Here is a 69,738-nt window from a genome sequence, read left to right on the forward strand (position 1 = left end):
GCAGAGCACTGTGCTAAGCGCTTGGGAAGTACAAGTTGGCAACATATAGAGACGGCCCCTACCCAACATCAGGCTCACAGTCAACTGCTCCACTCTCCCTTCCACGTTTCCCAGGTACTTATTTGGAAATGACGCCCAGAGGCTCCTTATTTGACAAATGAGTATTTCAAAGTTTTTTGAAGTTGTGACCTAAGGATAATATTCCACTTCTCCTAAAGACATACCTTCTACATACATCCCTTCATTGATCCTTGGGGACTTCAATAGCCACATCTTCCCTCCCTAATTGCCATCTTTAACTGTTCACTCTCCAACCGCTTCCTCCTCACAGCTTTCAAACATGCCCATCATCATCATCATCATCATCATCATCATCATCATCATCAATCGTATTTATTGAGCGCTTACTGCGTGCACAGCACTGTACTAAGCGCTTGGGAAGTACAAATTGGCAACATATAGAGACAGTCCGTACCCAACAGTGGGCTCACAGTCTAAAAGGGGGAGACGGAGAACAAAACCAAACATACTAACAAAATAAAATAAATAGAATAGATATGTACAAGTAAAATAAATAAATAGAGTAATAAATATGTACAAACATATATACATATATACAGGTGCTGTGGGGAAGGGAAGGAGGTATGATGGGGGGGGATGGAGAGGGGGACGAGGGGGAGAGGAAGGAAGGGGCTCAGTCTGGGAAGGCCTCCTGGAGGAGGTGAGCTGTCTCCCCATCATAAAAAAACCCTCCCTTGACCCCACAGTTCCCTCTAGTTATCGTCCCATCTCCCTCCTATCACTCCTCCGTCTACACCCACCGTCTCAAGTTCCTCTCCTCCAATTCCCTCCTTGACCTCCTCCAATCTGGCTTCCGTCCCCTTCACAGAAACCACACTCTCAGAGGTCCCAGATGATCTCCTTCTTGCCAAATCCAATGTTCGGTATTCCATCCTAATCCTTCTTGACTTCTCAGCCACCTGTGACACCGTGGCCACCCTCTTCTCCTGGAAACATTAACCAACCTTGGCTTCACTGGCACCCTCCTCTCCTGGTTTTCCTCCTTAGTCTCTGGCTGGCTGCTCAAGCGCTTAGTACAGTGCTCTGCACACAGTAAGCGCTCAATAAATACGATTGATGATGATGATGCTCAGTCCCCGTCTCTTCCATGGGCTCCTCCTCTGCCTCCCACCCGCTAACTGTGGGTATCCCTCAAGGTTCAGTTCTGGGCCCCCTTCTAGTCTCCGTCTACACACACTCCCTTGGATAACTCACATGCCTTCAACTACCACCTCTATGTGGATGATTTCCAAATCTACATCACCAGCCCCGATCCCTCTTCCTCTCTGTAGTCTTGCATTTCATGGTAGAGTGGATAGAGTACACGCCCGGGAGTCAGAAAGTCAGGGGTTCTAAGCCCAGCCCCCCCACTTGTCTGCTGTGTGGCCTGGGCGAGTCACTTCACTGCTCTGTGCCTCAGTTGCCTCATCCGTAAAATGGGGATTAAGACTGTGAACCCTAGGCAGGACAGGGGCTATGTCCAACACAATTTGCTTGTATCCACCCCGGCACTCAGTACGGTGTCTGGCACATAGTAAGCGCTTAACAAATAACATTACAATTCTTAATATTACTTGGGTGTCCTGCAGTCACCTCCAACTTAACCTGTGTCTGGCACGTAGTAAGCGCTTAAACAAATAACATTTACGATTCTTAATATTACTTGGGTGTCCTGCAGTCACCTCCAACTTAACCTGTGTCTGGCACGTAGTAAGCGCTTAACAAATAACATTACAATTCTTAATATTACTTGGGTGTCCTGCAGTCACCTCCAACTTAACCTGTGTCTGGCACGTAGTAAGCGCTTAACAAATAACATTACAATTCTTAATATTACTTGGGTGTCCTGCAGTCACCTCAAACTTAACCTGTGTCTGGCACATAGTAAGCGCTTAACAAATAACATTACAATTCTTAATATTACTTGGGTGTCCTGCAGTCACCTCCAACTTAACCTGTGTCTGGCACGTAGTAAGCGCTTAACAAATAACATTACAATTCTTAATATTACTTGGGAGTCCTGCAGTCACCTCAAACTTAACCTGTCCAAAACAGAATCTTCCCAACCCTACCCTGTCCTTCCCCTGCCTTTCCCATCACTGTAGACAGCACCGCCATCCTTCCTGTCTCACAAGCCCGTAACCTTGGCATCGTCCTTGACTTCTCTCTCTCATTCAACCCACACATTCAATCCATCACTAAATCCTGTTGACTCTACCTCAACAACGTTGCTGAAATCCAACCTTTCCTCTCTATCCAAACTGCAACTGTGTTAATCCAAGCAATTAACCTAACCTGCCTTGATTGCTGTATCAGCCTCCTTGCTGATCTCCCAGGCTCCTGTCTCTCCCTACTCCAGTCCGTACTTCACTCTGCTGCCTGGATCATTTTTCTACAAAAACGATCAGTCCATGTTTCTCAACTCCTCAGAACCTGTAGTGGTTGCCCATCCACCTCTGCATCAAACAGAAACTCCTTACCGTCGGCTTTAAAGCACACAATCTTCTTGTCCCCTCTTGCTACCTCCCCTTATTGTAGGCACATTTCCTCCAAGAGGCCTTCCCTGACTGAGCCCCTTCCTTCCTCTCCCCCTCGTCCCCCTCTCCATCCCCCCCATCTTACCTCCTTCCCTTCCCCACAGCACCTGTATAGATGTATATATGTTTGTACATTATTACTCTATTTATTTTACTTGTGCATATCTATTCTATTTATTTTATTTTGTTAGTATGTTTGGTTTTGTTCTCTGTCTCCCCCTTTTAGACTGTGAGCCCACTGTTGGGTAGGGACTGTCTCTATATGTTGCCAACTTGGACTTCCCAAGCGCTTAGTACAGTGCTCTGCACACAGTAAGCGCTCAATATGATTGATTGATTTTCTTCCACTCCCTTCTTCATCACCCTGACTTGCTCCCTTTATTCACCACTACCTCTTCCTAGCCCCACAGCACTTATGTACATATCCGTACTTCATTTATTTATATTAATGTCCGTCTCCCCCTCTACATTGTAAGCTTGTTGTGGGCCGGGGATGTGTCTGTTATATTGTCCATGTCCCCCATGGGGCTCATGGTCTTAGTCCCCATTTTACAGAGGAGATCACTGAATCAATCAATCAGTCAATTGTATTTTTTGAATATTTACTGTGGACTACACACCATACCTAAGCACTTAGTTCAGGCACAGAGAAGTGATGGGACTTGCCCGGGGTCACATGGCAGACAAGTCACAGAGGCAGGGATGAGAAAGCCACACGACGGGCAAGTGGAGTAGCCGGAATTAGAACCCAGGTCTTCTGACTCCCGCGCCCAAGCTCTTTTTATATGTATATATGTTTGTACATATTTATTACTTTATTTATTTTACTTGTACATATCTATTCTATTTTATTTTGTTAATATGTTTGGTTTTGTTCTCTGTCTCCCCCTTCTAGACTGTGAGCCCACCGTACTGAACACTGAGCACAAGCAAATCGGGTTGGACTTATTCCCTGTCCCACATGGGGCTCACACTCTCAATCCCCATTTTACAGATGGGGGAACTGAAGCACAGAGAACTTAGACGACTTGCCCAGGGTCCCCCAGCAGAGTGCTGTACCTTTAAATCCAGTCATCCAACTGAAATAACCAGCGGCACCCGTGTGATCCAGTCATTTTTATTAGATAACAAGTTACTGTCCGCTCATCCACTGTCAAAAACATGGAAAAGGTCTGCATCGGATGTGTAAATACGAACGACGAAAATGTCGGCGTCGGACTCGTAAACGGGTACAAAAGGTGGTCGGCCGTCGGCCGGCCGGACCGGGGGAACCGATCTGCTCCTCCCTTCCTGGACGTTTGGATGGGAAGTGGCTAAAACCAGGCTCTCGTTCCCGGCTGCCGGCCCGGCAGGTGGGTCGGGGTAGTGGTCGCCAAGCTTCGAGGACGCGCCTCGGGGAGGAGAGATGTGCAAAACCGATCAGACGAAGCAGGGAAGAGGCTGGGGGGTGGGGGTCCTAGTGGAGGGCAGAGGCCGGGGAGGGGGCCGCTGTGGCCGAGAGAGAGTGTCATGGGACACGTGAAGGAAGGGGCGGCGAGGAGAGGGGCCCGGCTGGGGAGAGCATAAAAAAACTAAAAAAAAAAAACCATTTTAAAAATCGACCCTGGATAATACACAGGGTGGATTGCCCACTACAGGGTGGCCGAGAGCGGAATGTGGCATTCCAAACGGAGCGGAGGAGATGCCAAAAGAGTCTCTTCTGCCCCTGACCGGCGGCTGGGTGGGGGCACCTCCACGATCCCTTTTCCTCACCCTCGGGTGGCGACAGTTGAGGGGAGCCCCCCGTTCCAGGGATGAAGTGGCGCTCCAGGAGCCGGGGAGAGGAATCCCGCTTCCTCCCGGCCGGCGAACCGAGGCCAAGGCAGGGCGTCCTCCTGCCGCAGACGGATCGGGGGCGGGCCGGAGGAGGCCGAGCCCGCGGCTCTCCTGGGGTCGACCGTCCCCGCCGCCCCCGGGCCTCGTCTCCCCCCGGGCCCGGCCGGGGGCTAACGGTCCATGGGGGCCGAGACCCTGAGGCCCGGCGGGACTCCCGGCGGCTCCGGGCCCGACTGGCCGAGGGTGGGGCCGCCGCCGCCCAGGCCCAGGCCCAGGCCCGCGTGGTTGCGCTGGTGCTTGCGCAGGTGGTCCTTGCGGATGAAGCTCTTGCCGCAGGCCACGCACTTGAAGGGCCGCACGCCCGTGTGGGTGCGGTAGTGGTCGATGAGCTTGGAGCGCTCGGTGAAGCGCTTGTCGCAGGCCGTGCAGGGGAAGGGCCGCTCGCCCGTGTGCAGCATCTGGTGGCGGATCAGGTGGGCGGCCCGGTTGAAGCGGCGGCCGCACACGCCGCAGCGCAGCCCGCTGGCCGCGGGCCCGCCCCCGTCCCGGCCCGGCCCGGGCCCCGGCCCCTGGTGGGTGCTCTGGTGGGCCGCCAGGCTCCCCTGCAGCCGGAAGCTCTTCCCGCACGTGGCGCAGGTGAAGAGCCGCCGCTCACCCGGGGGCGAGGCCGGGCGCTTCCTGGCACCGCCCCGGGGGCCCGAGCCCTTGGCCCAGCCCGGGAGGTGGTACGGCTCGCCCAGCAGCCTGGGGCTCGGTCCCGTGGTCCCGCCGCCGCCGCCGCCCCCCCTCAGCCGCCCCCTCGGGGGGGAAGGGGTAGGCCAGAGCCCCCGGGGGCTTGGACACCAAGTTCCACCCCCACCGGGCCCCGCCAAGGAGCCAGTCCGCCGGCGGCGGGTCCCCCTGGGCCAGGATGGGGATGAGCAGGCCCAGCTCCCGCTCCGGCCCCGCGGGCTCCCCCGGCCCCGGCCCCGGCTCCTGGGCGGGGAACAGGCCGGCCGGGGTCTCCCAGGCCGGGCCGGGGCTCGGGAACGGGCCGGCGGCCGGGCCCGCGCCGTAGAAGGTGGCCGGCGGGGCCTCCGCGCTGACCGCCGGGGCCGCTCCCTCCTCCTCCTCCTGCTCTGGGACTTCCGTTTTGATGATGATCTTCACGTCCGCTGAGAGGTGGGGGAGAAAGCGGGCATTAGCCGGGGGTGGGGGGAAACAGGGGTTCGGCCTCAGAGCTCTGAGGGTCAGCTCCTTAATCACGGTGATATTTGTTAAACGCTTACTACGTGCACAGTTGATTATTATTCCAAAGGCGGCTGCCTGGAGGAAATGGGTTTTGTTTTCTGGCATTTGTTAAGCGCTTACTATGTGCAAAGCACTTTAAGCCTGGATTTTCTAGGGCTGGCACCCCCTCACGCACACTCACCTGGTTTTCTTCATCAACAACCCCCCCTCCTGTCTGTGGCAAACGGCTAGGTGGCCGCTCAGTCTCAAACCTATCATCATCATCAAGTGTATTTATTGAGCGCTTACTGCGTGCAGAGCACTGGACTAAGCGCTTGGGAAGTACAAGTTGGCAGCATATAGAGACAGTCCCTACCCAGCAGTGGGCTCACAGTCTAAACCTACCTGAGGTCATTCCCAATCTTGGGGGTGGGAGGGTCATCATCATCATCATCAATCGTATTTATTGAGCGCTTACTATGTGCAGGGCACTGTACTAAGCGCTTGGGAAGTACAGATTGGCAACATATAGAGACAGTCCCTACCCAACAGTGGGCTCACAGTCTAAAAGGGGGAGACAGAGAACAAAAGAGGGTGGTGTGTGTTTGTGTCACACACACGCACACGTTTTTCTTCATTAACACCCCACCCTCTCCTGTCTCCAGCAAATGGCTAAGCGGCCACTTGTCTTCGTGCCTGCCCAAAGTCATTCCCAGCCGTGGTTCGGTGACCTGGCTTCCCTCTTCCTTTCCCCCTCGCCCCCTGCTCGGCCAAACTAGGAAATCGTGTTTCTCTCCATTACATTCCAAGCTCCTGGAGGGCAGGGGTACTCGCAAAGGCTTACAACAGCCCAGAGCACTCAGTCGGTGCTCGGTAAATACCACTGTTGATTTTCCTTTTTCCAAGACAGAGGTACTTTTGACTTTAATATTTTTTACTGGTATTTGTTAAGCGCTTACTATGTGCCAGGCACTGTACTAAGTGCTGGGGTAGGTATCATCACACCCACATCCACGTGGGGTAACTTGTACTTCCCAAGCGCTTAGTACAGTGCTCTGCACACAGGAAGCGCTCAATAAATACGGCTGAATGAATGAATGGGGTAGTCTACATCCCACGCGGGGCTCACAGTCTTCATCCCCATTTTATAGAGCAGAGAACTGAGACGCCAGAAAGCAAAAAGTGACTCACCCAAGGTCACACAGCAGACAAGTGGCGGGGCCAGGATATGTTTGTACATATTTTTTTACTCTATTTATTTATTTAATTTATTTGTACCTATCTATTCTATTTATTTTATTTTGTTAGTATGTTTGGTTTTGTTCTCTGTCTCCCCCTTTTAGACTGTGAGCCCACTGTTGGGTAGGGACTGTCTCTAGATGTTGCCAATTTGTACTTCCCAAGCGCTTAGTACAGTGCTCTGCACATAGTAAGCGCTCAATAAATACGATTGATGATGATGATGATGACCTGGGTCCTTCTGGCTTCCAGGCTCGGGCTCTAACCACTTGGCCACGCTGCTTCTCACCCCGATCCCAGCTGTCCCTGCCTGATCCTGGGGTGCCCCGAGCCAGCCCTCTCCCCGGAACCCGCTCGGGCCGGTGAGTTCAACTCGTCAGCCTCCACTCGTCTGGAACATGGGGCTCTTCCCTTTCCGATTTTCCCAAAGGGGCCGCTTGATTTCCTGTTTTCCTTTCCTGGCGAAGCAAGAGCCGGAGTCCCCCGGCGCCCTTGCGATTGCGCTGCGGGGCTTTATGGGGGTCGCTCGGGGAGGTTCGCTCCTTTGGGTGAGACGTCTGAGTGAGCCGCTCCGCCCGTAAGGAAATACTCAAAGATTCAGAGCTGCCATCTATTTATTTATTTATTTTATTTTATTTGTACGTATCTATTCTATTTATTTTATTTTGTTAGTATGTTTGGTTTTGTTCTCTGTCTTCCCCTTTTAGACTGTGAGCCCACTGTTGGGTAGGGACTGTCTCTATATGTTGCCAATTTGTACTTCCCAAGCGCTTAGTACAGTGCTCTGCACATAGTAAGCGCTCAATAAATACGATTGATGATGATCATCTTGTGCTTTTTCAGTCAACCGGTTTGGGGCTGGCTCGTGAGCCAGCTCATCTTTAGTTTATTTTCGTGTAGGAAGAGGGGTAGCGTGCAAAGCGCTTACTTTGTCAAGCGCTGTTCTAAGCGCTGGGATATGTACGAGTGAATTAGGTTGTAATAATAATAATAATAGCATTTTTTAAGCACTTACTATGTGCAAAAGCACTGTTCTAAGCGCTGGGGAGGTTGCAAGGTGATCAGGTGGTCCCACGGGGGGCTCACAGTCTTAATCCCTATTTTACAGATGAGGCCCAGAGAAGTGAAGTGACTTGCCCAAAGTCACACAGCTGACAATTGGCAGAGTCGGGATTTGAACCCATGACCTCTGACTCCAAAGCCGGGGCTCTTTCCACTGACCAACGCTGCTTCTCTGTAGTAGGAGTGGGACCAGGAGAAATAAGGCGTAAAGCCGTGAAGTGATTTGCTCAAGGTCACACAGCAAACGTTTGGCACCGCCGGCACTAGAACCCAGGTCCTCTGACACCCAGCCCCAGGCTCTTTCCACTAGGCGCCTACTTGGTGTGAAATGCCGTCCTAACCGTTTGGGAAGTGCAGGATCACAAAGTAACACGTTCTCTTGCCGACAGGGAACTGTCGCTCAAACGGAAAAAGCAGACACACGGCCCATCCCGCACACCCGGCTCCTCTCCCGCTGACGTCCTCACTGTATCTCGATCTCGTCCATGTCCTGCCTCTGGCCCGGAACGCCCTCCCCCTTCACGTCGGAAGCAGTGTGGCCTAGTGGATAGAGCACGGGCTTGGGAGTCAGAGGGACTTGGGTTCTAATCCCGGCACCGCCGCTCGTCTGCTGGGTGACCTTGGGCAAGTCACTTTGCTTCTGTGGGCCTCTGTTACCTCCTCTGTAAAAATGTGGATTATGACTGTGGCCAACCGGGTTGGCTTGCATCTACCCCAGCGCTTAGGACAGGGCCTGGCCCATAGTAAGCGCTTAACGTATACCATTTAAATAAGTTGGCGGGGCGGGGGGGGGGGGTTTGGTTTTTAACCTGGGGTGAGATGGGGGAAAACGCAGAAATATCCATTTCCTGGGCACCAGACTGGGCGAAAGGAGGGAGCCGTCAGGCACTGGAGCCAGCGACCGAGGAAGAGGGACGGTGCCTCCACCAGCCACCCCCTCACAACACCCGCACCCCTCAAAGCTGGTCCTGGGTGTGCTCCCTGGGAATGGGGGAGGAAAACCAGCAGCCACCCCGACCTGAGGGAGAGATGAAGGACGAGTCAAAGCAGAAGGGCCCGAGGAGAGGTGGGGAGGTGACAGCTCCAGGCTAGGTGCCCCTCCCTCCCTCCCTCCCTCTGCCCCCCAGTCCTCTCGCCGGCCTGTACCTTCAGAGGACGCCACCGTGTTCGCCTTCAACAACTGGTCTGGGCCCGGCGGGGGCGGCTGGGGCGGGGGGAGGCTGGCCGGCCAGGAGTCTGCCAGAATGGAGGCGGCGAAGTTGGAGTGGGGCCCTGCAGTCGGGAGACCGGAGAGCTGGTGGAAAGACTGTCGGAGGAGGAGGAAGGAGAAGAGGGGAGGGAGGGAGGCTTGGGGGGGCCGGGAAGGAGTCCTGGCCTCCCCGGACCATCCATCGGGGCCGACAGAAACTTGGCTCGTTTTTCCAAGGCCCAAGCTGTCTTTCACCCAATCGCGGTGGAGAGGCAGATGAGGGAAGAAGAAAAGGGGAAACGGAGGCGGAGGGAGAAGGGCCAGAGCCAGGGGCACAGAAGGTGTGGCCAGTGGTGGACCTGGGCCCCGGCCCCCTGGCCAGCCCCCGCCACCCTTGGCCGCTCACCAGTGTGGCCGTCCACAGAGATTTCTCCTGCCCCGGGATCCAGGTGACTCGGGGCCCACGGCCCGTCCTCGGCAACCAGCTGAGGGGCGCCCCAGGCCTCTCCGGTCGAGGGCGGAGGAGGGTCTTCGGCCCGCCGCTCCGTCTCCGGCTTCACCTGCAGAATGAGGTCGGGGCCGGGCACCAAGGATTCTGTGCCCCGGTTGGTTGGGTGAAGGGGAGAGAGAAGGGGCTGTTTGTGCCACTGAGGGGAGACGACGACACTGCGAGGAGCGGGAGCGGGTGGCACCTGGCACCCGCGAGGGAGATGCCCCCCGAAAAGCAAGCTTTCAGGGACAAGCTCCCTGCTGCCTGGTGGGGAGGGGGCCCACCCCCATCCCCTGGCTCGAGGGGCAGCCGAAATGAAGACTCGGGGGACAGGGTGACCCAGTGGACTCTGCTATGGTCTTCCCCTCAAGGGGCTCTAGCCCTGCAGCTAACCTGACCTAGGGCGGGTCATGTCCCTCCCCAGGCCTCAGTTCCCCAACTTGTAAAACAGGCAGGAGGGAGAACAGAGTTCGGTAACCATCGCGCCGTGACAAATCCACAGACGGGTCTGCCCCCGAGGCTGCTGGGAAGAAAATGGGTGCCATCGCCCACCCGCCCTCTGGGTCGGCACCGCTGCCGACTGAGGCCCTTCTCTGTGGGTGGCTTCAAATTTGCTTCCAAGCCGGGGGGGAGGTGATTTTGTCCTCACGTAGCGGCTTTGAAATAGCCGACGGCTCAGTCGGCCCCATCAGCTTCGGAGGGAGGGGTGGGAGATGCCACGTGAACAGTCCCGTGCCATAGACGGCCTCAGAGAAAAGCCCCCGGAACGAGATACCTTGGAAGTTTACACTAGTGGTGGGGGGGGCACCCTTTCCTGACACCCCTTTCCTCCCGACTAGCATCTAAAAAGCGGTGCAGCTCTACCACACCCCCTCGCCATGGTTGTGCCTCCCCCCCGACTCCCGTGACTTCTTCCCTTCCCCTCAAACCCCGGAGAAGCCCCGGGCTGCCTGTTCCCTCCTCACCGGGGCTGGAGTCTGAGGGGGCGGCCGGCCCTTTGGAGCCCCTCCGATCCACATCACACGGCTCCTTCCCCTGCTCCAGCCGGGAGAGGATTTCCGGTTTGGAAATGGCGTAGTCTGATGGTGGAGGGAGAGAGAGGTTAGCGGTCGCCTCGTCTGAGGCACAGCTGGGTGTTGGGCCCACTGGCAGTAACTGGGGAACCTTGGTCTTCACTGGCAGTGCCGGGGCAACTTCGGATGGACAGCCTCAGACCTGAGGGTATGTAAGACGTCTGGAGCCAGAAGGATGGAGCACTGACGGAAAGCCTGGGAAGGAGCGGGGGGCTGGACAGGGAGCACATCTTTAAACTTGTTTATTCATATTAAGGTATGTCTCCCCCTTCTACACTGTCAGTTCGTTATGGGCAGGGAACGTGTCTGCTAATCCTGTTGTATCGGACTCTCCCGAGTGCTTACTACAGGGCTCTACAACTAGTAAGAACTCAGTAAATATCGATCCGAGATATCGGTGAACCCCCGGGCTGGGGGCTCCCCGCCGCCGCCACCCCTGGGAACCGCCCTCTGTCCACGTTTTTACGTCTGTCCCCCCCTCGTCCCCCTCTCCATCCCCCCATCTTACCTCCTTCCCTTCCCCACAGCACCTGTATATATGTATATATGTTTGTACATATTTATTACTCTATTTATTTATTTTGCTTGTACATATCTATTTGTTTTATTTTGTTAGTATGTTTGGTTTTGTTCTCTGCCTCCCCCTTTTAGACTGTGAGCCCACTGTTGGGTAGGGACTGTCTCTATATGCTGCCAATTTGTACTTCCCAAGCGCTTAGTACAGTGCTCTGCACATAGTAAGCGCTCAATAAATACGATTGATGATGATGAGGAGGAGGAGATAACCGGAGAACAAACCACCGAGTGGACCTTTCCCTCCCTCGAGAGACCAACGGTTGCCCTTCTGGGGCCTCCCTAGGAAATGGGCGTTTCACCTCAGAGCCCGAGAACAGGTCACTCCGAGCCGGCAGGATCCCCTCACCAGCCCCCGCCGCCGAGTTGGCCCCTGCCCCGGCACAGCGTGGCCCTCGGCTCCACACCGGGGTGTCCGGAAACACCAGCGCGCACGACCGGCCCCTTACCCAACGAGACCAGCGTCTCGTAGTTGCCCTTCGTGACGTTCTTGTAGAGCTCCTTCTGCCCCTGGTCCAGGGTCCCCAACTCCTGCTCCGAGAAACAGACGGCCCCGTCGTCAGAGGTCACCGGCACCTGCGGCCACAGGCGTCACCCCCTCAGCCCCTCGGGCTTCCGGCGGAGGGGGACGCGCGTGGCCCGAGCCCGCCGCGGCCGCTCCCCGCGGCCCCCGTACCTTGGGGACCTCCCCGTTGCTGCCCGGGGGGAGGCGGAGGACCCAGAAGTTCCTGTTCCTGAGCAGGTTCTCCATGTTCTCCAGCCTCCTCTGCAGGAGCCCGTACTCCTGCAGCAGCGTCTCCAGCACGGCCCACTTGCCCTCCAGCTGGTTGCCGAACTCGACCACCGTCTTCTCGGCGCCCCCGGCCTTCTCCTCCAGGGCCAGCAGCCGCACGGCCTGAGACTCTATCTTCCTCTCCATGGCCTGAATCGCCGTCACCATCATCCACGGAGTGATCTCCCAGAAACGACAGGGAGACCAGTTCCCTCACTCATCCTGGCCCTTCCGGAGGACCCGTTCGCTGCCCTGGGTATTTCGCTCTGGGGGGGGGTGCGGGGTGCTAATCATAATGATAACAATAATAAGGGTGATATTTAAGTGCTTACTAACTGCCAAGCACTGTACTAAGTGCTGAGGCAGATACAAGTAAATTGGATTGGACACAGTCCCTGTCCCACCTGGGGCTCACAGTCTCGATCCCCATTTTACTGATGAGGTAGTTGAGACACACAGAAGTGAAGTGATTTGCCCAGGGTCATTCAGCAGGGAGGAGCGGAGCAGGGGGACTGGCATCCAGGCCCGTCCCACTGAGAGACCCCAGGTCGAAAGGCCGAGGGCGACTCTCCCAGAGGCTCAAACCAGTGGGACGTCCTCTTACTAATCAATCAATCAATGGTATTTATTGAGCGCTATGTGCAGAGCACTGTACTGAGTGCTTAGGAGAGTACAACAGAAATAACAGATACAATCCCTGCCCATAACAAACTTACTATGGGAGACAGGATCCTGCGGGTGGAGGAGGGGAGGGGGGGGGAGGGGGCCTGCTGGGAGACCTGGGCTTGGCGTCAGGAGCGACAGCCCCTCGGTCCAGGGCAGAGAGGAGTCCGAAGAGCAGGCTCCAACACCCCAGTCCTGAAGCTGGATCGTGGGGTCAGTGGCGAGAGGCACGGAATGGAATTTATTGAGCGCCTACTGTGTGCGGAGCACTGTACAAAGCGCTTGGGGTAGTACGGTATAACCGAGTTGGTAGGCAACCAATCCTTCCATCCAGGAGTTTAGAGTGTGGTGGGCAATCCTCACCACTTGCCCCGGGGGGTGGAACAAGAGGCTAACTTCAGGCATACTGGGATTCTCCCGATTCTGGGCCCATCCTGTTGAGCCCAGAAGAATCGGGGCCCTGAAGTGTCTTGAGGCATGCCAGCTTGGGGGGGGGTCTCCTGGCTGGTGACAGGGACGGGCATGGAGAGGGCCTGACCCCTTCACGATTACTCCCGGCCCACTGTTTAGACAACAGAGACTAATTTTGTCGCAAGGTACAATGGAGACCTTTCTGTTTGAATGCCAGACCTACCTAGGCAACTCGCTATAGGAACGAACATGCAGTACTTAAGCTCTGCACTTAACTAAACTATCTTAACTAACTTAAACTTAACTAAAGTTCCTCTCTAGACTGTCGGCTTGTTGTGGGCAGGGAACGTACCTACCAACTCTGTTACATAGGTCTCCCTCAAGTGCTTAGTACAGTGCTCTGCACTCAGTAAGCCCTCAATAAAGACGATTGATGATGACGGTACTTAAAAGCAGCGTGGCTTAGTGGAAAGAGCGTGGCCTTGGGAGTCAGAGGTCGTGGGTTCTAATTTGGGCTCTGCCACTTGTCAGCTATGTGACTTTGGGCAGGTCACCTAACTTCTCTGTGCCTCAGTTACCTCATCTGTAAAACGGGGATGAAGACTGTGAACCCGACGTGGGACAACCTGATTACCTTGTATCTACCCCAGCACGTAGAACAAGGCTTGGCACATAGTAATTGCTTAACAAATACCGTAATTATTATTATCATGATTAAAAACTTGCGAGTTTTGAGAACCAAATCTGGACATGAATGGCTCGTGGGGTGGGGGTGGGGTGAAGGGGGAGGGTAAGGAGCAGGGCAGAGAGGGAGAAGGGGGCAGGGCCATGGAAGGCTGAGGATGGGGCTGGGAGAAAGGGGGCGTCAGGGAAAGGTGATGGTGGGGTAGTGTGGCTCAGTGGAAATCAATCAATCGTATTTATTGAGCGCTTACTGTGTGCAGAACACTGTACTAAGCGCTTGGGAAGTACAAGTTGGCAACATCTAGAGACGGTCCCTACCCGACAGTGGGCTCACAATCTAAAAGAGCCGGGGCTTGGGAGTCAGAGGTCATGGGTTCGAATCCCTGCTCGGCCACCTGTCAGCTGTGTGACTTTGGGCAAGTCACTTCACTTCTCTGGGCCTCAGTTCCCTCATCTGTAAAATGGGGGTTAAAGACTGTGAGCCCCATGTGGGACAACCTGATCACCTTGTGTCTTCCCCAGTGCTTAGAACAGCGCTTGGCACATAGTAAGCGCTTAACAAATACGAATATTGTTATTATTGTTGGGAGAAAGGGGAGGGTCACTCTGGGGGGGGGGGGGAGTGCGGGGTGCTAATCATAATGATAACAATAATAAGTGTGAAATTTATGTGCTTACTAACTGCCAAGCACTGTACTAAGTGCTGAGGCAGATACAAGTAAATGTAAATACAAGTGCAAGCGCTTAGTCCAGTGCTCTGCACATAGTAAGCGCTCAATAAATACAATTGATTGATTGATTGATTGATGATGGAGGGCGGGGCTGCAAGGAAAGGGGCGGGGCCGCGCGCAGAGGGGGCGTGGTCAGGGAAAGGGCGGGGTCGCGCGCAAAGGGGCGTGGTCAGTGAAAGGGCGGGGCCGGTGTCGTGCGCAAAGGGGTGGGGTCAGGGGAGGAGGGGGGTGGGGCCGCGCGCAAAGGAGGCGGGGCAAGGGAAGGGAGGAGCCGCACGGAAAGGGGGCGGTGCCGTGCGCAGAGGAGGCGGGGCCAGGGAGGGGAGGGGCCGTGCGCAAAGGGGGCGGGGCAGGGAAGGGTGGGCCGTGCGAAAAGGGGGCGGGGCGAGAGGAGAAAGGGGGCGGAGCGGGGAGAGGTGAAAAGGGCAGGGCAAGGAGGCGGGACTGAGCAATGAGGATGGGGAGGGGGAACAGGAGGAGGAGGAGGAGGAGGAGGAGCACCGGCCCCGTCCCGTCCCGTCCCGTCCCGTCCCTCCCCTCCCTCCCCTCCCCTCCCCCGCTGATGGTCCCTGCAGGGGGAGAACGGGTTTCTCCGGCCTCGCCCCGAGCCCGCTACAACGCGGCGGGGATTGGTGCTCCTGCTCCCCCTCCCCGCCCCCCAGGCCCAGGCCGCGGCAGGGGGGCTCCGCGCCGGGGGTCCGGGCTCACCTGCGCGGGGGCGGCCTCGGCCATGGCGCTTTGTTGCTCGGGTGGACGGAGGGAGGGAGGGAGGGTCCGCGGGGGTCCCGAGCTCGGCCTTCAGCCCCCCGCGGGCTGGGACATGGGGGGCACCGCTCGTCCCCCGGGGCCGGGCTGCGGAGTCGCTGGGTCGCTCCGGTCGGGGCCCGGTGGGTCGTCCCCTGCGGCTCCGCGGATCCGGGGTCCAAACCGCCGCGGCCAAGAGCGGCGCTCGGGGGGGCTCCGCGGACGCCACAGCGCCCCCCGCAGGCCGGAGGAGCCAACCGCACTAACCCGCGCCCGCCCCCCCCCCCCGCGGAGCCCACAGCGCCCCCCGCAGGCCGGAGGAGCGACCCGCACCTCCCCGTGCCCGCGCTTCGCCATCATCATTATCGTCATCAATCGTATTTATTGAGTGCTTACTGTGTGCAGAGCACTGGACTAAGCGCTTGGGAAGTACAAATTGGCAACATATAGAGACGGTCCCTACCCAACAGTGGGCTCACAGTCTAAAAGGGGGAGACGGAGAACAAAACCAAACATACTAACAAAATAAAATAGAATAGATATGTACAAGTAAAATAAATAAATAAATAAATAGAGTAATAAATATGTACAAACATATATACAGGTGCTGTGGGGAAGGGAAGGAGGTAAGATGGGGATGGAGAGGGGGACGAGGGGGAGAGGAAGGAAGGGGCTCAGTCTGGGAAGGCCACACACTCCCTCACCCTCATTCATTCATTCATTCATATTTATTGAGCGCTTACAGGGTGCAGAGCATTGTACTAAGCGCTTGGAAAGTACAATTCAGCAATAATAATAATAATGGCATTTATTAAGCGCTTACTACGTGCAGAGCACTGTTCTAAGCGCTGGGGAATTTACGAGGTGATCAGGTTGCCCCACGTGGGGCTCACAGTCTTCATCCCCACTTTACAGATGAGGTAACTGAGGCCCAGAGAAGTGAAGTGACTTGCCCAAAGTCACACAGCTGACGAGTGGTGGAGCTGGGATTTGAACTCATGACCTCCGACTCCAAAGCCCGGGCTCTTTCCACTGAGCCAGACAACCCCTGCACATCACAATGGGCTTACAGTGTAGAAGGAGGGAAACAGGCATCAATATAAGTAAATAGAATGAGGTATATACATATCAAAACAAGCAAACAGGCATTCATGTAAGTAGATAGAACTATAGATATTCATTCATTCTCTCCCTCTCCCCCTCCTCCCCATCCCCCCGCCTTACCTCCTTCCCCTCCCCACAGCACCTGTATATATGTTTGTACGTATTTATTACTCTTTATTTATTTTATTTGTACATATTTATTCTATTTATTTTGTTAATATGTTTTGTTTTGTTGTCTGTCTCCCCCTTCCAGACTGTGAGCCTGCTGTTGGGTAGGGACCGTCTCCATATGTTGCCAACTTGTACTTCCCAAGCGCTTAGTACAGTGCTCTGCACACAGTAAGCATTCAATAAATACGATTGAATGAATGAATTCATTCAATCGTATTTATTGATTTATTGAGCACTTACTGTGTTCATTCAATCGTATTTATTGAGCACTTGCTGTGTGCAGAGCACTTCATTCAATCGTATTTATTGAGCGCTTACTGTGTGCAGAGCACTGTACTAAGCGCTTGGGACTATATGTATATGCACAAGTGCTGTGGGGAAGGGGAGAGCAAAGGGAAGCGGATTGGGGAGATGGGGTGGGAGGGAGAGCTGAGGAAAAGGGGGGCTTAGTCTGGGAAGGCCTCTTGGAGGAGGTGAGCCTTCAGTGAGCCCCTCCTCACCCAGGCCTGAGGAGGACCAGTGAGTGAGTTTTTTTTATTGTTGTTTTATGGTATGTTTTAGTTTCTTTTGGTAGTTCTTCAGCACTTACTATGTGCTAGGCACTGGGCAGGGAATGTGTCATGTTAATTATTATATTGTACTCTCCCACACGTTTAGTTCAGTGCTTTGGACTCATTAAGCACTCAAATACAATTGAATGAATTAATGTACACAGCACTTACATATCTATAATTTCATTTATTTATATACTAAGAGTATTTGTTAAGTGCTCACTCTGTGTCAAGCTCTGTTCTAAGCGCTGGGGAAGATACTTAGTGGATAGAGCGTGGACCTGAGAGTCAGAAGGTCATAATAATAATAATAATGATGGCATTTATTAAGTGCTTACTATGTGCAAAGCACTGTTCTAAGCGCTGGGGAGATTACAAGGTGATCAGGTTGCCCCACAGGGAGCTCCCAGTCTTCATCCCCATTTTACAGATGAGGTAACTGAGGCCCAGAGAAGTTAAGTGACTTGCCCGAGGTCACACAGCAGACGTGTGGCGGAGTAGGGATTTGAACCCATGACTCTGACTCCAAAGCCCAGACTCTTTCCACTGAGCCACAGTGCTTCTCATGGGCTCTAATCCTGACTCCTCCGCTTGTCTGCTGTGTGACCGTGGGCAAGTCACTTCACTTCTCCGTGCCTCAGTTCCCTCAGCTGTAAAATGGGAATTAAGGCTATTAGCCCCATGTGGGACAGGGACTGTGTCCAGCCTGATTATCTCGCATCTGGACTGTGAGCCCGTAGTTGGGTAGGGATTGTCTCTGTTGCTGAATTGTACTTTCCAAGCGCTTAGTACAGTGCTCTGCACACAGTAAGCACTCAATAAATACGATTGAATGAATAATAATAATAATGATGGCATTTATTAAGCACTTACTATGTGCAAAGCACCGTTCTAAGCGCTGGGAGGTTACAAGGTGATCAGCTTGTCCCAAAAAGGGCTCCCAGTCTTGATGATGATGATGATGGCATTTATTAAGCGCTTACTATGTGCAAAGCACTGTTCTGAGCGCTGGGGAAGTTACAGGGTGATCAGGTTGTCCCACAGGGGCTCACAGTCTTAATCCCCATTTTACAGATGAGGTAACAGAGGCACAGAGAAGTTAAGTGACTTGCCCAAAGTCACACAGCTGACAATTGGCGGAGTTGGGATTCGAACCCATGACCTCTGACTCCAAAGCCCAGGCTCTTTCCACTGAGCCACGCTTCCCCATTTTCCAGATGAGGTCACTGAGGCCCAGAGAAGTGAAGTGGCTTGCCCAAAGTCACCCAGCTGACAAGTATGGCTTGTCAGAAGCCATACTTCTGGGTGCCAGAAGCAGTGTGGCTTACTGAATAGAGCAGGGGGCATGGGAGTCAGAAAAGACTTGGGTTCCAATCCTCGCTCTGCCACTTGTCTGCTGTGTGACCTTGGCCAAGTCATGTAACTTCTCTGTGACTCAGTTCCCTCATCACAAAATGCAAATTAAGACTGTGAGCTCTGTGGGGGACTATTTCCAGCCTGATTACCCTGTATCTATCCGGTGCTTAGCACCATGCCTGGCACATAGCAAGTGCTCAACGAGTACCATTAAAAATAAAAGGCCGGGGGGGTGATGGGGGTTATTTTGATTTGAAACACAGTTCCCTGGGTCTGTACATGATGACGTGGACCTGGGTGACTCAGACTGAATTACTGCTCTGCACTGCTCCAGATGCTCACCCACCCAGCAGAGTCGGGATTTGAACCCATGACCTCTGACTCCAAAGCCCGGGCTCTTTCTACTGAACCCCTATGCTTCTCGACTGAATGAATCTATCCCAGCGCTCAGTACAGAGCCTGGCACCTTTTAGACTGTGAGCCCACTGTTGGGAAGGGACTGTCTCTATATGTTGCCAATTTGTACTTCCCAAGCGCTTAGTACAGTGCTCTGCACATAGTAAGCGCTCAATAAATACGATTGATGAGAAATACGATTGATGATGACCTAGTAAGCACTTAATGAATACCATTAAAACAGGAAAAAAGGGGGGGGGGGGGCGGGCTTCACAAGTCCTATTAGAAAAAACAAAGTCAATAGGAGGGCCCGCACACCTGAGCGTCGGGGGCGGGCGCGGGGGCTTCTGGGAGTTGTAGTTTCCCTGGGCGCGGGCGCGGGGCCTTGTGGGAGCTGTAGTTTCCGCGGGCGGGGAGGCCCCCCCCCCCCCCGAGGGGCCCCGGGTGGGGCGTCGGGGCGGAACTACAATTCCCAGAGTGCCCCGGGCCCGGGAGGAGGGGAGGCGTTCGGGGCCGCTGAGCGCCCCCCCCAGGCTCGGCCCTGCGATGGGCCCGGCGGTGGGCCCGGACCCTCCGCCCTGAGGGAGCCCGAGCCCACCCCCTGCCCACCTGGGCCACCTGGGCCACCTGGGCCTGAGGGGGCGAGGGGGCGAGGGGGCGAGGGGGCGGCAGCCGGGGCATGGCGCGACGGGTAAGGGCCGGCAGAGACGCGCGGGCCAGCCCGAGGGAGGGAGGGAGGGCAGGAGGGAGGGAGGGCAACGGGACGGGGGGCAACGGGACCAACCTCTGGGCCAGCTGCCCACCCTGCGGGGGGAGGGGAGGAGGAGGAGGAGGGGGGGGTCTCTCTCTCTCTCTCTCTCTCTCACACACACACACACACACACACACATACATACATTCATACACACACTCCTGTGTCACTTCTGTGCTGGCCTCACCCCTTGGGGTAAGGGCCGGAGAGCAACAGGCCGGGCCTCTGGGGCAGCTGCCCACCCTGCAGGAGGAGGAGGAGGAGGGGTCTCTCTCTCACACACACACCGCACACACACACACACACACACACACACACACACACACTCCTGTGTCACTTCAGTGCTGGCTTCACCCCTTGGGGTAAGGGCCGGAGAGCAACAGGCCGGGCCTCTGGGGCAGCTGCCCACCCTGCAGGAGGAGGAGGAGGAGGAGGAGGGGTCTCTCTCTCTCTCTCTCTCTCTCTCTCTCTCTCTCTCTCTCTCTCTCTCTCACACACACACACACACACACACTCTCTCTCTCTCTCTCTCTCTCTCTCTCTCTCTCTCTCTTCCCCCCCCCCCCCCCCCCCCCGTGTCACTTCAGTGCTGGCTTCACCCCTTGGGGTAAGGGCCAGAGAGCAACAGGCCGGACCTCTGGGGCAGCTGCCCACCCTGCAGGAGGAGGAGGAGGGGTCTCACACACACACACACACACACACACACACACACACTCCTGTGTCACTTCAGTGCTGGCTTCACCTCTTGGGGTAAGGGCCGGAGAGCAACAGGCCGGGCCTCTGGGGCAGTTGCCCACCCTGCAGGAGGAGGAAGGGTCTCTCTCTCTCTCTCTCTCTCTCTCTCTCTCTCTCTCTCTCTCTCTCTCTCTCTCACACACACACACACACACACACTCTTTTTCTCTCTCTGTCTCTCTCTCTCTCTCCCGTGGCACTTCAGTGCTGGCTTCACCCCTTGGGGTAAGGGCCGGAGAGCAACAGGCCAGGCCTCTGGGGCAGCTGCCCACCCTGCAGGAGGAGGAGGGGTCTCTCTCTCACACACACACACACACACACACCACACACACACACACACACTCTTCCTCCTGTGTCACTTCAGTGCTGGCTTCACCCCTTGGGGTAAGGACCAGAGTCGGTCTGAGGAGAGGGATGGAGAGCAACAGGCCGGACTTCTGGGGCAGCTGCCCACCCTGCGGGAGGAGGAGGAGGGGTCTCTCACACACACACACACACACCGCACACACACACACACACACACACACGCACTCCTGTGTCACTTCTGTGCTGGCTTCACCCCTTGGGGTAAGGGCCGGAGAGCAACAGGCCGGACCTCTGGGGCAGCTGCCCACCCTGCAGGAGGAGGAGGAGGAGGGGTCTCTCTCTCTCTCTCTCTCTCTCTCTCTCTCTCTCTCACACACACACACACACACACACACACACACACACACACACACACTTTCTCCTGTGTCACTTCAGTGCTGGCTTCACCCCTTGGGGTAAGGACCAGAGTCGGTCTGAGGAGAGGGATGGAGAGCAACAGGCCGGACCTCTGGGGCAGCTGCCCACCCTGCAGGAAGAGGAGGGGTCTCTCTCTCTCTCTCTCTCTCTCTCTCTCTCTGTCTCCCTCCTCCCTCTCCCTCTCCCTCTCTCTCCTCTCTCTCTCTCTCTCTCTCTCTCTCTCTCTCTCTCTCTCTCACACACACACACACACACACACACTTACTTGACACTTCAGTGCTGGCTTCACCCCTTGGGGTAAGGACCAGAGCCGGTCTGAGGAGAGGGGCCGGAGAGCAACAGGCCCGACCTGTGGGTCAGTTGCCCACCCTGCAGGAGGAGGGGTCTCTCTCTCTCTCTCTCTCTCTCTCTCTCTCTCTCTCACACACACACACACACACACACACACACACACACGCGCGCACACAAACACATGTCACGTCTTTGCTGGCTGGCTTCACCCCCTGGGGTAAGGACCAGAGCCGGTCTGAGGAGAGGGGCTGGAGAGCAACAAGCCGGACCTCTGGGTCAGTTGCCCACCCTGCAGAAGGAGGAGGGGTCTCACACACACACACACACACACACTCGTCACTTCTTTGCTGGCTTCACCCCCTGGGGTAAGGACCAGAGCCGGTCTGAGGAGAGGGGCCGGTTGGGGGGGTGGGGGGCAACAGGCCCTACCTCTGGGTCAGCTGCCCACTCTGCAGGAGGAGGAAGGGTCTCTCAATCAATCAGTCGTATTTATTGAGCACTTACTGTGTGCAGAGCACTGTACTAAGCGCTTGGGAAGCACAAGTTGGCAACACATAGAGACGGTCCCTACCCAACAGTGGGCTTACAGTCTAGAAGGCTCACACACAGACACACACACACACGTCACTTCTGTACTTGCTTCACTCCTTGGGTAAGGACCAGAGCCAGTCTGAGGAGAGGGGCTGGGCGTGGGGGGGGCAACAGGCCCAACCTGTGGGACAGCTGCCCACCCTGCAGGAAGAGGAGGGGTCTCTCTCACACACACACACACACTTAGTACAGTGCTCTGCACAGAGTAAGCACTCAGTAAATACGATTGAACGAACACACACACACTTGTGTCCCCTTCTAGACTGAGAGCCCGTTGTTGGGTAGGGACCGTCTCTATATGTTGCCAACTTGGACTCCCCAAGCGCTTAGTACAGTGCTCTGCACACAGTAAGTGCTCAGTAAATACGATTGAATGAATGAATCTAGGTTCTCAATCAGCCGTATTTATTGAGCGCTTATGTTGTGTCGAGCACTGACCTAAGTGCTTGAAGGGGGACATTATAACAATTGGTAGACACATTCCCCGCCCGCAACAAGCTTACAGTCTTAGAGGGGGAGACGGGCATTAATAGAAATAAATGAATTACGGATATGGACGGAAGAGCTGTGGGTGGGGCTAATGGGTGCAAATCTAAGGGGTCAAAGAAAGGAGTGGGAGAAGAGGAAATAGGGGCTTAATTGGGGGAGGTTTCTTGGAGAAGATGGGCCTTTAGGAAGGCCCTGACGGCAGTGGCCAGTGATGATGAAATAGAGCTGGTGCCACCGGGATTGCAGTTGGCACTAGAAGCACCTCAGCCAGGGAGCGACTGGGGACTGGCAGGGGAGACCCAAAGCTGGGATCTACTGGGTTCAGTCCCCGGCACGCAGTGTGTCCTCGGGGAAGTCACTCGACCTCTCTGGGCCTCCTGTTCTGCCCTTGGAAAAGAGGGGGGACAGCAATGCTGTCCCCACTTTCCGGAGGAGGAGGGGACGGGCCGAGGCGGGACTCGGTTTGCTTGAAGAAAAAAGCCACTCGGGTGACGCATTGCTCCAGACGGCCCAGACAGCAGCCCCCTCCCCCTCCGCTTCATTCCGGCCAGGAGCGATGAAGGGTCCTCTCCAGGGCCGAGCCCCAGGGGTGGAGGGCGGGCACCCCGCCAGACGTCCAGCCCCGTCTTTTCCGCAGGTGCCCGTGACCTTCGAGGACCTGGCCGTGCGGTTCTCCGTGGACGAGTGGGCGCTGCTGGAGGAATGGCAGAGGACGTTTCACCGTGACGTCATGAGAGAGAACTTCGAGCTGCTGGTCTCCCTGGGTACGGGGCCACGGGGCCACAGGGCTGGCCTCCCTTCCCCTCCAATCTGCAGCCTTTTCGTGGGGCCCCTCGGTGCTTTAGGGAAGCTGGGAGGGGTTGGGGAATGTGTGTGGGAGTGCAGTCTCCTCCCCAAGTGACCAGGCCCCTGTGTGACCGACCTCTGCCTTGGGATAGGTCAGCCGCTCTCCCCTTCCGTGTTCCTGTCCCTGACGGAGCCGTGGGAAGCCAACCGGGGCAAAGGCTGTTTGCGTCCCGGGGTGGCGGAGCGGCTTGGTGAAGACTGCGGCGGTAAGTGCCCTCTTTTGGGGCTTCCGGGTAGAAGCCGAGGGCCCGGGGTCCCCAGAGGGGGCTGAGCTCCGTTGGGCGGGGGAGGTGAAGCCTCCCTGATCCGGCTTGGGGGTGCAAGTGGGGGAGGCCGGGTGGGCGGGGGGGTTCTTTCTGAACCCCTGCTCGCTCTGCCCCCACCCAGCCCCGGGCGAGTGGCAGGGCAGCCTGCACCTCAGTGCCCTGGTGCGGCTGGTGAAGACGATCCCGGAGTTCCTGTTTGGGGAGACCAAAGCCCCCACGGAGACGGCGGAGAGGGGACCGGCGGGCGCGGAACCTCTTGAGCTTCTCAGGCCGGGAGGGGACGGTGAGCTCTTCTCCGTGGGCCTGGGGGCTTCCCGGGTGGGGTCACATTCTCTTCCCTGCCCCTCGAACTCCCATGCCCAGCCCCGACCCCTAGTTCGAGCCCCATCCTTCCTTCCCTGCCTGGGGGTCCCGGTCACAGTGAGGGGACTCCTGGGTCAGGCTCCGCCTGGCATTCCCCTTGGCATCGCTGCCCAAACCTCCCCGGTGGAGGTGAGGGGTGTCGGGTTGGGGTTTTCCGGGAAGAGGGAAAGGTCCCTTCCCAGTATATCCTTGGGTCTGGATTCCCCAGTTGGGGGATTTGGGCGTATGTCTCCTCCCCTGCCCGCCTAACCCCAGGCCCGGTCGAGTGCCCAGAAGCGAGCAGCTGGGGTCCAGAGCTGATCCGGTCTCTCGCTCCTCTGGGACAGCAGCAGGGCCAATGGAGAGCTGCCTCCAAGAGGTGCCTGGCCACCCAGCCATCTCTGCTGGCCATTTGCCCGCTCAAGGGCACGGGGAACTGAAGAACCCAGAGCCCCAGCCCGGGAACCCACTCAGGGCCGGTGAGTAAGGGGTGGGACCTCCCAGGGGGCAGCGGGCAGGGGCAGTGGGAAAGTACGCTTGATCTGGGCAGGGAACGTTTCCGCCAACTCTGGTGCCGTCCTCTCCCAAATGCCTAATATAGTGATTTGCCCACAGTAAGCGCTCAGTAAATACCATCGATTGATTGTAAGCAGGGCTTCAGGGTAGGGTCAGGGCCCTTCAGCTCAGGGTCTCCCTCCCCCACCAACCTCTTCCTCTCCCAGGGCCGATGGGCGGCCCCTGCCCCCGGCCATCCCTCGGTGGAGGCAAGGAGGCTCCGGAATCTGCACCTGGCCAGCTCGGTACATCCGCCTGCGGTCAGTCCCCGGGCGGCATCGCTGGTGGCCGAGGGAGGCCGGATTCGGACAGTGGATCCATGGGGCCAGGTGAGACCCGAGGTGCTCAACTCGGAGCAGGTGGGGTGGGGTAGGGCCGGGGGCTGGTGGCTTTCCCGGGTGCAGGTGGTTCCCCCTTCCCGGCCGCATGGTTCTGACTGGGTCGGCCTCTGCGGGACAGAGGTCTCTCCCGGGAGCAGCCCCCTCGAAGGCCTCCTCAACTGCCTGAAGGAAATCCTGGTGCACAGACCCCAGCCCTCCCCGCCGGCCGCCCACCGGATCTCTCCCCACGGCGCCCTGGGGGCCAGGGAGCCACCTAGGCTTGACAGAAGGGGAGGGGTGCCATCTTGGGAAGGTGAGTACTGGTCTGAGCGACTGTTGGGAAGATGGAGGGAAGGTCAGTGAGGGGTTCCCCCCCACCCCTCGCCCCAAGTTTCCTCCTTGCTCCCAGCAGCCCCGGGCCCAGCACTGGGGTTAGGTCTGAGCCCGTGTCCCGTGTCCCCACAGTGAAAGCCGGAGGTAGTCCCCCTGCCCGGACCTCCCCTCTCCAGGACCTGCTCAACCACCTGCGGGACATTCCCGAAACCAGGCCCCGCAGCCCCTCGCCAGCCCCCGCCCCCTCGTCTGCCGGCCCCCAGGCAACCAGCGGACCGTCGAGGAGAGCGGAGCCCGGACCCTGGAACTGGGCCTTTCGGGGTGAGTGCCCCCCCGCCCCCCCCGGGGGGCCGATCCTCGGGTTGGGGAAAGAGGGGGTGGCACCCATCCTCTCTGACCTCCTGACCCCTCCCCCACGGTACCCTGGATCGCTGCCACTTCCCCCATCACGACCCCCACCCCCACCCCCACGCCGCTGTCCCCCTGCAGTGAAGACGGAGGTGGTAGCGGAAGATGCCCGGGTCCCCGGCCCACAGAGCCATGTACCCGACAGGCCCGTCCCTGCGGCCCGCCCCCCAGGCCCCAGCTCCGCCAGCAGCCCGCGTTACTCCGGGGACCATCGAGGACCTGAGATGCTGTGCTGGGCCCCGACTGCCCCGGGTGAGGCTTTGCGGGGGGGGCCCCTGGGTCTCCTGGCCGAGTGGGGAGGCCAGAACCTCGGGACGGATTCTCTTCCTTCACCCCTTTACCCCTCAGGGCCTCGGCGCCCGCCTGTCTGCATTGCCCTGGATTTCTGCACCCTATCTCCATGCTCTGCCCCTTTCCGGCCTCCCATCTTCCGTTGGGCCCTGGTCACCTTCAGCCCCCTCTGCCCCAGGCTCTAAAATACATCAAGCTACATGCCCCTGGCCACATCCTTGTTCCCCCAGCTCAGAGCAGAGCTCTCCATCTTTCCTCCCCAGAAAGCCTCTCCGAGAGCCCTGGAATTTGAGGGCTGGCCGGGTCCCACCGAAGTCAATGAGTCTATCCCCGTGCCTCGAAACTTTATTTCAGCTTTCACCCATTGGCATTCTATCCCTAGAGAAGGCCAGAGAGAGAACCTTTCCCACCACAGGGCTGATGGGATTGGAAAGTTCTTCCTTTTATCTAACCTAAAACCCTCCTGCTACAGTTTGGGGCCAGTGTGAGGTCTCTTCCCACCCCCCACCCCCTCAGCCTTTTCTTCTCTGGGAGACCCAAGCCCAGCTCCCCTGCCCTCTCCTTCCCACGTTCAGCGGCCTTGTGGTATAGTTCCCACGAGCGCTCCCCAAGGGGCAGGCGGGTGGTAAGCGGGATGGGCCCCGTGCCAGGGTGGGTGCCCAGTGCAAGGCGTGGTGTCCGGTTCCAGTTGGCAGTGCCCACGGCTCACCCCTGGAGGCCCTGGAAGCCTGTCTGAAGGAGATCCCCGGGAGCAGGACCCAGCCCGCTCAAGCCCCAACCGGCCCCTGGAGGCTGAGCCACGGAGAGCTGGAAGCCCAGCGATGGAAAGGGGAAGGTGAGGCCGGGGGGTGGGAGAGGGGAGACCTGGATGCCACCCACCTCCCCACCACTTGTCTTTATCGCCAGAGAGGCGGGCAGAGGGAAGCTGTCTCCCCCACTGCTCTCTGCCTGGCTGGCAGGCAGTCTTCCCCCAGGGATGGGGAAACGGCGAGACAGCCCTCCCACAGGTCCTGCGCAAAGAACCTGGGGGTGGTCCAGGACCCCAGCCCCGCAGCTCCTTTTAAGCTCGTTGTGAGCGGTGAATGTATCTGTTGATTGTTCTGGTGTACTGTTCCAAGCGCTTAGTGCAGCGCTCTGCACACAGTAAGCACTCAATAAGTACGATTGACTGACCGACTCCCTTGAGGGGTTAACAGTCCAGATGTCCAGAGATACCTGGAAGCGGAGGAACACGGTCCGTCCCAGAGCCAACCCATCCCCAGCCCCTCGGGCCCTTCAGGCTGATGGGACGACTGCGGACCCCCGAAGCTCAGCCTTCCAAGCCTTGGGACGCCCCACCCCCTCTCCGAGACCAGGGGTCGGGTCACCCCCGTGCCCTGCCCTTGCTCCACAGCAGTTGTTTCCCCACAGAGGTGCCCTCGGGACTGGGCTTCAGGCAGGGGTTGAGGGGCTGGGGGAAGGAGCTCACCGCCTGCCGCTGGACCCACCCCAGCACACCCACCAGCGTGTCCTCTACCAGCAGCACCGACGGAGACCTGGATATCAGGGGGCCCGAGGGGAAGTGGGGCAGAGGTGAGCCAAGGCGGGCGGCACGGAGGTGGCGGCCGGGAGGGGACTCCAAATCCACGAAGATAGGCCACTTCTGTCAGCCCCTTGCAGGGGGATCCTGACCGGAGAGGTCATCCCATCCCTTCCTTGGCCTCCGTCCCTGATCCCAGTACTTCCACGGAGGGCCATTTCCACAGCCCCGTCCGCTCTCCTTCCATCAGGAAGTTCCCCCTTATTCCCCGGGTGCAGAGATTTCATGAGCATCCACGCTAGTTTGGTTCCTGGCCTGGTGCCTGGGAAGGAGTAAGCGGGCAGGGCTGTGCCCTGGCCAGGAGATTCGGCGACCCCTCCCCACCTCCTTGCCAGCATAATGGCCCCCGGCGGCCGGGGGCACCCCCAAGTTAGGCTCTGGACTCAGCGGCCCCCGCGGGTCGTGTCCGGTTGACAGAGATGGCGGCGGCGTTGACCGTGGCAGCGGAGACGGAGAGTTCCCCTCTCCGAGGCCTGGAGAATTGCCTCAGGGAGATCTCTGTGCGCAGACCCCCCAACGGCCAACCCCCTTGGGCCCTGCCGGGGGACGGGGCACATCGAAGAGGGGAGCCCGGGCGCTGGAGGCCGCCGGACAGGGGAGGTAAATCATTCCTGCTCCCCTCTACAAGGCGGGGTCCCTGGCTAAGTGGTCCCCGTAGGGCTGGGGCTGACTCAGTTTATCTTGTCCCAGCAGGGCTGAGGAGCGAGGCCCCCGACCCCCACCGCCCAAGCCGGGGAAGCAAGGAAGCAGCTGGCAGGGCCGCCAGGCTCCCTGGCACCTCCACTCACCCCTGGAGAGGGGCTGGGGACTTGTGGCTGGCTGAGGGGGCACTATGGAGAGGACCCTGGGAAGGGGAGTTCAAAGGTGAGAGGGATCTTGAGCTCTTTGTGGCGAGGAAGCCTTTCACCATAGGCCTCTCGGGGATTCGCCTGAGGAGGTGGGGGGCATCAGGGGAGTTGGTGGGCACTGGGGCGGGGGCACTGTTCGACCCTGCCCCTGATGCAGCCCTTTCTCTGCCCACTGGGCAGGAGGAGGAAATTCAGAGGGTGGTGGGCGTTGGGATGGACTTGGGAGGATGGGGCAGATCCATTCGTCGGTATTTATCGAGCCGGCGGGGCGCCAAGTACTATGCCAGCTTTCAGGGAGCGTTCGGTTGGAGGAGAAGTGCGGTTCCTGCCCTTGGAGAGTTTACAGTCTTTAGCCCCAAGGGTCCGGGACTGCCCCAAACCTGGTTCGGGAGCCGCCTTTGGCAGAAAGCGAGGGTCATTGGTGGGCTTTTTTTTTTTTTTCACTCCGCTTGACGGGGGCGGGGGCGTCTGGAGGGTGTCCAGCCAAAAACGGGGCCCAGTAGGGGCTGTGACTGGTGACAGGCAACCCACTCCGGCGGGGCTGAGGGGAAGTTCCTCCGTTCGGTTTCAGCAGGGACCGTGGCTGGACCCTCTCCGCTCCGGGGCCTGGAGAACTGCCTGCGGGGGATCTCGGCCATGAGGCCCCCTCACTTCACCTCTGCGGCCGGCCCCGGCCCCAGCCCCAGCCCCAGCCTCAGCGCCAGCAGCAGCAGCGGCGGCTCCGACGGAGAGGACCGGAGACCGGAGCCCGCAGCGAGGCTGGCACCGCCCCACAGTAAGCCCCCGGGGGCGGCGGAGGCGGGCACGGGCCGAGCGGGCTTCTGCCTTTAAGGGCTGGAGTCGGCGGGGGGGGAAACGTCCTGGGGATTCACCCGGCGCTTAGAAGAAGCATGGCCTAGTGGATAGAGCATGGTCCTGGGAGTCAGAAGGACCTGGGTTCTTGCCTGCTGGGTGACCGTGGGCAAGTCACTTCACTTCTCTGGGCCTCAGTTCCCTCATCTGGAAAACAGGGATTAAGACTGGGAGCCCCATGTGGGACAGAGACTGTGTCCAACCAGATTAGCTTGTGTCTATCCCGCCATTTAGAATAGTGCTTGACACACAGTAAGCACTTAAATGCCAGTATTATTATTAGGGATTATGGACACCCTTTCTCCCACCCCCTACCCCCTGAGCAGCGTGGCTCAGTGGAAAGAGCCCGGGCTTTGGAGTTAGAGGTCATGGGTTTGAATCCCGGCTCCGCCACATGTCTGCTGTGTGACCTTGGGCAAGTCACTTAACTTCTCTGAGCCTCAGGTACCTCATCTGTAAAATGGGGGTGATGACTGTGAAACCCACGTGGGACAACCTGATCACCTTGTATCCCCCCCAGCGCTTAGAACAGTGCTTTGCACATAGTAAGCGCTTAAATGCCATTATTATTATTATTATTATTATTATTATTATTATTTCCCTGAGACTCCTTCTTCAGTCTGGGATTGGGGGTCTCTGCCTTGCGGTAGACAAGGAGACCAGGGGGCTGGAGAGAGGCAGGGAGAGCCATGAGAGCTGGTGAGTCATCATGGCAATCTGAGGTCAGTGGCCGAACCCCTGCCCCACAGAAGCAGCATGGCCTAGTGGATAGAGTGTGGCCCTGAGTTCTAATCCTGACTCCTCCCCCTTGTCTGCTGTGTGACCTTGGGCAAGTCACTTCACACTGCTTCTTCGTTGTGCTCCTTGCCTCACTCCCATACCCCCCCCCCCCCCTTAGTCTCCCTGGGGTCAAGCGGGCCTCCTAACCTGGTGTCTGTTTGTGCCAACAGAAGGCTCCCCGCTGTCCAGTCCAGAGCGTGGCCGGCAGGACCCCCCCCGCCCCGTGGCCCCATCCCCCTGGCATCTTCCACAGCGTCGGCAGCTCGGGCAGGGATGTGGGCTCCAAGAAGCCGAAGATGGAGGCCCAGGGAACCCTTGTCGCAGGTGAGCTGGGTGGGCGCTGAGGTGCCCTTCTCGGTAGAGGGGAGCGAGACCTGGACTTAGGAGGAGGAAGGGCAGGGCAAGCAGTGCCCGATTCTCCGCCCCAGAGAGCTACTTTGCGGGATTTGGGCCGGGAAAGGCAGGAGCCCAGCAGCCTAGGAGTGGACAGGGAAGGGAGTCAGCGGTCCCTGCTGGCTTCCTCTCCTCCCTCCTCCCTGCACAACCACTGCTGCCTCGAGCTGCCCTGAGCTGGTATGTGTCTCTTGCAGCTGTGAAGATTGAGGAGGGCACAGGGGACAGCCCCCGGAGTAACCCTCCTCCGCAGGAGAAGGAAGCATCCACAGAGAGGCCCTGCCCATGTGACACTCCCAGCAGCCCCGGAGGAGGTGAGATGGGCATGGCCCTGGCGGGCTTTCCAGGGTCGGGGCCATGGGATGAGAAGGGGCAGAGCTGGGCTTTAGGGGTTCCCTGGGGCAGGGCCAGGCCATGGAGGTTGGCGGTGGGGGAAGCCTACCTGGGTTGCTGGGGCTTGTGCCAGCCTGAGGTGGGGGGGGACCCCCTCCTTGGGCTTGGGGCCGAGGCTGGCATCCCAGGATGCCCTATACTGAGAAGGGAGGGGGGAGCAGGGGATGGGGCAGTTAGGGAAGGCATGGTGGGAGAGTATTTGGCGAAGGAGGGGAAATCCTGAGGGGAATTGGGGCCAGTGGGGGGGGTGGGGAGGGGCCAGACAGAGTTTGTCTGGCTCTGAGGCTGGCGGGGGCAGAAGGAGGGCCTCTGTGCAGCCCAGCCACTCTCCCTGGGCCTGGGCCTCCCATGCTCTCCGTTCTCCCCGTGCAGGGGCATCGACAGAATCCTGTACCTCCCTCGGGCCGATGGACCCCGGGCCCGGGCCCGGCACCCCCTCCCCTGGTGGAGCCAAAGGAGTCGGGGGCTCCGAGGCCCTGGAGGCCGGGATCTTGAAACCAAGCGAAACAAGTAAGTCACCTCCCCCGGGTCCAGGCCTTTTTTGGGGAGGAGTGGTAGTAATGGTGGTAGTGCTAGTAGTGCAGTTTGGCCTCGTAGAAAGAACCCGGGCACGGAAGTCAGAGGACCTGGGTTCTAATCCTGACTCTGCCACTTCCCTGCCGTGTGACCTCGGATAAGTCACTTCACTTTCCCTGGGCCTCAGTTTCCTCTGCGGGAAAATGGGAATTCAGTACCTGTTCTCCCTCCTAGGTAGACTGTAGGCCTAAGCGCTTAGTACAGTGCTCTGCACACAGTCAGTGCTCAGTAAATTCTATTGAATTGAGTGAGTGGAGACTGTGTCTGGCCTGATTATCCTGTAGACTCATTCGATCGTATTTATTGAGCACTTACTATGTGCAGAGCATTTGGGGGAGTACAGCATAACAATAAACAGACACATTCCCTGCCCGCAACAAGCTCACAGTCTTGAAGGGTATTCCAGTGGCCGGTACAGTGCTTGGCACATAGTAAGTGCTTAACAAATATCACTATTATTATTTTTTTATGGTATTTAAGCACTTACTAGGTGTCAAACACTGCTATAAGCATTGAGATAGGTACAAAGTAATTAGGTCGGACATAGTCCCTGTCACATCTGGAGCTCATAATTATTATTAGGCCCAGACACACACACACACACACACACACACACACACACACACACACACACACACACTCTCTCTCTCTCTCTCTCTCTCTCTCTCTCTCTCTCTCTCTCTCTCTCGCTCTCGCTCTCTTTCTCACTCCCCCCCAGCACCCACGTGCCCCCTCTCCCCCCTCCCTCCCTCTCCTCTGGCACCCAGAGACCTTCTCATTCTTACTCAGAGGCCCTGACCCCCAGAAATGTGGTTAAGATGCACCCATGCACACGGAACTGGAGAACTCCCATCACTGTTGAAAGGGTAATTATTATTATCATGGTATTTGTTAAGCGCTTACTATGTACCAAGTACTGTTCTAAGCTCTAATCCCCTCTAGACTGTAAGCTCACTGTGGACAGGGAATGTCTGTTTATTGTTGTATCGAACTCTCCCAAGCGCTTAGTACAGTGCTCTGCACACAGTAAGCACTCAATAAATACAATTGAATGAATGAATAGGTGAAGACGGGACTGGCCCCATACGTGGTGTTGTTGAGGATTCTGGGAGCTGACCGGTGGATGTTTCTTCCCAAACAGAAGCCCTGGGGACAAGTTCCCCACCCTCTGGCCCGGGTGGCTGCTTGAGGGACTCACCCAGCGGGGGCCCGGCCCCCACCAGCACCCTGGTCTCCCCCAGCACCCTGACTGTAACCAGCAAGTCTCCCGTTTGCACCCCCGAGGGCATGGCACGGGGAGGCCTGGAACCCGACGGGTCAGCTCAGCTGGGTGAGTGTACGGGGATTGGGGTTGGAAGAGGTAGAGTGGGGTCGGAGGGAAAGACCTGGAGCCCCAAGGGTCTGGGGTCTTCCTCATCTGGTCTTCAGGGTGGAGTGTGGGGGTGGAGGGTGGCACTCGGGCATTTGTTTGATATCAGAGGAAGGCACGGCCTCTCCCGGCCCAGAAGAACTGCCAACCGTGAAGCCACAGAACAGCCCCGGCGGCTCCTCCGGAACCCCGGACATTTCCGCCTCACCAAGACCCGGTCAGGGGACCAAGCGATCGTACAGTCAGGGTGGGTGCCTCTCCCCTCTTCCCTTCCTTCCTTTCCCTCGCTCTTCTCCGCACCCATTTCCCTGCCCACGGTCGCGTGCCCCACCCCGGCCCGGCAGCTGGGCCCCTGGCAGGAAGTTCTTCTTGCAGTTTCTGCTGGCCAGCTCTGGCTGGTGTGGACCGTGGTCCCTGAGGAGCCCGGTGGCCAGCTAGGGCACCATCAGGTGTCTGCCATGTCGGGCACGGGGCTGCCCAGCCCACCGGGAACCTTGGGATGGGTCCGCTGTGGCCTCTTGGGGCTCTGATGGCAATATCGCTTCTGTCACCAGCTGAGATGGGCATTGGGCCCCTATGCAGCAGGACCCCTTGCAGCGGGTCCCCATCAAGTGAACCACCATGCCACAAGCCTCCACGCAGCGCCGGCCCCAGCTGGACCCCCCCGGCTGAGACCCCCGGCCAGACGGCGCACCCCTCCAGCCCCCAGCCGCGGCCCCCCTGCCCCTGCGGAGAGGCCCTGCGCGAGGACCTCCGCGGCCTTGGGGCCACGCTGTCGCAGCAGCTGGGCCAGATCGCCGCCGCACTGGCCGGCCTCTCGCGCGACTTCGCCGCCGTGAGGAGCCACGTGGACCGACTGGAGCGCGGCCCCCGGCGGCGGCGGCGGCCCCCGACCCTCTCCTGGAGCCGCCGCTGGGGCAAAGGTACTCTCCGCCGACGGCCCCGCCGCCCTGGGCCCAAGGGCCCGCCCCTTGGGGAGCAGCCCAAGAGGGCCGAGGAGGGCAGCGGTGTTGGCCGCCCACAGGGACCGCTGCCCGGTCCACCCCCTGCGGCGCCCAACGAGGCGTCCAGCCCCGTTCTCCCGGCTCCGGCTCCCTCGTCTTCGGGCTGCTACCCCCCGCTGAACGGACGCCTTCCCTGTGGGCGGCCTGAGGGCTGCCTGGGCCCCCTGCCCACTCCAGCCCCGGCATCCCCGTCCCCCCGGACTGCCCTCCCACCTCAGCCAGGAGGAGGGGCGGAGCCCCCGCCCGGTGCGGCCGTGCCTCTGGTTGTCCCCGGTGAGCAGAGAGATGCTGGGAGCCCGGCCCTGGCGGCTGGGGGGGGCCCCGCAGGGGCCGGACTGGGCCTGTGGCGACGGACATCCTGTCTGGGGAGCGGCCTGGGTGGACAGAGGGGAGCCCGTGGGCTGAATTCGCGGGAGACTTGGGCTTCCTGAGGTTCCTCCCGCCCTCCCTCCCCGGCCTTCCACTCTGTCAGGGTCATTCTGGGGATCAGCCCCCTCCCTGCCCTTCCCGCCCGCTCAGTTCTGCCCTCGTGCTGCCCTGGCTGCCGTTAACCCCTTCCGCCTCTCCTCTGAGCCGCGGGGGCAGGGATTAGGGATGGGGGGGGGGGGGCAGCAAAACTCCCCCCTTACTGCGCCTCACTGCTGAGTCCAGGAACAGCCAAAGTGTGTGTGAGAGAGAGTGTATGTGTGTGTCTGTGTGTTTGGTTGTGGGGGGGCAGTGTCAGTGAGGCTGCAGGGTCTTTGCACAAATCATTGCCCACCTGCTCGCCGCCCCCCTCCCGGCAATTCCCATCACTCCCTCCCCAGGCAGCAACAATTCCACAGGAGGGAACAGGGCCCAGCTCTTGCCCTCTTCCCCCCCCAACCCTCTAACACATACACCCAGCGTGGTGTGTCTCCCCACTCCCCGACTCTGGCTGGCTATCTTGCACTGTTTGTGAGGCACCGTGTCCTCTGTGCTATACCCCTGGGCACAGAGGGCAGAGAAAAATATTAAACCCTTCGGTTGCTAAGGAGTGTGTAGGACTGCAGTAGACGGGGCGACAACAAGGAGGTAAGGGGAGGGGGACCGCGATCCTGGGCGATTCCCACCATAGGGGGTGGCATATGGGGTTGGTGCCAGGCTGTGCCTGCTGTGAGCTCTGCCCGCTGTGGGCTGGGGCTGAGTTGTGCCTTCTGGAGGCTACGTCTACTATAGGCTGGTAGTGGTGTTGACTTGTTGAAGGTCTGGTACTCCTCAGAGGTGGGTATCCATTCCGGGGGCATCTGTGGGGCTATAAGTTTCCATCTGGCCAACAGCCCCATCCTGTGCCCATCCTATGCCCTGGATGGGCTGTGCTCCCCAAGCGCTTAGTACAGTGCTCTGCACACAGAAAGCACTCAATATATATGATTCATTGATTGGATGTCCATGTGGGGGGTCAGAAGGGCCATCTTGGAGGGCAGAGACCCCCACCCAGGACATGATGGAACCTGTTGGGATTAACTGGGTCTGATACGATGACGATATCTAACCCAGGGCTTGGTATTGTGTTTGGCAGCAAGTGTTTAATACATACCACTATTATTATGGGAGGAGTCCAGTTATTAATAATAATAATAATGGCATTTGTTCATTCATTCATTCAATCGTGTTTACTGAGCGCTTACTGTGTGCAGAGCACTGTACTAAGCACTTGGGAAGTACAAGTTGGCAACATATAGAGACGGTCCCTACCCAACAGTGGGCTCACAGTCTAGAAGGGGGAGACGGAGAACAAAACATATTAAAATAAAATAAATAGAATAAATATGTACAAGTAAAATAAATTTAAAAAAAAATTTAAGCACTATGTGCAGAGCACTGTTCTAAGCGCTGGGGGGGGGGGGGGGAATACAAGGTGAACATGTCCCACATGGGGCTCACAGTCCTAATCCATTTTCCAGATGAGGTAACTGAGGCTCAGAGAAGTGAAGTGACTTGCCCAAGGTCACACAGCAGACAGGTGGCGGAGCCGGGATTCGAACCCATGACCTCTGACTCCAAAGCCCGTGCTCTTTCCACTGAGCCACACTGCTTTTCTATTGGGTTACTAGGGAAGCAGTGCGACCTAATGGTTAAAGCACAGGCCTGGGAGCCAGGGGACCTGGGTTCTCATGCCAGCGCTACCACTAGTCTGCTGTGTGACCTTGGGCAAGTCACTTCACTTCTCTGTGCCACAGTTTCCTCAACTGTAAAATGGGAATTCAATACCCGTTCTCCCCTCTACTCGACCGTGAGCCCCGTGTGGGACAGGGACTATATCCCACCTGATTATCTTGTGTCTACTCTAGCCCTCTCCAGAGAGGAGTCCATAGGTAGGGGAGGGGGAAACTCTATTCCCAGAGATGGGGCTGAGGTGTGGAGGGCAGCCGGGGCCTCATTATCCACAGTTGCTGCACTTTTCAGCACCAAACGCAAGGGCTGCCCATCCCCATGGCACTTAGCCATTCTTAAAATGGTGTTTGTGAAGCCTGGCACAACGTACTAAGCGCTTGAGTCGGTCCAAGCCAGTCAGGTTGGACACAGTCCCTGCCCCCATGGACCTCACATTCTTAATCTCCATTTTACGGTAAAGGAACTGAGGCACAGAGGAAGCGAAGTGACTTGCCCAAGGTCGCACAGCCAGATTGGTGATTAGAACCCAGATCCTTCTGACTCTCAGGCCTGGGCTGTCTTCCCTAGGCCACACTGCTTCTCATTTCAGTTCACTCACCAGCTGGTTTGGGTTTTTTTTTTTGTTTGGGCATTTTTTTTTAATTCTTAAAAATAATTCTTGGAGAAGCAGTGTGGCTCAGTGGAAAGAGCATGGGCTTTGGAGTCAGAGGTCATGGGTTCAAACCCGGGCTCCGCCAATTGTCAGCTGTGTGACTTTGGGCAAGTCAAACAGTGCTTTGCACATAGTAAGTGCTTAATAAATGCCATTATTATTATTATTATTATTATTTAGAACAGTGCTTTGCACATAGTAAGCGCTTAATAAATGCCATTATTATTATTATTATTATTTAGAACAGTGCTTTGCACATAGGAAGCGCTTAACAAATGCCATTATTATTATTATTTAACTTCTCTGGGCCTCAGTGACCTCATCTGTAAAATGGGGATGAAGACTGTGAGCCCCCCGAGGGACAACCTGATCGCTTTGTAACCTCCCCAGCGCTTTGAACAGTGCTTTGCACATAGTAAGCGCTAATAAATGCCATCACTCTTATTATTATAGTGAGCGTTCAATAAATACGATTGAATGAATGAATGATTCCCATCGCTCCTCCCATTCCTCCCCCCGGCTGGAGCGAAGACCCGGAGCCACGGATCACTTCGGATCGTCAGCCTAGGCGGAGCGGCGGGTCATCTGAGCATGCGCAGTGGTCTGAGCATGCGCAGTGGTCCCACCATGCCCGTATATCCGGCTCCAGTCATTCCTTCTCCCCGGTGGGTGGGGGGAGGGCTGGTCTGGCTAAACCAATCAGGAGCGAGCTGGGGCTAGCTCCGCCCCCTGCCTTTCCTAAAACAGGCCGGGAGAGGGCGCTCCAGGGAGTCCAGCCAGGCACGCACCCAAAACGGGGAATCAATTAATCAATCAATCGTATGTATTGAGCGCTTACTGTGTGCAGAGCACTGTACTAAGCGCTTGGGAAGTACAAGTTGGCAACATATAAAGACAGTCCCTACCCAACAGTGGGCTCAGAGTTGGTAGGGAAGCCACCAACTAATAATAATGACGGCATTTATTAAGCTCTTACTACGTGCAAAGCACTGTTCTAAGTGCTGGGGAGGTTACAAGGCGATCAGGTTGCCCCCAAGGGGGCTCACAGCCTTCATCCCCATTTTACAGATGAGGTAACTGAGGCACAGAGAAGGTAAGTGACTTGCCCAAAGTCACCCAGCTGACAATTCGCGAAGTCGGGATTTGAACCCATGACCTCTGACTCCAAAACCCGGGCTCTTTCCACTGAGCCACGCTGCTTCTCTGGGACTGTGGTGGTACCTCTTTGTTTTGTTTTTATTGGTATTTATTAAGCGCTTACTATGTGCCAGACACTATTAAGAGCTGAGGTAGATATAAGGTTGTCAGCTTGGACACAGACCCCGTCTCGCGTGGGTCTCACAATTTTAACCCCCATTTTTACAAATGAGGGAACTGAGGCCTAGGCGGGTGAAGTGACTCGCCCAAGGTCACACAGCAGACAAGTGGCAGAGCTGGTATTGGAATCCGGGTCCTTCTGACTCTCAGGACCTCGCTCTACCCACTAGACCAAGCTGCTTCTTGGAACTGTTTGCCAGGACTTCTACGAGTGAGAATTTTGTGGCAGCAAACATTGAGGCTGGAGGCAGCTGGATTGTGAAAATTATGTTGGCCCGAATGGACTCCGCAGGAAGTCTCCCCGGGGACCTTATAAAAATATATCACCCCACCCTCTCCACCGCTTCTCTGTGTGAAAACTGGCAGGGAAAGCTGGGGGCGATCAGACCATCAGCACTGAAAGTGGGCAAGGCAGATGGCAGCCACTCTGCCAACAGCCGACTGCAGGAGGCACGTGGCCCTAGCCTACAGGTTGTGACTTAATCACTGGTTTCTGCTTCTCTGAGCTCCCGAGTCTTTGTAGAGTGGCCTAGTGGATAGAGACCAGGCCTAGGAATCAGAAGGATCTGGGTTCTAATCCTGCGCCTGCCACTTATCTGCTGTGTGACCTTGACCAAGTCACTTAACTTTTCTGTGCCTCAGTTATAAAATAGGGATTAAGACCAAGAGTCTCATGTGGGACAGGGCCTGTCCAACCCGATTTGCTTGTATTTACCCCAGTGCTTAGAGCAGGGCTCGGCACTTAGCGCTTAACAAATGCTACAATTATTATTATTATTATCTTTGCATGAGAAAAGTGAAGTGACTTACCCAAGGTCACACAGCAGACAAGAGCCGTGATTAGAACCCAGGTCCTTCTATCTCTCAGCCCTGGTCACCTCTAGGCCATGCAGTTTCTCATTTCAGCAGCCCCACCAGGTGGGTTTTTTTTTGTTTTAATTCCTAAAGAAAAAGTCTCCTCTCCCCAGTGAGTCAGCGCTAGAGGAGCAAAGTGTCAGGACTGGGTTGGAATAGGAGAGTAGTGAGGTGAGGTTGGAGGGTTTAAAGTCTCAGGACTGAGGTTCGTCTGTTGCTCATGATGGGAGACCCCCACTGACATTGGGTAGGTCCAGCTCTCCCGCCCCCTCATCTCTTGAGAGTTTGGTTGCCGTCTTGTGTTACCGGGTTTGCTGTCAGCATTTTTCTGGGGCCCTTTGAAAACTGAGCTCAAAACCACAATTTGCTCCCTTCGAAGGGCAAATCTAATAATCTAAGCAGAGGGGTCCTGCATATTTACTGAAATCTGGTCCGGGGAGGACCCAGGAAACAGGAGCATGTGGGGAAACCGCCCCTTCCTGCCACCACCCATCCCCAAGATGAACACAAAGAATCCCCTCTGACCGCAGGCCAAAGTTCAAGCCAACGGTTTTAACTTGAAACCTCAGGCTGGGGCTTGTGGTTTGGAGTTAATCAGTTTTTTTCGCCGTTTCTGGGTTCTGCCACAGGGTGGAAGAGAAAAAGAGGCCCTGGGCACACTGTTCAGCTGCTTTTCTGGGTCCCAACTCCCTCAGCGGGGTTAGATTCTATTTATTCTATTTATTTTATTGTGTTAGTATGTTTGGTTTTGTTCTCTGTCTCCCCCTTTTAGACTGTGAGCCCACTGTTGGGTACGGACTGTCTCCATATGTTGCCAACTTGTACTTCCCAAGCGCTTAGTACAGTGCTCTGCACATAGTAAGTGCTCAATAAATATGATTGATTGATTGATTGATGATTGATGAGCCCTGGGACTCATTCCTTGAGGAGTAGTGTTGCTTGGTGGAGAAAGCACGAGGACCTGGTTTCTAATCCTGGCTCTGCCACTTGTCTGCTGGGTGAGCTGGGACAAGTCACTTCACTTCTCTGGACCTCAATTACCTCCTCTGGAAAATGGGGATTAAGACTGTGACCCACGTGGGACACGGACTGTGTCCAACCTGATAAACTTGTATCTATCGCAGCGCTTAGTACAGGGCCGGGCACATAGTAATCACTTAAGAAATACCAAGAAACCCCCCCCACCCACCCAAATCCATGGAACTGGGAGTCAGGTGATCCAGATCTTAATCCCAGCTCTGTTTTGAGAAGCACTGTGGTTTAGCGGAAAGAACACGGGCTTGGGAGTCGGAGGTTGTGGGTTCTAATCCAAGCCCCACCACTTGTCAGCTGTGTGACTTTGGGCCAGTCAATTAACTTCTCCGGGCCTCAGTTACCTCATCTGTAACATGGGAGTGAAGCCTGTGAGCCCAAGTGGGACAACCTAATTACCTTGTATCCACCCCAGCTTTTAGAACAGCAATTAACAAATACCAGCATTATTATTATTATTATTAATGGGTAAATTTCAAAGTTGTTAGGGGGTATTCCAGTCCCGTCCCAGGGAGAGGGTTCGGGCACGTGATTTGGGCCTGTAGTCTGTGCAGCTCCTTCGTCGGACCCCGTTTCTCCCCCCCATGGACTACATCTCCCGGCGTGCACCGCCCGCCCCGTTCCCTCAAGGAACCCGGAAAGGGAGGAGCATTGCCCCATGGGAATTGTAGTCCCATTAGGGCTCACTCCTCTCTATCCTTAGACTTAAGGGCCAAATCAATCAATCAATCGTATTTATTGAGCGCTTACTGTGTGCAGAGCACTGTACTAAGCAATTGGGAAGTACAAGTTGGCAACATATAGAGACAGTCCCTACCCAACAGTGGGCTCACAGTCTAAAAGGGGGAGACAGAGAACAAAACCAAACATACTAACAAAATAAAATAAATAGAATAGATATGTACAAGTAAAATAAATAAATAAATAGAGTAATAAATATGTACAAACATATATACAGGTGCTGTGGGGAAGGGAAGGAGGTAAGATGGGGGGGATGGAGGGGGGACGAGGGGGAGAGGAAGGAAGGGGCTCAGTGTGGGAAGGCCTCCTGGAGGAGGTGAGCTCTCAGTAGGGCCTTGAAGGGAGGAAGAGAGCTAGCTTGGCGGGTGGGCAGAGGGAGGGCATTTGTGGGCCGGGGGTCGATGGCGGGACAGGCGAGAACTCAAAATCCCTTCTTCAACCCCTGCCCTGCCTTGGCAGGGTTTGAGGAGATGTAGATCTGCCTCACCACGTTAGGAGGTGCAGAACAGTAACCAATTTTAAGGAAAAAAGGAAGCAGAGCAGAAGACTTTAAAATCCCAGTTCTGCCACTTGTTGGCTCTGTGACCTTGGGCAAATCACTTAACTTCTTGGTGCCTCAGTTACCTCATCTGTACAATGGGGATTAAGACTGTGAACCCCATGTGGGACATGGACTGTGTACAACTTTGATTCGCTTGTATCTACCCCAGGAATAAGTATAGTGCCTGGCACAATACTTAGTGCTTAACAAATACTACAAAAACAAACAAACAAAAATAAGGGGGAACCCAAGATTCTTGCATCAGTGCCCCCTTTAAGTGTGAATCCAAGTTGTCATGAGCTAAGGTTGGCAGAGGTCAGGGAGAAGGAGGGAAAGAGGGGAGGCAAGGACTGAACTCTTTATCTTCCCTCCACACATCTGCCAAGCTAGCTCTCTTCCTCCCTTCAAAGCCCTACTGAGAGCTCACCTCCTCCAAGAGGCCTTCCCAGACTGAGCCCCCTCCTTCCTTTCCCCCTCTTCCCCCTCCCCATGCCCCCCACCCTACCTTCTTCTCCTCCCCACAGCACCTGTTTATATGTTTGAACAGATTTATTACTCGATTTATTTTACTTGTACATATGTACAAGTAAATATTTACTATGGAATATTTACTATTCCATTTATTTTATTTTGTTAGTATGTTTTGTTTTGTTGTCTGTCTCCCCCTTCTAGACTGTGAGCCCATTGTTGGGTAGGGACCGTCTCTATATATTGCCAACTTGTACTTCCCAAGCGCTTAGTACAGTGCTCTGCACACAGTAAGCGCTCAATAAATACGATTGAATGAATGAATGAATGAAGGTCAGAGGGGCAAAAGAAGAGTTGGCGTTACAGAGTTCGCTCCACCACTTAGCTGTGTGATCTTGGGCAAGTCACTTAACTTCTCTGGGCCTCAGTTACCTCATCTGTAAAATGGGGATTAAGACTGTGAGCCCCTCGTGGGACAACCTGATCACCTTGTATCCCCACCAGCGCTTAGAACAGTGCTTCACACATAATAATAATAATAATGGCGTTTATTAAGCACTTACTATGTGCAGAGCACTGTTCTAAGCGCTAGGGAGGTTACAAGGTGATCAGGTTGTCCCACGGAGGGCTCAGTCTTAATCCCCATTTTCCAGATGAGGTAACTGAAGCCCAGAGAAGTTAAGTGACTTGCCCAAAGTCACACAGCTGACAGTTGGCAGAGCCGGGATTTGAACCCAAGACCTCTGACTCCAAAGCCTGTGCTCTTTCCACTGAGCCATGCTGCTTCTCTGTAAGCACATATAACAAATGCATATAACAAATATAACATAGTAAGCGCTTAACAAATGCTATTATTATTATTATTATTATTACAGAAGAAAATATAGTAGTGTATGTGATATATCCTGGTCAGGGTTACTGGAACAGAAGCTAGTGAAAAGCTTCAAAGACTCAGAATGCTCCTTACCACTGACTTTTCTACTCTTTTCTTATTGGCTCTGCTCTCACACACTTTACTCTTCCCAAGTCCATCACCAGATCTTTCCTACCTCTGACCCTTTGCTCACATTATAACAGTAATAATATATGTATATAATATATTTGTATTTCTATATAATGTACACTGTAAACTCATTGTGGACAGGGAACACGTTATATATTATACATTGTACTCTCCCAAGTGTTTAGTGCAGTGCTCTGCACACAGTAAGTGTTCAGTAAATACGATTGATTTGTGGAATTTGTTAAATGCTTACCATGTGCCAAACACTGTGGTAAATATTGGGGTAGATAAAGGATTATCAGATGGGACACAGTCCATGTCCCACATGAGGCTCACAGTCTAGGGTGAGGGAAAATAAGTATTTCATCCCCATTATACAGATGAGGAAATTGAGGCATAGACAAGTTGTGATTTGCCTAAGGTCACACAGCACCCAGATGCACCAGTTTTCAACATTTCCTCACCTTCAGAATCCTACTATAATCTCATCTCCTACAATCAGCCTTCCCCAACTAATTCTCATTACTCAGATTCATATCAACTTTTCAGCCCCCTTCTCCTACTTAAATATGAATTCGTCTGCCATCTTTAGCACTTGAGCATAAATGCGTATTTAATATGTCTGTCTTCCCAGCTATAATAATAATAATAACAATAATAATTGTGGTATTTTTTATGGTATTTGTTAAGCACTTACTACATGGTAATGGTAATGATGGCATTTATTAAGCACTTACTATGTGCAAAGCACTGTTCTAAGCGCTGGGGAGGTTACAAGGTGATCAGGTTGTCCCTCGGGGGGCTCCCAGTCTTAATCCCCATTTTGCAGATGAGGGAACTGAGGCCCAGAGAAGTGAAGTGACTTGCCCAAAGTCACACAGCTGACAATTGGAGGAGCCAGGATTTGAACCCATGACCTCTGACTCCAAAGCCCATGCTCTTTCCATCGAGCCATGCTGCTTCTCTACATGCCAGACATTGCTCTAAGCACTGGGGTAGATACAAGATAATCAGGTCCTACGTGGGGCTCACAGTCTAAGTGTGGGGGAGAACAGAAATTGAATCTCCGTTTTGCCGATGAGGGAACTGAGGCAGAGAGAAGTGAAGTGACTTGCCCAAGGCCACACAGCAGGTAAATGGAGGAGCTGGGATTAGGACCCAACTCCTTTGAGTCCCCAGCCCATGTAATAATCATACTAATAATAATGATGGCATTTATTAAACGCTTACTATGTGCAAAGCACTGTTCTAAGTGCTGAACATGTTCCTTCCACTGATCCACCATGCTTCCCTATTTCCCAAACACTTAGTACAGCACATTCCACTCAGAAGGTGCTCAATAGATAGCACTTTTTTGACCTGAAAAGATCCAATTGCAGGCAATTCCGGTGATCTAGCAACAGCCCCCCAATTAATACTTCAGGAACAGAGGAGAAAGGAATTCCCATTAGGGAAGCAGCCCCGAATCTTTGAAAAAAACGTGGCTTGGCATGGCTGAAACTGAAAAATTGCTAAGCTTTGAGTGCCTCTCTCTCTCTCTCTCTCCACTTCAGCAAACACTGATGGAGCATCGATGAGGTCGTGGACTCTGTTCCATGGGAAATGTGTTTGTTTTGAGAAGGGGTGTAGTTGGGTCACAAATCAAGTCTGTTGTTTACATTTAAAAGCTGTTCTGGACGGAGTCGATGAATGGGCCAAACTTTGGAGAGCCAAAGCTCTACTACTGTTCCTCAGCTGAAGACCGAGTCCTCCAAACTGACAAGTCAGTGGAGGAAACGAAGATAATGATGCTGGTGTGATTACTAGAATAATTATGCCTGTTAAGTGCTTGCTGTGTGCCAAAGCGTTGTGTGAAGGGGGAATCAATCAGTGAATCAATCGATAGAATTTATTGAGCACTTACTATGTGTCAGGTACTATTCTAAGGACCTTGGGAGAGAACAATGCAGCAAAGTCGGTAGGTAAATTCCCTGCTCACAAGGAGCTCACAGTCTAGAGGGGTAGATACAAGATAATTTATTTAATTAATTCAATCGTATTGAGCGCTTACTGTGTGCAGAGCACTGTACTAAACGCTTGGGAAGTACAAATCGGTAATATATAGAGACGGTCCCTACCCAACAACAGGCTCACAGTCTAGAAGGAGGAGACAGACAACAACCACACACAGAATCAATTTAAAAGGGGTTTAGAAGGAGTGACATTGCCCCGAATAGATAGAAAACTCTCGTGAATTGTCGTCTTCGGAGCTTTACTTCTGTTTCTGGCGAATGGGTCGGTAAGCAATCAAGAGGGAGAGAGAGGCTATCCCGAAGAGGAAAGTTTGTATGAACCACAAAAGGCGAGCCTGGGCGTTTGTGATACAAGATATAATCCCTGTCCCACACATTCAAAGAAGGAGAGGGTTCTTAACCCCATTTTTCAGTTGAGGAAAGGGAAGCACAGAGAGGTTAAATGACTAAGAAAACAGCATGGCCTATTGGATAGTGCATGAGCCAGGGCATCAGAAAGACCTGGGTTCTAATCTCAGCTCTGCCACTTGTCTGCTGTGTGACCTTAAGAAAGACACTTAACTTCTCAGGGCCTTGGTTCCCTCATCTGTAAAATTGGAATTAAAACTATGAGTCCCATGTGGGACAAGGACTCTGCCCAACCTTATTAGCTTGTATCTACCCCAGGGCTTAGAATATTCCTTGGCACATAGTAAGCATTCAATAAATACTATTATTATTATTATTATTATTGCTGAGGGGAATTGGTGAGTGTGTGAGTTTCAAGTTTTTTATGTTCTTTCCATCAATCAAGCATGTTTATTGAGCCCCTAGTGTGTGCAGAACATTATAAGTACCTCAGCTCCCCGTCCCCTTCCCATCACCTCGATTCGCTCCCTTTGCTCCCTGCCCCACAGCACTTGGATATATACATACATATCTGTAATTCTATTTATTTATATTAATACCTGTTTACTTGTTTTGATGTGCATATATCTATAATTGTATTTGTTTATATTGATGCCTGTTTACTTGTTTTTATGTCTGTCTCCCTCCTTCTAGACTGTGAGCCCGCTGTGGGCAGGGATTGTCTCTGTTGCTGAATTGTACTTTCCAAATCAGTACAGTGCTCTGCACATGGTAAGCACTCAGTAAATATGATTGAATGAATAAATTAATAAGTACTCAAAAGGGTACACTAGAATCAGTACGCTTGATCCCTGCCCACAAGGAGCTTTACATCCAGCAAGGGAAACAGACCTTAAAATAGTTTTACAGATGGGAAGAGGAAGGCAATAGGTATAAGAGTTAGTGCTTTTTTGACAGGGTATGTACGATATAATAATGATGGTATTTGTCAAGCGCTTACTATGTGCAAAGCACTGCTCTAAGCGCTGAGGGGATACAAGGTGATCAGGTTGTCCCACATGGGGCTCACAATCTTAATCCCCATTTTACAGATGAGGTAACTGAGGCACAGAGAAGTGGCTTGCCCAAAGTCACACAGCTGATAAGTGGCGGAGCTGGGATTAGAACCCGTGACCTCTGACTCCCAAGCTCGTGCTCTTTCCACTGAGCCATGCTGAAATGTACTTAAGTGCTTCAGGACTATATAAATTCTAGGCCTCTGTCAAGTAAACTTTATGATTACAGAGCTATCATTTTTTTTTTAATGGTATTCATTAAGTGCTTAACCATGTTCCAGGCACCGTATTAAGTGCTGGGGTAGATACAGGGGGGCACGTGGTTTTGAACCAGACAGTGTGTATTAGTGGAAAGAGCACAGGCTTGAGAGTCAGAGGATGTGGGTTCTAATCCCGGCTCTGCCACTTGTCTGCTGTGTGACCTTGGGCAAGCCACTTAACTTCTCTGTGCCTCCGTTACCTCATCGGTAAAATGGGGATTAAGACTGTGAGCCCCAAGTGGGACAACTTGATTACCTTGTATCTACTCCAGCACTTAGAAGATTGCTTGGCACATAATAAGCACTTAACAAATATCATCATTATTATTATTAGTTATTATTCAGTCAAATACTATACCCCTAAAACATGCCCCCTGAGTATATAATGAACCTCTTTTCCCCTTGAAGCCACACCCAGCCCTCTTGTAATTCACCAGTTCCTCCTACCATTACTAACCTTCCTCTATTTTTTTTAATGGCATTTGTTAAGCACTTACTATGTGCGAAGCACTGTTCTAAGCGCTGGGGAGATACAGGGTGATCAGGTTGTCCCATGTGGGGCTCACAGTCTTAATCCCCATTTTACAGATGAGGGAACTGAGGCTCAGGGAAGTTAAATGACTGGCCCAAAGTTGCAAAACTGACAAGGGGCGGAACCGGGATTAGAACCTCTGACTTCTGACTCCCAAATCTAGGCTCTTTCCACTGAGCCAAGCTGCTTCTCTATTTCAATAACCTTTCCGAATCCCATCTCCTTCCCTACCACCCAGGCTCCATCTGCTTCCAGTCTCCTTGTTCCTCCGCCAAGAGAGGGTGGCAGTGGAATCAATCAATGGTATTTATTGAGCGCTTACTGTGTGCAGAGCACGATGCTAAGCGCTTGGGAGAGTGCAATATAACAAAGTTGGTAGCCACGTTTCCTGCATTCAAGGAGCTTACAGTATAGAGGGGGAAGACAAACATTAAAATAAATTACAGATATGGACGTAAGCGAGAAGCAGCGTGGTCTAGGGGGTAGAGCACGGTCCTGGGAGTCAGAAGGAGCTGGATTCTAATCCTGCTCTGCCTGCTGTGTGATAAAGAAGTCACTTTACTTCTCTGCGCCTCAGTTACCACACCTGTAAATTAAGACTGCGAGCCCCGTGTGGGACATGGACTATGTCCAGCCTAATTGGAACAGTGCTTGGCTCATAGTAAGCGCTTACATTACCATAATTATTATTATTATCATATCATCAATCGTATTTATTGAGCATGTTTGTACATATTTATTACTCTATTTTACTTGTACATATCTATTCTATTTATTTTATTTTGTTAGTATGTTTGGTTTTGTTGTCTGTCTCCCCCTTTTAGACTGTGAGCCCACTGTTGGGTAGGGACTGTCTCTATATGTTGCCAATTTGTACTTCCCAAGCGCTTAGTACAGTGCTCTGCACATAGTAAGCGCTCAATAAATACGATTGATGATCATATCTACCTCAGCGCTTGCACATAGTAAGCGCTGAACAAATACCATTAAAAAAGTGCTGTGGGTGGGGTGAATAAAGGGTGCAAATCTAAGTGTAAGGGCGTTTTGGGCAGAACTCCGGAGAGTGGGTGGGTGGGAGGGAATCACAACTTTCATCGCTTAGTACAGTGCCTGGCACATAGTAAGCACTTAGCAAATACCATAATCATCAACTGTCCAAGAGGAAATGAGAATTCCAGGTCCTGACTGGTTGAGGGGGCGGTGCTTTGAGGGATGAAGAAAGAGGAGTCAGGTTTAGGTGAAGAGGTGATAATTAGGCCTCATTATGCCATCAACCTTAGCATCAACAGCGTTTAGCAGGATTCAGTGGAAAAAGCTGATCTTTCCTTTCAGGGGGTAGAGCTCAGGGGTAGAACATTGGACTGCAGAAGTCCCTGGTTCGAATCCAGGTAGATTCTTTTTACTTGCAGTACTTTACTCCTCTCTGCTCCAGGTAAGACTTTAAAACCAAGCCTATTGGAAGGTATATGAGTATGGGTGGATTTAATAATAATGATGGTATTTTTTAAGCGCTTACTATGTGCCAAGCACTGTTCTAAGCGCTCCGCGCAACCAGCCTTGGGTGTCCTGTTTGACTCGGAACACTTGAGTTGGTTGGATTGTGGGCCTGACTCCAGTGGGGCGTTTTGGCCCCATCGTGTTCTCGTGGCCAGATCAGAAATCCTCTAGAAAAAAGATTCAGCTCCGCTTCGCTGAAGAGGTCTGTCAGCTTCAATCAATCCATGGTATTTGCTGAGCGCTTACTATGTCCTACAACCTGATTACCTTGTAACTGTTCCCTAATCTGTAAAATGGGGGTTAAGTCTGTGAGCCCTCTGTGGGACAGGGATTGTGTCTGACCTGATTATCTTGTATCTATCCCAGTGCTTAGTACAGTGCTTGACGCATAATAAGCGCTTAACAAATTCATTCATTCAGTCAGTCATATTTATTGAGCGCTTACTGTATGCAGAGCACTGTATTAAGCGCTTGGAAAGTACAATTCAGCAATAGGGACAGTCCCTGCCCATACCCGGCTTACAGTCTAGAAGGGGAGAGAAAGAGATCAAAACAAGTAAGCAGGCATCCATATAAATAAATAGAATTAGAGATATATACATATCAAAACAAGTGAACAGGCATCAATATAAATAGAATTATATACACATCAAAACAAGTAAGCAGGCATCAATATAAACGAATAGAATATATACATATATATATATATAAGTGCTGGGGGGGGGAGGAGCAAAGGGAGTGAGTCAAGGTGACATGGAAGGAAGGGGGAGCTGAGGAAAAGGGGGACTTAATCTGGTAAGGCCTCTGGGAGGAGGTGAGCCTTCAGTAGGCCTTTGAAGGGGGGGAAGAGTTATTGTTTGGGAGATTTGAGGAGGGATGGCATTCCAGGCCAGAGGCAGGATGTGGGCCAGGGGTGGACAGGACGGGCGAGATGGAGGTACAGTGAGAAGATTAACACCAGAGGAGCGGAGTGTGTGGGCTGGGCTGTAGAAGGAGAGAAGGGAGGTGAGGTAGGAGGGGGCGAGGGGATGGAAAGCTTTGAAGCAAGTAGTGAGACGTTTTTGTTTGATAAGAAGATTGATAGGCAACCACTGGAGATTTTTGAGAGGGGTGACATGCCCTGAACGTTTCTGTAGAAAGATAATCTGGGCGGCAGAGTGAAGTATGGAATGAAGCGGGGAGAGGCAGGAGGTTGGGAGGTCAGAAAGGAGGCTGATGCAGTAATCCAATCGGGACAGGAGGAGTGATTGTACTAACGTGGTAGCAGTTTGGATGGAGAGGAAAGGGCAGACCTTGGAGATGTTGTGAAGGTGAGACCGGCAGGTTTTGGAGACAGATTGGCTATGTGGGCTGAATGAGAGAGAGGAGTCAAGGATGACACCAAAGTTGTGGGCTCATGAGACGGGATGGATGGTAGTGCCGTCTACTGTGATGGAAAAGTTAGGGAGAGGGCAGGGTTTGGGAGGGAAGATAAGGAGCTCTGTCTTGGATATGTTGAGTTTTAGGCTGTGGGAAGACATCCAGGTGGAGATGTCCTGAAGGCAGGAGGAGATGCAAGCCCGGAAGGAGGGAGAGAGAACAGAGGTGGAGATGTGATTTGGGTGTCATCCGCGTAGAGAGGATAGTTGAAGCCATGGGAGTGAATGAGTTTTCCAAGGGAGAGAATGTAGATGGAGAATAGAAGGGGACCCAGAGCTGAACCTTGAGGGACCCCCACAATTAGGGGTTAGGAGGGGGAGGAGGAGCCTCTACAGGAGACTGAGAATGAATGGCCAGAGAGGTGAGAAGAACCAGGAGAGGATCAAGATTATTATTATCTACCCCAGCGCTTAGAACAGTGCCTGACATGTAGTAAACACTTAACAAAGACTGTAAAAAAAATTAAGATTCATAGCTCCCTCCCCCACCCCACCCATCTCTCTCCCACCAAATCTTGGCTCCAAGGGAATAGGAGATCCTGGGTTCTGCATTTATGCGTTTTCCATCACTTCCCCTATCCGTAATCTATCAATCAATCGTATTTATTGAGCACTCATTGTGTGCTGAGCCCTGTACTAACCGCTTGGGAGAGTGCAATATAACAGACTTGGTAGGACCGTTCCCTGCCCTCAATGTTCTTACAGTCTACAGGCAAGCTTTAAGTAATCGTGCATTAACCTATTTTAACGTCTGTCTCCCGCTGAAGACTGTAAGCTCCTCGTGGGCGAGGATCACGCCCACCAACTCTGTATTGTACTCTCTCAAGCGTCTAGCACAGTGCTCTGCACACGGCAAGTGCTCCAGAAATACCACCGATCGTTTAGGATAAAATATAGTCACTTTGGAATGCCTTACTACATAGACTGCTACGTGGAATGGTCCCCCCACGCCCAGACTAAGAACTCACTGCGGCCAGGTATTGTCTCTCTTTATTACTATATTATTCTTTCCCAAGTGTTTAATACAGTGCTCTGCACACAGTAAGCGTTTGGTGCCTCTTTGGGGAGGGTGGGGCTGAAAGAGGACCACGGGTCTGCTAATTCTGTCGTATTGTCCTCTCCCGAGCGCCCAACGCAATGCTCTTCACGAAGTAGCTCTCAGTAAATAGCATTGATTGGTTGACCCAAAGGAAAAAGTCCCGAGAGAAGAAGGCAGTGCAGGAAGAGGCTGGGGGCGGTAGGCGTGCGGAGGCCAGCCAAGCTGGAGGCGGGGGGTTGGGTTGGGGGCCTGGGGGAGTCCGGGCTCCTCGGCTCCTGTTGCAGTAGGCCCGGACCCCCGGGCCCAGCCCAGGTCAGACCCGATGAACCGGACAGGCGGGTTCTCCGGGGTGGCTCCCGGCCTGGGGGAAGCGGGGCTGCCCCCGCCCGCAGCGACCCACCGCCCTGCCCTCTCTCCTTCCCCTCTCCCCTCCCCCGTCTCACCTTCCCCTCTCTCCCCTCTTCCCCTGTCTGCCCCTCCTGTCTCCCCCCTTCCCCTGTCTCTCCTTCCCCTGTCTGCTCCACCTGTCTCCCCTTCCCCTGTCTGCCCCACCTGTCTCCCCTTCCCCTCTCTCCCCTCCCCCTGTCTCCCCTTCCCCCCTCTCCCCCTCCTGTCTCCCCTTCCCCCCTCCCCCTCCTGTCTCCCCTTCCCCCCTCTCCCCCTCCTGTCTCCCCTTCCCCCCTCTTTCCCTCCTGTCTCCCCTTCCCCCCTCTCCCCCTCCTGTCTCCCCTTCCCCCCTCATGTCTCCCCTTCCCCCCCCTCCCCCTCCTGTCTCCCCTTCCCCCCCTGCCCCTCCTGTCTCCCCTTCCCCTGTCTGCCCCACCTGTCTCCCCTTCCCCTCTCTCCCCCTCCTGTCTCCCCTTCCCCTCTCTCCCCCTCCTGTCTCCCCTTCCCCCGTCTGCCCCACCTGTTTCCCCTTCCCCTCGCCCCTTCCTGTCTCCCCTTCCCCCGTCTGCCCCACCTGTCTCCCCTTCCCCTCTCTCACCACTCCTGTCTGCCCTTCCCCTCTCTCCCCCCCTCCCGTCTCCCCTTCCCGTCTGCCCCACCTGTCTCCCCACTCCTGTCTCCCCTTCCCCTCTCTGTCCCCCTTCCCTCCATTTCCCCGCCCCCAGCCCCTCATCTGTAAAACGGGGCTGACGCCCGCGAACCCCCCCGTGGGACAACCTGATCCCCTTGTAACCTCCCCCGCGCTTAGAACAGGGCTATGCCCATAGTAAGCGCTTAACAACCGCTATCATTATTATTATTATTACTGTTATCCCCGGCCCCCACCAATCACAGTCCGAGCACCTCAGACTTCTGAGGGCAGAAACCCAATTTGGACCAATCCCAGCTCGAGGAACTCAGAGCGCCCCGCCCACAAACAACCTCCCCGTCCCGCCCCCCGAGGGGAGGGGAGCCCTCAGGATCGGCCAATCACCGGCCCGGAATATTAGCCTCGGGGACACACACCACACACCCACACCCACCCACCCCTCCCTCCGCTGAGGGGCGGGGAAGCCCCAGGATGGACCAATCACCGTCCCAGGATCTCGGCCCCGCCCCTCCCCCCGAGGGCAGCCCCGACCAATCACAGCCCCGAAGCCCCTGGGCTGCTGCTTTAATGATAATGTTGGTATTTGTTAAGCGCTTACTATGTGCAAAGCACTGTTCTAAGCGCTGGGGGGGGGACACAAGGAGTTGAGGCTGTCCCATGTGGGGCTCACAGTCTTCATCCCCATTTTACAGATGAGGGAACTGAGGCACAGAGAAGTGAAGCGACTTGCCCAAGGTCACACAGCAGATAGGTGGGGGAGGCGGGATTCGAACCCATGACCTCTGACTCCCAAGCCCGCACTCTTTCCACTGAACCATGCTGCAACATCAAACAGCGGGAGGGCTCCTGCTCCTCCTTCCTCCTCCTCTCACTGTCACCGGGCTGGCCGGGTGGGCCCCATGGTGCTCACGCTAAACCCCCCCACTGGCCCCGGGGCCCAGTCCCAGCGTGCCTCAGTGTCCTTAGTCCCTGGAAGGAGACGGTGGTCTCTCCCGCTGCCCGCTCTTGTGGCCCAGTAGCTAGAGCCGGAGTCTGGGAATCAAGAGGACCCTCGTTCTCATCCCGGCTCCGCCACTTGCCTGCAGTGTGACCCGGGGCAAGTCACCCAACTGCCCCATGCCTCAGTGACTCCATCTGTAAAATGGGGATGAAGACTCTGGGGCAGGTCACTTAAATTCTCTGGGCTTCGGTCACCTCGTCTGTAAAATGGGGATGAAGACTGGGAGCCCCACGGGGGACAAGGGACTGTGCCCAACCTGATTAGCTGGTATCCACCCCAGCGCTTCGAACAGTGCTTGACACATAGTAAGCGCTTAACAAATACCATCATTACTTAACTTCTCTGTATCTCGGTGACCTCATCTGTAAAATGGGGATTGAGACTGTGAGCCTCGGTAAAAATGCGGATTAAGACTGAGCCCCGCGTGGGACAGGGACTGTGTCCAACCTGATTATCTTGTAACTATCCCAGTGCTTAGAACAGTGCCTGGCACATAGTGAGCACTTAAATACCACAGTTACTATTATTGGCGGACAAGCAGCGTGGCTCAGTGGAAAGAGCACGGGCTTTGGAGTCAGATACCGACTTTGCCGACTGTTAGCTGTGTGACTCTGGGCAAGTCACTTCACTTCTCTGGGCCTCAGTGACTTCATCTGTAAAACGGGGATTAAGACAGCGAGCCCCCCTGTGGAACAACCTGATGGCTCTGTAACCCCCCCACACACACACTCCCCGGGGCGCTTAGAACAGTGCTTCGCACATAGTAAGCGCTTAATAAATGCCATCCTTATTATCAGGACTGGCTCTGCCCCCTTCTGCCCGCCGTCCCCACTCTCCCTCTCCCCCACTTAACCCTCCCTCCACCTCGTCCGGCTCCCAGTACACTCCGCACGGGAGATGAGGGCAGAGGACTCTGGGCACAAAATAGGGAGGGGGGGGGCCCAGGGTGGGGTCGGAGGGCGGGCGGAAGGGGCATCGGCAAGAGGGGGGCACAGGGAGGCCGTCACGGCTTGGAGGGTCGGGGTGTCGGAGCGGGATGAGACGGCCCGCCCGGCTCAGAGGAAGAGGGCCGGCGGAGGGGGCAGGGCCGGGGCGGACCAGGCGGGCAGCTCGGGGGCGAGGCCCTCCAGGGTGGTCCCGTGGGTGCGCTGGTGGCGGGCCAGGTGGGTCTTGCGGCTGAAGCTCTTGCCGCACTGGGGGCAGGGGAAGGGCCGGGAGCCCGTGTGCACGGCCTGGTGGCGCACCAGGTTGGTCTTGGAGCCGAAGCTCTTGCCGCAGATGGCACAGCCGTAGGGCCGGGTGCCCGTGTGTACCGCCTGGTGCCGGCCCAGGTGCGACTTGCGGCTGAAGCCGCGGCCGCACTGCGGGCAGGCGAAGGGCCGGGCCCCGCTGTGGGCCTTGGTGTGGGCGATGAGGTTGGGCCGGGAGCTGAAGCGGCGGCCGCACTGGGCGCAGGCGAAGGGCCGCTCGCCGGTGTGCACCCGCCGGTGGCGGACCAGGTGCTGGCTGTGGGTGAAGCCGCGCCCGCAGTCCGGGCAGGCGAAGGGGCGCTCGCCCGTGTGGGTGCGCTGGTGGGTGGTCAGGTTGGGCTTGTGGCTGAAGCCCTTGCCGCAGTGCGGGCAGGCGAAGGGCTTGACGCCGGCGTGGGTGCGCAGGTGGGCGGCCAGGTGACGCTTGTCGCCGAAGCCGCGCCCGCACTCGGCGCACTGGAAGGGGCGGCCTTCGCGGTGCAGCCGCTGGTGGGAGGCCAGGTTCTTCTTCCAGCCGAACCGCTTGCCGCAGTCGGCGCAGGCGAAGGGCTTGGGCCCCGGCGGGGACGGGGCGGGCGAGGGCGCGGGGTCCCCGGGCGCCGCGGGGGTGCCGCCGGCGGTGGCGGCGGCGGCGGCGGCATCGTGCACCCTCTGGTGCCGCACCAGGTGCTGCTTGTGGGTGAAGCTGCGGCCGCACTGGGCACACTGGTAGGGCCGCTCGCCCGTGTGGATGCGCTGGTGGCGGATCAGGTGCGTCTTCTTGCGGAAGCGCTTCTCGCACTCGGCGCAGGGGAAGGGCCGCTCGCCCGTGTGGGTCTTCTGGTGCGAGCCCAGGTGGATCTTCTGGCTGAACCGCTTGCCGCAGTCGGGGCAGGGGTAGGGCCGCTCGCCCGTGTGCGTCCGGTGGTGCCGCACCAGGTGGGCCTTCTTGCTGAAGCGCTTCCCGCACTCGGGGCAGGGGAAGGGCCGCTCGCCCCGGTGGCTGCGCTGGTGGGCCAGCAGGTGGGCCCGCTGGCTGAAGCTGCGGCCGCAGTCGGGGCAGGCGCAGGGGCCCTCCCCCCGGTGCAGCCGCTGGTGCAGGCGCAGGGTGAACTGGTCCCGGAAGCGCCGCTCGCACTCGCCGCAGCCGAAGGGCTTCTCCCCGGCCGGGGGCCAGGGCGGCAGGGCCAGCCCGCTCAGGGGCCCCAGCCCGCTCAGGGGCCCCAGCCCGCCGGGCTCCGCCTTGCACGGGGGGGCCGCCGGAGCCGGCAAGAGCTGGGGGAGCTGATGGGACCACTCCTCCTCCGCCCCCTCCTCCTGTTCCTCTTCCACCTTCACCTTCCGGATCATCCATTCGTCTCCTGGGAAGAAGAATAACCGTAATGACTGTGCCACCATCCCCCCATCTTACCTCCTTCCCTTCCCCACACCACCTGTATATATGGATGTCCGTATTTATTACTCTATTTATTTATTTTACTTGTACATATCTATTCTATTTATTTTATTTTGTTAGTATGTTTGGTTTTGTTCTCTGTCCCCCACTTTTAGACCGTGAGCCCGCTGTTGGGTAGGGGACTGTCTCTATGTGTTGCCAACTTGGACTTCCCAAGCGCTTAGTACAGTGCTCTGCACACAGTAAGCGCTCAAATTCGATTGATGATGATGATGATGATGATATCTGTTGAGCGCTTACTGTGTTTCGGGCGCTGTACTAAGCACTGGGGTGGATAATAATAATAATAATAATAATAATAAAAATGATGGCGTTTGTTAAGCGCTTTCTATGTGCAAAGCACTGTTCCAAGCACTGGGGAAGGTATTCATTCATTCATTCAATCGTATTTATTGAGTGCTTACTGTGTGCAGAGCACTGTACTAAGTGCTTGGGAAGTACAAGTTGGCAACATAGAGAGACGGTCCCTACCTAACAGTAGGCTCACAGTCTAGAAGGGGGAGACAGACAGCAAAACAAAACATATAAACCAAATAAAATAAATAGAATAAATATGTACAAGTAAAATAAATCAGCGTGGCTCAGTGGAAAGGATCCGGGCTTTGGAGTCAGAGGTCACGGGTTCAAATTCCGACTCTGCCAATTGTCAGCTGTGTGACTTTGGGCAAGTCACTTCACTTCTCTGGGCCTCACTTACCTCATCTGTAAAGTGGGTGTTAAGACTGTGAGCCCCCCGTGGGGCAACCTGATTACCTTGTATCCTCCCCAGCGCTTAGAACAGTGCTTTGCACATAGTAAGCGCTTAATACATGCCATCATTATTATTACTATCAGGTGGTCCCACGTGGGGCTCACAGTCTTCATCCCCATTTTACAGATGAGATAACTGAGGGACAGAGAAGTGAAGTGACTTGGATGGAAGGTATTGGGTTGCACACGGTCCCTGTCCCACATGGGGCTCGCAGTCTCAATCCCCTATTTTACAGGGGAGGCAGCTGAGGCACAGAGAAGCAAAGTGACTTGCCCAAGGTGACACAGCAGGCAAGGGGCGGAGCCAAGAGTAGAACCCACGACCTTCTGACCCATTCATTCATTCATTCATTCAATTGTATTCATTGAGCGCTTTCTGTGTACAGAGCACTGTACTAAGCGCTTGGGAAGTACCAGTCTGTGCTCAATAAGACCAGAGAAGCCGCTGGGGGTGTGGGGGGTTTGGGGGGCCGGGCCCAGGGGATTCTGGATAAAAGCTCGGCTCGCCTCTCTAGACGGCACGCCGTCCGGCTCCATCCTTCGGAGCCGAGTTCGTCCAAACCCGTTGGGGGCTGGCGAGGGGGGCGAACGAGGAGGCTGTGACCTGCAGGCCTCTCCCGGAGGAGCGGCCAGGGCTGACTGGGCTCCTTCCGTGGCTGGACCTTGGTGGCGACTAAAGCCACGTGGATTGGGCCCAGGTCAATCAATCAATCAATCGTATTTATTGAGCGCTTACTATGTGCAGAGCACTGTACTAAGCGCTTGGGAAGTACAAATTGGCAACACATAGAGACAGTCCCTACCCAACAGTGGGCTCACAGTCTAAAAGGGGGAGACAGAGAACAGAACCAAACATACCAACAAAATAAAATAAATAGGATAGAAATGTACAAGTAAAATAAATAGAGTAATAAATATGTACAACCATATATACATATATACAGGTGCTGTGGGGAAGGGAAGGAGGTAAGATGGGGGGATGGAGAGGGGGACGAGGGGGAGAAGAGTGACTCTTCTTGAGAGGTCGGTCAGCCAATCCTATTTATTGAGTGCTTACTGTGTGCAGAGCACTGTACTAAGCGCCTGCGAGAGGACAAAAGAACAATAAACAGATACCACGGAGAGGTCGAGGGTTAGGCCAGCTCACCTGGGCAGGTGCCCTCGGGTACGGCTTTCTCGAGGGCCCTTCCCGTTCTCGGGGGGCAGGCTTGGGGGTCCCGGTCGAGGATGGACAGCCCATTAGGGCTCTACTGTCCCCTCAAACTGTCCCCAAGGCAGTGGAATCATTTTCTGGGAAGAGAGAGGGGGCATATGCCATCTCCCTTCCGTGCCACTCCCACTCCAGCCCGTCCCAGCCTCCTCCAGGCAGGGAGGCACAAGAGCGATGAGATCAGTGGTTCTCAACCTGAGGTGGGGAAGGGTGGGCAAGCAGGCCAAGGGTGGGCCCGGAGTTTCCCGGAAGCCCTGGGGTACAGCTGAGACTCCCAGGAGGACGTTACGGGGGAGACCGGGGACCCCGACATCAGACTGGCTCTCCGATGTGTTTGGTTTTCCCTCCCAGCTCCACTTTCTCTCCCGTCTGATTGTACCCACTCCCTCCCCACTGCTTTCGTGCCCTAGTGGAAAGAGCCCGGGCCTGGGAGCCAGAGGATGTGGGTTCTAATCTCAGATCTGCCGCATGTTTGCTGTGTGACCTTGGACAAGTCACATAACTTCTCTGGGCCTCAGTTCCCTTATCTTTAAAATGGGGATTGAGACTGTGAGCCCCACGTGGGACAGGGACCGTATCTAATCTGATGATCTTGCATCTACTCCAGCATTTGGAACAGCACTTGGCACATGGTACCAGCTTAACAAATACCACAATTATTATTATTATTATTTCCTCTCTCCCCCACATGGCCGTGCCCACTCCCGCCCCCCTCCACTCTCCCATGTGACTGTACCCACTCCCTCCCCACTGCTCTCGTGACCTAGTGGAACCAGCGGGAGCCTGGAAGTCAGAAGATGTGGGTACTAATCCCAGATCTGCCACGTGGTCTGCTGTGTGACCTTGGGCAAGTCACTTAACTTCTCTGGGCCTCAGTTCCCTTATCTGTAAAATGAGGATTAATACTGTGAGCCCCTTGTGGGGCAGGGACTGTGACCAACCTGATTACCTTATATCTCCCCCAGCGCTTAGTACAGTGCTTGGCACATAGTAAATGCTTAGCAAGTGGCACAATTATTATTACCGCTCTCCCCCACATGGCTTGGCCCACTCTCTCCCCCCTCCACTGTCCCATGTGACCGTGCCCACTCCCTCCCTGCCCTCTCCCCCCTACGGGGTCACGCTCAGTCCCCTCCTCTGCTCTCCCCCACGTAGCCATGTGACTGTGCTCTCCCCTCCCTCCTTCTCCAGGGCAATGCCCACTCCCTCCCCTCCTATTCTGCCATGTGACTCTTCTTACTCTGCCCACCCTGCCCTGTCCCCACTCCCTCCATCTCCACCAGGCTGTGCCCGCTGCTCCCTCCAGGGACTGCGCCCGCCCCCAGCTCCTTCCCCCATCTCCACTCCCTCTCTGAGGGCAGTGCCCACTCACCTGAGCCGTTGTCTGGGGCCCTTTCTTCGGCAGGTGGCACCTGGTCCTGGGCCCAGGGCTCTTCTCGGGCCTCCGTCTGATCAGCCATCTCCAAAGGCACCCGTGGGGTATCCTGCCCCAGACAGAGCGGCCAGCTTCAGCTCTCCCTGCCTGCCTCTCTCTTCCCTCTCTCCATGGTCAGCCGTGGGGGGTGGAAATTGGGGCCGGGGGTCGACCAGGCTGCTCCACGGCTGACACCGGAGAGGGGACAGGACGTCCAGAATGTCACCCAGTTGAGGGACGGGGGCGCCGGGGGAGGAGGCACCCAGCGGGCTCCAGGACGTACCCGAGCAGACGGTGTTGCAATACAGTACACTGTGGGTACACGCACCCACAGTTGCACCCAGGGGCCCCACTCTAGGGGTTAAGGAGTTAAGTGCTTTGGGATCCTTTGCGAGAGGATGGTTTCCTTTGGTCCTAGGAAGAGGGTCATGGGCTGGAAGCCTCAGTGGATGAGGCAGGGTGGGGAGGCCGTGGGACCACCGCTGTCACTTGAGCGGAAGTGAAGCATGGAAGCAAGTGGCCCACCCTGGAGTTAGTCGAGGGGTCACAGGGATTCAATCTTCCTGACCGAGAGCAGGGCCTCCTGGGAGCCCTACAGCCCCCCGACAGGTCCGGTCAGCCCCTCAGACCCATCTCCCACAGGACCCTCCACAACCCTGGCAGCTTCTGGTCCGCTCTGAGCCGCAGATGGGGAAACTGAGGCCCTGAGCCTCTCTCCCCCTGGGACAGAAACAGCTTAGCAAGCCCCAGCCCCATCCAAGACCCACCTCCTCCTCAGGGGTCCAGGCTGGGGGGTAGGGGTGTTACCTGGTGCTCCACGGGAGGGGGAGTGCTTGAAGGGGGGGTGGGGAGGGGAGTCCTAGGGGCCAGTGAAAGCGGAGCCCCCAACTGGGGTGAGGCGGGGGGCTCTGTGCCCGGGACCCTGGCCAGGGTCTCCTTGCCCCCTGGGTATGTGCCCAACCATGTGTGGCGGCTGCCTCCTGGGACGGGAAGAGGACAGTTGTGAAGGGGAGGCCCGGAAGGAGCCCCCCACTCATAGGGTCTTCACAGGAAGTGGCTCTTACTTCCTCTTTTGGGAGAAACTCTCCCTCTGCCACCCCTGCATAACCCACACTTCCCCGAGGGCCCCGTCCTCTCCCCACTGTGGCCCCCCAAATGCCCCCCCCCGGCAGGGGCTTCCTTCTCCCTCCCCATCTTTCCCTCCCCCAACCGTCCCTCCCTCTGCTCCCCGCTGCTGAATTCCCTTCCCCTGCCTCCCTTCCCCCTCCCTAATCTTTCTGGCTTCTTTCCCTGGGCCCCTCCTCTCCCCACCCATCCCCAGGCTTCCAGTCTCCCTCCTCTTCCCTGATCCCTCCCCTTTCCCTTTCCTCCCCCTCCTCCTCTCTCCTCCCATCCCCAGGCTTCCAAGCCTCCCCTCCCCTAACCCCTCCCCCTCCTCCTCTCTCCTCCATCCCCAGGCTTCCAAACCTCCCCTCCCCTCTCCCTGATCCCTCCCCTTCCCCAAGCCCTCCCCCTCCCCCCTTCCTCCTCTCTCCTCCCATCCCCAGGCTTCCAGTCTCCCTCCCCTTTCCCTTCCCTCCCCTCCCCCCCCTCTCCTGGCCTTTTCCTCCCTCTCCCTTCCCTTTTCCTAATCTCCAGCTGCCCTCCCCTCCCCACCGGCTCCCCCCAGCCATTTTCCTCCCCTCCCTCCCTCTCTCTCTCCCTCCCACTCAGGCTCTGCTCTCCCGAGTCTCTTCCTAGGGTCCCCCCCCCCCCATCCGCCCCCCATCCTCCTTCATGGCATATTCTCCATCCTCCGTATTCCCCTTCCAAATCTCCCAGGCTGCTGTCCCCTCCCCGCTCCCTTTGCCCGTCCCCTCCCCAGACTGCCTGCGAGCCCGTTGTTGGGTAGGGACCGTCTCTATATGTTGCCGATCTGTACTTCTCAAGCGCTTAGTACAGTGCTCAGCCCACAATAAGCGCTCAATAAATACGACTGAATAAATGAATGCCCGCTTCTCTCCTTCTCCTCTCCGTGCCCCCCATTGCCCCCCACTCTCTCTCCTCCTCCTCCCCCTTTGTCTTCTCCCCTTCTTCTTCCTCCATTTCTCCCCCTCCTCTCCCCGCTCCCCTGTCCTTTCCCTCCCCATCCATCCGCTCCCTTTTCCCGTTCCCTGCTTTCTTCTCCGTCTTGCCACTTTCCTCCTCTCCCTTCTTCCCCTCCTCCCCTCCCCTTCCTTCTCTTTCCCTTCCCCTTTCCTCTCCTCTCTCCACTCCTCCTTGTCCCCGCTCCCTCCTTTCTCACTCTCCCCCTCCCTCCTCCCACTCACTTTTCCTCATCCCCTTATTCTCTCCCTTCCTCCCTTTCCCTGTTCACTCCTTTCTTCTCTTCCTTTTTCCTCCCCCACCCACCTCGCTTCCTCTTCCCTCCCTTCTCCTCACCTCTCTTCCTCCCCCTTTCTCCATCTCCTTCCCCATCTCTCCGCATCCCCTTCCCTCCTCTCTTCTAACCTCCTTCCCCCATCTCTCCCCATCCCCTTCCCTCCTCTCTTCTAACCTCCTTCCCTCCTCCCCTCCCCCTCCCCCTCCTCTTCCCCTTCCTCTCCCCTCCCCCTCCTCTTCCCCTTCCTCTCCCCTCCCCCTCCTCTTCCCCTCCCCACCGCCTCTCCCCCCTCCTCTTCCCCTCCCCACCGCCTCTCCCCCCTCCTCTTCCCCTCCCCACCGCCTCTCCCCCCTCCATGTCCTTCACTCCCTCTCTCCATGTCTTTCACTCCCTCTTCCTCCCCACCTCCTCTTCCCCCTTCCTTCTCCACCTCCTTCCCCACCTCCTCTCCCCCTCCCCATGTCCTTCACTCCCTCTCCATGTCCTTCACTCCCTCTCTCTCTCTCTCCCCACCTCCTCTCCCTCTTCCTCCCCACCTCCTCTTCCCTCCCCACCTCCTCACCCCCTCCCTCCCCACCTCCTTTCCCCCCAGCCTCTTTTCTTCCCTCCCTCCCCTTTCCCCCCAGCCCTGGCCTCTCCTCCCTTCAGCAGCTCAGACTTCCCTTCCCCCACAGTCTTCCCCCTCATTGAGCCACTAGCTCTTCCCCTCCTCCTCTTGCCTATTCCCACTCCACTGTCTCCCTTTCCTTTGTCTCCCCCCCAACATCTCACCTCACCCCCCCATCTTAGGGGGCTCCCATTGACCCCCTCCTAAACTCACCACTGCTCCTCCCGCCCAGTCTCCCCTCTCCCTCACCCCTACCCCTGCTGTCTCTTTTCCCCCTTGTCCCCCTGGGACCCTCTCTTCCTCTCCAGACCCCTACTGCCCTTCTGCCCCCTTTCCCCCTTGGACCTTCTCTTCCTCTCCAGACCCCTACTGCCCTTCTGCCCCCTTTCCCCCTTTTCCCCCTGGGACCCTCTCTTCCTCCCCAGACCCCTACTGCCCTTCTGCCCCTTCCCCTTTTGAATCTTGTTGCCCCACCGTGCTCCTCTCAAGATAGAGGGTCCCTGCCTCGGCCCCCTCTTCCCAGCCCAGTAGCCTCCTGCGTCCTTTCTTCTCCCCCCAAACCCCACTCCCTCCCTTCTTTCTTCCAGAATCCTACCTCCCTCTCCCTGACGGCTCCCTGCTCCCCCTGCTCTCTCTCCCCTCCCCCAAGTCCTCTGATCTCTCTCCCCCAAACTCCCCTCCTTCCTCTGTCCCTCACACTCCCCACCCCCATCTCTTCCCCTCTCCCTCTCCCCACAAACCCGCCCCCATCCCCAAGACCCTGCTCCTCCCTTCCAGACCCTGCTCTCTCTTCCCTCCCCCCTCCCCCCCACAGGCCCCCCAAATCTCCCTCCCTCTTTCCCTAGACTCTCCTCCATCTCCCTCAGACACCCCTCTTCTTTCTTTCCCAGACCCCACTCCCTCCCTCTTCCCCCCACCCCCTCAACCTTCCTCTTTCCCCAGCCCCCCACCCTTCCCTCCTTCCCTAGCCCTTCTCCCTCCCTCTTTCCCCCAGCCCCCCACCCTTCCCTCCTTCCCCAGCCCCCTTCCCTCCCTCTTTTCCCCAGATTCTTTCCCCAGCCCCCCTCCCCCTCCCTCTTTCCTCCAGACCTCCACCTTCCCCTCCTTCCCCAGGCCCCCTTCCTTCCTCACACCCCGCCCCTCCCTCTTTCTTCCAGCTCCTCTACCTCCTTCTTTCCCCAGCCCTCCACCCCCCTTTTCCCCCAGCTCCCCAGCCCTCCCTCTTTCCCCCAGACCCCCACTCCCTCTCCCCGACCCCCACCCCCTCTTTCCCCAGACTCCCTCTCCCTCCCTCTTTCCCCCAAACCCTCCCTCTCCCCCAGACCCCCCTCCCTCTTTCCCCAGACCCCCTCTCCCTTTCCCCCAGACCCCCTCTTCCTCTCTCTTTCCCCCAGACCCCCACCCCCTCTCTCCCCAGACCCCCCTCCCTCCCCCTTTCCCTCCCCAGCCCCCGGGCCCTGGACGCCCCCCGCCCCCTCCCCCCGGGGGAAACTGTCACCGGCCCCCAACTGACTCGTGTTCGGGCCCCCGTCTGTGTGTGTGTGTGTGTGTGTGTGTGTGTCTGTGTGTGTCTGTGTGTGTGTGTGTGTGTGTGTCCCCGTGTGTGTGTGCGCGCTCCGGGGTCAGCCGGCGCCCCGTCCCCCGGTCGGTGGGTCTGTCTGTCGGTGGGTCGGTGGGTCCTCACCTGGGCGGCCCCAGGCGTCCGGGCTCCCCGCTCCTTCCACCCCGGCCTACAATGGCGTCCGCAGCTCCGAGGCGGCGGACGGGACCGGGACCGGCGGACGGATGGACGGACGGACGGACGGATGGACGGACCGATGGATGGACGGGCGGGCGGAAAACCTGCCGGCTCCCAAACTTCCCGGGGACGGGGGGAAGGGAGGGAGGGAGACCGGGAGGGAGGGGAGGGGAGGGGCAGGGGAGAGGGAGGAAGAGGAAGAGGAGGGGAGGGGGCCAGGGGGAAGGGGAGGGGCTGCAGGGAGATGGGAAGAGGGGCGGGGGGCGTCGGGGAAAGGGGAACCGGACGGGGAGGGGCAGCGGCGAAACGGGAACAGCCCGGACCCACCGCGGGAGACTGGCACGGGGGGCTTCGGGGCTGTGTGTGTGTCTGTGTGTCTGTCTGTGAAACCTGCTCAGAGAAAGGGGTGCCCCCATCTAGGCGCCTGCCTGTCCTTTTCAGTCATTCAATCAATCAATCAATCGTATCTATTGAGCGCTTACCGTGTGCAGAGCACTGGACTAAGCGCTTGGGAAGTCCAAGTCGGCAACACCTAGAGACGGTCCCTACCCAACAGCGGGTTCACGGGCTAGAAGGGGGAGACGGAGAACAAAACCAAACGTACTGACAAAATAAAATCGATAGAATAGATAGGTACAAGTAAAATAAATAAATAAATAGAGTGATAGATATGTACAAACGGATATACAGGTGCTGTGGGGAAGGGAAGGAGGTAAGATGAGGGGGATGGAGAGGGGAAGAGGAAGGAAGGGGCTCAGTGTGGGAAGGCCTCCTGGAGGAGGTGAGCTCTCAGTAGGGCCTTGAAGGGAGGAAGGGAGCTAGCTTGGCGGGTGGGATTGGGATTGGGGGCTTTCCGGGCCCGGGGGAGGACGTGGGCCGGGGGTCGATGGCGGGACAGGCGAGAACGAGGCCTAACGGTGAGGAGATTAGCGGCAGAGGAGCGGAGGGTGCGGGCTGGGCTGGACAAGGACAGAAGGGAGGTGAGGTAGGAGGGGGCGAGGTGATGGAGATTCATTCATTCATTCAATCGTATTTGCTGAGCGCTTACTGTGTGCAGAGCACTGGACTAAGCGCTTGGGAAGGACAAGTCGGCACCATCTAGAGACGGTCCCTACCCAACAGCGGGCTCACGGTCTAGAAGGGGGAGACGGACAGCACGGGACGAGCACTGTGCTTACTGGGGTCAGGCGAAATGTCCCTGCCTAGGAACATGTACCTGTCCCTCTCTACGTTACTGCCCCAGGGCCTGTGAGGCTGGCCGTGGGTGTATGTAATAAGAAGAAGAAGAGTATTTCTTAAGCCCTTACTAGGTGCCAAGCGCTGTTCTCACGTATACCTAAATATATAGATATAGGTGTCTATATAGGTGTCTATATATGTCTATACATTCATTCAATCGGATTTATTGAGCGCTTACTGTGTGCAGAGCACTGGACTAAGAGCTTGGGAAGTACAAGTTGGCAACATCTAGAGACGGTCCCTACCCAACCGCGGGATCACAGTCAATGATGGTATTTGTTAAGCGCTTACTATGTGCAAAGCACTGTTCTAAGCACTGGGGTGGTTACAAGGCCTAAACGCTGGGGAGGTTACAAGGTGATCAGGTTGTCCCATGGGGGGCTCATATATATATGATCCACATATTCATGGCACTGCTTGGCAATCGTCTGCCTGTTTGTGACTTCCATTATAATAATGATGGTATTTGTTAAGCGCTTCCTAGGTGTCAAGCACTGTTCCCTTAACCACATACATTATAATAATAATAATGGCATTTATTAAACACTTACTATGTGCAAAGCACAGTTCTAAGCACTGGGGAGGTTACAAGGTGATCAGATTGTCCCACGAGGGGGCTCACAGTCTTAATCCCCATTTTACAGATAAGGTAACTGGGGCCCAGAGAAGTGAAGTGACTTGCCCAAAGTCACACAGCTGACAATTGGAGAAGCAGGATTTGAACCCATGACCTCCGACTCCAAAGCCTGTGCTCTTTCCACTGAGCCACGCTGCTTCTCATGTATGTGTGTATGTAATAAGAAGATGGGTATTTCTTAAGCCCTTACTAGGTGCCAAGCACTGTTCTCATATAGGGACTGTCTCTATATGTTGCCAACTTGTACTTCCCAAGCGCTTAGTACAGTGCTCTGCACACAGTAAGTGCTCAATAAATACGATTGACTGATTGATTGATTGATGTATACCTATATATATGATCCACATATTCGTGGACTGCTTGGAAATCATCTGCCCATTTGTGACTTCCCTTATAATAATGATGGTATTTGTTAAGCACTTCCAAGGTGCCAAGCACTGTTCCCTTAACCACATATGTTATTATTATACATGACTGACAAGAGATAGGAGATTGCTCTTCGTCTAGGTGTATGTGACCACCTTTGTGCGCTTATAATAATAATGGCATTTGTTCATTCATTCTTTCAGTCATATTTATTGAGCGCTTCCTGTGTGCAGAGCACTGTACTAAGCACTTGGGAAGTACACGTCGGCCACATACTGAGACGGTCCCTACCCAACAACAGGCTCACAGTCTAGAAGCACTTACTATGCGCCAAGCACTGTTCTAAGCGCTGGCGTAGATATAAGGTGATGAGGTTGACCCACTTGGGGCTAACAGTCTTCATCCCCATTTTACAGATGAGGTCACTGAGGCACAGAGAAATGAAGCAACTTGCCCAAAGTCACCCAACTGACAAGCGGCAGAGGCGGGATTAGAACCCACGACCTCTGACTCCCAAGCCTGATCTCTTTTCATGAAGCCACGCTGCTTATGTGATTGCCTGCATACATGTGATTACTGTGTGCATTTGAGACTGTTTGCACACGTGTTTTTTTATTTCATGGTATTTAAGTGTTCACTATGTGCCAGGAACTGTACTAAGCGCTGGAGTAGGTGCAAGTTAATCAGGTTGGACGCAGTCCCTGCCCCACATGGGCTCACGGTCTTCATCCCCATTTTATAGATGAGGCAACTGAGGCACAGAGAAATGAAGTGACTTGACCAAGGTCACACAGCAGGCAAGTGACAGATCTAGGATTAGAGCCCAGGTCCTTCTGACTTCCAGAATCAGGCTGTATCCATTAGGCCCCGCTGCTTCGGATGTGACTGCTCATGTGTCTTTGTGACTCCCTGAGTATATGACACCGTCTGCACATGTGATTGCCCATGTTTACTTGACTCCCTTCAAAACCTTATTGAAGGCCCATCTCCCCCAAGAGGCCTTCCAGACTAAGACCCACTTTTCCTCATCTCCCACTCCCTTCTGTGTCTCCCTGACTCACTCCCTTTGGTCTTCCCCACACCCGGCCCCAAAGCACTTATGTCCATATCTATAATTTTATTTACCCCTTTGCTCTTCCCCGCTCCCAGCCCCATAGCACTTTAGTACTTACCTATAATTTTGTTTACTTGTATTGATGTCTGTTTCCCCCACTCTAGACTGTGAGCTCACTGTGGGCAGGGAATGTCACTTTAGTCCTATATTGAGTCCTATGTCTAATCCTATATTGAATCGATTTTGGGGCCTTGAACCCCAGAGGCCAGGAGAGTCCCCCTTTCTAAAGCCTTACTGAAGGCCCATCTCCTCCTGGAGGCCTTCCTTGATGTCACTTTATTGTTGCAGTGTACTTTCCCAAGTGCTTTGTACAGTGCTCCGCGCACAGTAATGCTCAATAATTACGACTGAATGAATTTAAGAGACTGTCTGCCCATATGTGACTGCCCCTGTGCATTTGAGACTGCTTGCCTGTCCCTGCCCTCCTATCTCCTAACCTACCTCATGAAACATCCCCAGCTCAGAAACTCCACAGGGAAGGTTGACAATCAGGAGTTGGGACCCCTGGCTCCACCACGGACAAACCTTGGGCAAGCCCTGCTGGCTCAGAGCCTCAGTTTCCCCAAGCGTCCCCATTGCTCCCAACCCACCCTATCCAGCTGATCAGAGATGGGGATTCTGGGTAGAGTTTGCCTTGGCTAAAAGAATTTCAGCCCCACAGGGCTCCTGGCCTTGGTGGGAAAGAGGAGCTTTAATAATAATAGTAATAATAATAACAGCTGTGGTATTTGTTAGAAGGACTACCATGTGCCAGGCACTGTACCAAGCATTGGGATGATACCCAGTCCCTTTCTTACATAGGGCTCACAGTCATAATCCCCATTTTACAGATGAGGTAACTGAGGCACAGAGAAGTGTAAAGGTGACACTTGCCCAAAGGTCACAGAGCAGACAAGTGGTGGAGCTGGGATTAGAACCCAGATCCTCTGACACACAGGCCCAGGCTCTTCCCACTAAATCAGGCTACTTCCCTATCTTCCTTAACTTCTCTGTGCCTCAGTTTGCTCAGGTGTTAAAATGAGATTGAATACCTATTCTCCTTTCCCCTTAGACTATAAGTCCCCTGTGAGGCAGGGACTGGTCCCATCTGCTTATATTGGATCTATCCCAGTGCTTGGTATATAATGAGAACTTAACACCACAATTATTATGATTCCCTGAATCCCCTCCCCAGTCTGGTCCGGGGCGGGGCGGGGTTCAGAAGTAGTGTGTCCTGATGGATAGAGCACGGGCCTAGAAGACAGAAGGGCCTGGGTTCTAATCCAGGCTCTGCCTCGTGTTTGCTATGTGACCTTGGACAAGTCGCTTAACTTCTCTGGGCCTCAGTTGCCTCATCTGTAAAATGGGGTTTAAGATTGTGAGCCCCACATGGGGCAGGGATTATGTCCAACCCGATTTGCTTGCATCCACTCCAGCACTTAGAACAGTGCCTGACACATAGTAAGTGGTTAACAGATACCACAACTATTATTATTGTTATGATTATTACTTTCTTTCCCCTTCCCTCCCCTGGCTTTGACCTCACCTCCTAACTCTCCTTCTATTCTTCCCCATCTCCCGGTTCCATTCTTCTTGCAGCTGGTGCTGGTTGCTGGGAGATGGTTTCGCTACTTTTAGGTGGCTTTTCTGAGCCCCTGGAGGGTAGGAATTAAGCTGGTCTCCGAGGGGAGGGAGGGTCTGGTGTCTGGAAGTCTAATCCTATAATGAGTCTATTTCAGGGGATAGACCAGGCCCTGAACCCCAGAGGCCAGGAGAGTCCCCCTTTCTAAAGACTTACTGAAGGCCCATCTCCTCCAGGAGGCCTTCCCTGACCGAACCCCCCTTTCCTCTTCTCCCACTCCCTTCTTTGTCACCCCGACTTGTTCCCTTTCTCCATCCCCCCTCCCAGCCCCGCAGCACTTATATCTGTCATTTATTAATTTCTATTAATGTCTGCCTCCCCCTCTAGAGTGTCAGCTCATTGTGGGCAGGGAACGTGACTGTTTATTGTCCCATTATCCTCTCCCAAGCGCTGAGCCCAGTACTCTGCACACAGTAAGCGCTCAATAAATCTGTCTGACTGACCGACTGATAGAGCCCCAGCCTGACCCTGGAGGACTCTTACTATCCTGGAGTCTCAGAGGTCTCAGCGAGGTGACACTGGATGGATCCCTTAGGCCGAGGAGTGGGGGAACGGGGGTTGGTGACCCACCAGGGTTGGGGGAGGCTGGCATATAGGGAGCACAGGATCTCCTGGGTGAAGGGCTCCTAGCTACTACCGAGAGGCCCTGGGCATCCCTAACGGGCAGGAACCAGGATGTGGCCAGCAGGATTTCCTTTTGTGAGCCCGGCCCAGGCGCCCCCCCCGCCCCCCTCTCCGCTCTCTCCCTCCCCCCGAACCCGGATCTACCGATCCTCCCATCCGGCTGGCTCACAGCGGGGCCGCAGAGGGCAGCCCCTGTGCCCGGGGGTGACGGAGGGACCACCCACCGGAGTTCCGGGTCTGGGCCGGCCCTCTCCGCTCTCTCCAAGCCCACAGTTCTGCGGCTGGGGGGTAGGGGGGTGCTCCCGTGAGACCACTGGTTCTAGGGGCCTGGTCCCTGGCTGGGCCCAGGCAGAGACAGACAGACACACACACACACTAACCCAGAGCCTTCCACCTGGGCCCATGGGCCCTCTCACTTACCCACTCAGACATTTGGGGATGCTGAGAGGCACGGTGGCTCAGTCAAGTACCCACTGTGCCCAGTATGCATTCTGCGAATACCATTGATTGATTGATTGATAATTAACAATAATAATTATGACATCTCTTAACTGACTGACACACCCTGGGAGACACACACACGAGCACACGCACACAGTCATAGAGACCACACGATGCTGAGATGCACAACGGTTCGTTCAAAAACAGACTGGGACGGATGCACACATGGTTACAGTCACAGTCACAGAAACACACACACAACTGGTGATACAATGGCGCACAGTCCCTCATTCACACACATGTGCAGACACACTGGGACATGGACCCACACAGTGGGGACCCACACAGGAGCACACACAGGCACACAACCAGGCGCAAAGATCCACGGTGATACTGAGGTGCCACAAGCACTCATTCAAATGC

The 69,738-nt window shown here is 55.5% G+C and overlaps 3 protein-coding genes across 3 annotated transcripts; 1 reads left to right on the forward strand and 2 right to left on the reverse strand.

Annotated features, from left to right (window-relative positions):
• Positions 1-3,670: 3,670 nt before the first annotated feature.
• On the reverse strand, positions 3,671-15,387 carry ZNF746 (zinc finger protein 746). Its single transcript, XM_038755566.1, is given in 8 exon segments — positions 3,671-5,204; positions 5,206-5,566; positions 9,069-9,194; positions 9,518-9,706; positions 10,567-10,680; positions 11,697-11,823; positions 11,924-12,202; positions 15,217-15,387. Coding segments are annotated over 8 exon segments (1,842 nt in total). The 5' UTR covers positions 15,241-15,387; the 3' UTR covers positions 3,671-4,582.
• A 4,122-nt stretch (positions 15,388-19,509) lies between these two features.
• On the forward strand, positions 19,510-35,137 carry KRBA1 (KRAB-A domain containing 1). Its single transcript, XM_038755465.1, is given in 22 exon segments — positions 19,510-19,521; positions 23,048-23,174; positions 23,349-23,462; positions 23,644-23,805; positions 24,215-24,343; positions 24,587-24,748; positions 24,879-25,052; positions 25,205-25,393; positions 25,562-25,732; positions 26,460-26,606; positions 27,182-27,343; positions 27,768-27,950; positions 28,044-28,214; positions 28,773-28,973; positions 30,001-30,041; positions 30,043-30,154; positions 30,421-30,537; positions 30,989-31,126; positions 32,334-32,522; positions 32,671-32,808; positions 33,116-33,876; positions 33,878-35,137. Coding segments are annotated over 22 exon segments (3,693 nt in total). The 3' UTR covers positions 33,971-35,137.
• An 18,232-nt stretch (positions 35,138-53,369) lies between these two features.
• Positions 53,370-63,386, reverse strand: ZNF467 (zinc finger protein 467). The gene is made up of 3 exons (XM_038755570.1): positions 63,220-63,386; positions 58,525-58,636; positions 53,370-55,097 (listed from the first exon to the last, which is right to left on the reverse strand). Exons 2-3 carry the CDS (start codon positions 58,610-58,612, stop codon positions 53,563-53,565), a joined length of 1,623 nt encoding a protein of 540 aa, XP_038611498.1. The 5' UTR covers positions 58,613-58,636; positions 63,220-63,386; the 3' UTR covers positions 53,370-53,562.
• Positions 63,387-69,738: the final 6,352 nt, after the last annotated feature.

The sequence above is a fragment of the Tachyglossus aculeatus genome, chromosome 13, assembly GCF_015852505.1.
Source record: "Tachyglossus aculeatus isolate mTacAcu1 chromosome 13, mTacAcu1.pri, whole genome shotgun sequence".
NCBI lineage: Eukaryota > Metazoa > Chordata > Mammalia > Monotremata > Tachyglossidae > Tachyglossus > Tachyglossus aculeatus.

What these genes read in the sequence shown, in the direction of transcription:
- ZNF467 (XM_038755570.1), bottom strand. Translation starts at nt 58,612, where the DNA reads ATGGCTGATCAGACGGAGGCCCGAGAAGAGCCCTGGGCCCAGGACCAG. An exon ending in GGCCCCAGACAACGGCTCAG is followed by an intron (nt 55,098 to 58,524) that starts GTGAGTGGGCAC and finishes TCTTCTTCCCAG; the next exon opens with GAGACGAATGGATGATCCGG.